Below are 70,677 nucleotides of genomic sequence, written 5' to 3'. Positions count from 1 at the left end.
GCTGGTGATGATGAACTTTCTCCTTTCCTTTCATTATTGCCTTTCAAGGGAGGCTTAGGAAAAACAACCCCCCAGTTTTAAGATTAGACAAAAGCCTCTCTTTGTGACAAGATCAGTCTACAGGGAGGATCCTCAGAGGCAAGCAGGTTAAAAAATGAGAGGGATTTTGTCTTATGCTGAATAAACATCTAACGTACGGCAAAACACTAAAAAATGGTTCACCCAGGTAAAAGGGATGGGTGCTGAACTCCGATCAAAAGGGTCTTTGATAAAGGATCCAGACTGGCAACTCAGGCCAATGAAATTCTGTCTCAGATCCCACAAACTTTTGGTGGTAGCAGTGGAAGCTTTACCCAGGCTGCCCCACCGGATGTGGGTGCATAACCTAACAACTCCAGTCAGCAGAATACCACCTCTAGTAATGACGAGGTACTTAAATATCCAGGGCACATATAGTTTTGGACTCTGCTTGCTGAAAAGGAATGATTAATGATGGTGATTTTTGTTGAGACTACACTTTATCTCAGCCAAAAGGCCGAGAAGCGATGTGATGCAGACACCTGTCCACTAGCAACCACAAAGATCACCAGATGAAGAAATGTCCGACGCGTGAGCGACGTCTGCTCACACTGATCTGGGCCAAAACTGAGTGAGTGAGCCGGAAGCGAAAGGCTAGGCAAGCCTCTTACCCGGCCGGAGCCAGCCGCCCCTCCAACCTCTGAAAAGTCCATTCCTAAATTTGACATTGTGCTATTAAAAGCACCCTAGAAAAGGGTGAGGAGATCCTCTGGGCTGGGGGCTAGTTAGCGACTGAAAGGTGAAGGCTGGCAATTCCACAAGGTGTGTTCAATACAGACAGAGATAAGGACAGTGATCGTTGATCACTTTAGATAAGCTATTACCAGCAGGACAGTGGGGTGGGAGGAGGTATTGTTTCATGATTTCTGTGTGTATATAAAGTCTGCTGCAGTTTCCACGGTAAACATCTGATGAAGTGAGCTGTAGCTCACGAAAGCTCATGCTCAAATAAATTGGTTAGTCTCTAAGGTGCCACAAGTACTCCTTTTCTTTTTGCGAATACAGACTAACACGGCTGTTCCTCTGAAACCAGCTTTATACTGTGCCTGCCCTGAAGCAGGGGAGAAGGTAGGAATGCCCGCTGTAATCCCTCAGTGACAGCATCAGAGAGAAAGCCTCCCTCCTGAACCAGCCCATCCACGCCGCCCTGTTCTGAGGCCAAACTCTCACCTGGCTTGGTGGCGATTCAGGAGAGACATTTCCTCCATAAAACCTGGAAACTGTTCCCCACCTGCAGGCTTAAGAACACTGAGCACGTAACCTCTACGGCCACGTAGGAGACGGTTCCTATGGCAGGTTCTGCTGTCAAGCCAATACTATGTGACAGAGATTTCAGCCCGCTCTGCTGCAGCCGCACCGCCCACAGGTGGTCTCAGTGGGATTCCGTCTGGCTCTTCATCTCCTCAACGCAATGTGCAAACATTAACCAGTCCCCACAGCAGCCACGCTATCCCCATTTTACAGAGGGGGGAAATGAGACACACCGGGGCAAATTAAGCCCTAACCACAGGAAAGCACAAATCCCATTGAGCTGCACCTGCTTATTCCATAGCTAAAGATAGCAGAGAGGTGGGTGACTTGTCTAACTCCATCCAGCACGCTGGTGTTAGCGCTAGGATTAGAACCCGGCTGCTTCTGCTACTAGTCCTAGGATCAGTCCTGCAGCTCCCCCAGTCAAGTATCATGGTGCGGCACTTGTGACCTGATAGTGAAAACTCCCCCCCGCTCCACCAGGGAACAGCCTCAGCGAGGATGCAGGAAGGGGGGGTTCACACGGGAATAACGTAGCTGGGCCCGGAAAGCATGCAAGCCCTTGTTTATTTTCTGGGATGGGGCGGGGAATCCACCCGGCTTCAGCAATTAAGCAGCCGCCAAGTCTCCACTTGCCTGAAGTGCGGTGCCTTTCCCAGCGGCAACACCCCACAGGGGGTGATGGATGGCTTGGACGGGAACAGTCCCGACAAGACCCCGGAGGAGGAGCTCTGCTTTGAGAGAGCGAGAGAGTGCGTAGGTGCGGCCGAGAACTGGCAGGTGACTGTGCCAGGTGTCCCACTTCATGGATGCTCTGGGCTGATTCTCCCAGCTCTGACCCACGTGCAGAGCAGGGCTCACTCCGCCGAAGGCAATGGGGCTACTTGAGAATAAAACTGCCACAGGCTGGAGGCGGCTCCGGCCCTTGACTTCTAGAGTGCCATCTTGGCAGCAGAGGAGCACTGCCTATCTCACTGGGAGCTGGGCACGGCGACCCATGGCGGGTACGGGTTGGAACAGCTCAGAGGCTGCCCAGCAATGTTCAATGGACCCTGCCTCATTGCCAAGCTTATCTTCAGCCACAGGCTGGCCTGTATGTGCGGGGAGGGTAGAAAGGGCGCTCTTCCTTCTCCAGCAGAGTCCAGCATGCACCGAACAGGTGAAAGGACCTTATGGCTAGATCCTGCTCTCCTCATTTAGGAGAAAATCCCAATGATGTCAAGGACTCTGGGGGGCAAGAGGAGTTTCCCTGCAGTATGGCCTGTAGGGCCGCCCGTTATAGGTTTATCATGTGATCGAATGACACTGAGGGCTCAGCTCTGGGCCCTGGCACTGCAAAGCATCAGCATCCCCCACTGTCACAGAAGAACCATTGTTTGCAGAGCAGTAATCATCAGTTAGTTACAAATAACTGGGCCGGATCCTGTGGTCGTTACTCAGCTTGTAAGGAGTCATTAGTCAGGCGATGCGTGTACTCTAAATTAAATCCTCCTGCAAAATCGATGGGGTAAATCCAAGCTAGTTCTTTCAGGGAAATCTAATCTTTCCAGGAGTCTGTAAAATCCCCAAACCCCACTAGCCTCCCCTGTCCCCAGGGAGCTAAATATAAAGGGTCGGAGGCCTCATCTATGCACAAACCAAACCAAACCAAACATTGATTTCAAAACGGATTTTGGTGACACCAGCCCAAGGTTGGTGTGTAGCCGCTCCCTGATTCTCCGCTGCCCCACACCCAGGGGAGCCATTTAGAGCTAGAATAGTGTCCTGCACCCACTTGCCCATCAGACTGACAGCACATTTACCCACGATGCACAGCAGTAAACGACTGTACAATATGCACCGTATGGTGTGGGGTGGAGGGTGGGGTCTCAGGGCAGAGGAAAGCTGAGTTCACAACGGACGGTGGATACCAGTAATTAGGGGGGGTCATTGCAAGCCTGAGTGTCCAGTGGCAGCACCCGGGGAGCGAGGTGGTGACTGACTGAGTCCAATAAACCTGCACTAGCATTTCTAACGATCCCTTTATAGAGTCTCTGTGGAAAACTGCATGCGGGCTCCTGGCCGAGATGACAAGCTGGCATTGTTATTATGGTGTTTCACAGGGTTAATCACAGCTGGAAAGGAATGTAAGGAGCCCTACAGGGCCGGATCCAAAGCCACTGACGTCAATGGGAGCCTTTCCATGGTTTTCAATGCGTGGGGGGTAGAGGGGTCAGTATAAAGGAGTTGCTGTAGCCATGTTGGTCACAGGGTAAGAGCGAGACAAGGCAGGTGAGATAATATCTGTGATTGGACCGACTTCTGTTGGTGGAGTTGGTCCAGTCGAAGATATTACCTCACCCGCCTTGTGTCTTTCGGGATTACAGGAGGCCATTAGGCTAGTCCTTAGGAATTTATTTTTCCTTCTTCAGCTTTTAAGGCAAATGACAGCAAGGGAGCAAGGCAACCACAGGCCCTGACCTTCCAGGCCCTTCTATAGGCGCATGGCTTTATGCGAGGGAATAGGCCCCTTGAATTCAACAGCCTTGGCTTCCTTAGGCCGGTTAGCTACGCTGCAATCAGAGGTGACCATAAACTATACAGCCGAGCTAGCAGCGAAGGCGCGGCAGCATGGGCAAGCCCCGGGAGCAACTACTCAGGGTCCCCAAGCAGGGTTATCCAGCCCTTGCTGCTGCCCGCGTTGTCTTTGCTGCTATTGTTGATCAAGCTAGCGAGAACGAAGCTTTGGGCAGGTCTCTGACCGGTGCTATGCAGGAGGTCAGATCACAATGGTCCCTTCTGGCCTTGGAATCTACGACTCATTAAAGCTAGCTCCGGTGTGTGTATACGTGTGGCAGGCACATCTCTGACTGCAGTCTAGATAGACCCAGGGTAAAATCCTAGTGAAGACTTGTTATCACAAGTGAGCCGGTCAGGGTAAACCCTAGGCTCTCCCGTAGTCTGTGGGTTGGCCTGCTAACTCCTGGGGAAACTACCAACTACTCTGGTCTTCATTAGGATCTTACCTCCTTGTAGCTAACTCCAGTTTAGAGCTAGCTAGTGAAGAAGCATCTCATGGGGCTAATCATGGGTGTAAAATCACACACCTATGTACTTGTTTTGTAGGATCGGGGTCATGATAGCTAAGTGTCCAAAGGAACGGGTACTCGCTCATAAGGAGAGCATCGTGGATTATATTTTAAGCACCAGGGGTTGCATTGGTGCTGTAGAATAGAGGTTCTCAACCAGGGGTCCGGAGCCCCCTGGGGGGTTGCAAGCAGGTTTCAGGGGGACCACCAAGGAGAGCCAGCATTAGACTTGCTGGGGCCCAGAGTAGAAAGCTGAAGCCCCACCGCATGGGGTTGAAGCCTGGGGTCCTGTGCCCCGCCACCCAGGGCGGAAGCCAAAGCCTGAGCAATGTAGCTTTGTGGGGGCCCCTGCGACACAGGGCCCCAGGCAACTGCCTTGCTTGCTGCCCCCTAAAGCCGGGCCTGGCTTTTCTATACAGAAAACGAGTTACTGTGTCACATGGGGGAGGGGGGGCTCAGAAAGAAAAAGGGTGAGAGCCCCTGCTGTGGAAGAAAATAATCTCTGCTCACACAGTCAAATGGCCTGATTTTGCCCGGTTTCCGCGGGGCAGCCGTGTGAGTCTGAATCAGCAAAATCAACAAGGAGTCCTTGTGGCACCTGTTTATTTGGGCGAGAAGATGTTCTTGTCAACTGTTGGAAATGGGCCATGTCCACCCTGATTGAACTGGCCTCGTTAGCACGACAAAAAGTAATTTTCCCTCTGTTGATATTCACCCCCTTCTTGTCAACTGTTGGGAATGGGCCACGTCCACCCTAACTGAATTGGCCTCGCTAGCGCTGACCTCCACTTAATAAGACAACTCCCATCTTGTCATGTTCTGTATGTTTATATCTCCCTACTTTTCTCCACTTCATGCATCTGATGAAGTGGGTTCAAGCCCACGAAAACTTATGCCCAAATAAATGTGTTAGTCTTTAAGGTGCCATAAGGACCCCTCGTTGTTTTTGATCTTGCTTGCAACTGGAGATTTTCTATTGACTTCATCGGGAGCAGGATATGGTCCTAAAAGAATGTTTTCTGTACAAAGAATAAGAATCACATCGGACTAATGACTCGACTAAGTTTTGTCCCCAATTCACAGAAGTGTGTGCAGCAGCTCTGGTAATTTCTGTAGCCGATGTTGAGTTGTGGGAACAGACAGAAGTGCTCAAATTACTGCAGTTTCCCCCCTCCCCTGTGAAAAGTTTAGGCTGGAAACATTGTGCATAAAGGGGCAAAGGTTGGAAAGTATCACCTGTTAGCAAAACAACACGAGGCCATTTGTCAGCCGATTATATAAACAGATCCACTCACCTCCAGCTAATCAAAGGGGTGGGGCTGCAGGATTTCACCCTCTTTTCCAGACAAATCTCTCTCCAGCCCTCAGGCCTTAGGGAGGTAGAACTCAGGGTAAGATCTTGTTTATGCTACAAATTTAGTTCGACCCAGCTATAGTCACTCAGGGGTATGAAAAATCCACACCCCTATGGGCCGTAGCTATGCAGACCTAAGCCCTGGAGTAGATGCGGCTAGGCTGATGGAAGATACTTCCATCCACCTGGCTACAGCCACTCAGGGAGACAGAGCTCCTACAGTGAAAGAAAAACCCTTTCCATTGCTACAGTCTTCGCAGGCTTGTCTACACTTAAAAAGTTAGAGTTAAAACCTAGCTATGTCAGTCAGGGGTGTGAAAAACCTTGCCCTGGGTCAGAGCAGCTAACTCCTGGTGTAGACGCAGCTATGTCACCAGAGGAATGTTCCCGTTGATGGAGCTGGCCTTGTTCGGGGAGCTAGTGTTCCGATACTGATGGAAAAACCGGTTTCAGAGTAGCAGCCGTGTTAGTCTGTCTTCGCAAAAAGAAAAGGAGTACTTGTGGCACCTTAGAGACTAACCAATTTATTTGAGCATGTGCTTTCGTGAGCTACAGCTCACTTCATCGGATGCAACTTCTTAGTCTCTAAGGTGCCACAAATCCTCCTTTTCTTGATGGAAAAACCCTTTCCATTAGGGTAGGCTGCATCTGTACTGCGTGGTTTCAGTGTGGCACAGCTTCGGGGCCGTAGTTATGGGTGTGTAGCCCCTGTAGCACAGACAAGCCTTTAGTCAGTGGGAGTTTTTCCTGAAAAGAGGGACCCTGGATCAGCCTGTATTTCATCAAGAGAGCTGTGGTCTACACTGAACATTTAGATGGATCTAGCTACAGCACTCTGGGGTAGTGAAACTGACAAAGCTCCAGCCTAGCCCTAACTTCATTGAGAGTGGAGGGTGCTCAGTGCTTCCCAGGGGGGGCTCAGCACTCTGCTGACTCAGGCCCCAATGGAGGGGTAAGGACAGACACAAGGATGTGACCACAAGTGATTGCATCTGAAAGGATTAAGAAACTGTTTTCCTCTGAACATTCCCAGGGGATCACACCCCTCTCTGCCATCACATAAACTCAGGCTGTTTATGGAGAGAAATTTGTAACTGACACAGAATGTTCTGTTCATGGTTAGAAGAACTTTAGAGTCAGATTCTAATTTTTAGCCATGCAGGTGTAAATCCAGTGTAATGGGGCTGCTCCAGATTTACAGCTCTGAGGGATTCAGCCTTCCATGCATCCGATGAAGTGAGCTGTAGCTCACGAAAGCTTATGCTCAAATAAATTGGTTAGTCTCTAAGGTGCCACAAATACTCCTTTTCTTTTTGTGAATACAGACTAACACGGCTGCTACTCTGAAATCAGCCTTTAGTGTGTCTCCTCGCACGTTATCTTAGCTGCTTAGAGAATTGATAGCATTCAATTGATGTAGGGAGTTTTTAAAGCTCCTTTTCCTAGATTGCTATAAATAGGAAACTCCCTACATGAAGAACACTATAAACAACAGTAAAACTTGAGCAGATTCCTCCAGAGCTTCGAATTCCTTCCTCCCCCACCTTGGCTCATCACTAATTCCGTCTTGCTGAATTTTTCGGTATGAAGCAGTTGTTTTCCAAAGCGCTGATCTCTCTGTTCTTGGCATGTTTCACTCACTGAGCTCATTCATTAATTATTGCTTTTCCACCTCCTGTTTCTGACTCCTTTGTCAAAGTCCGGGACACAGACCAAGTTCTACCAGCCCTCTCTCCTGAGCTATGCGATTGCTTAGACTCCAAAGGAACTGCTCAAAGCCACAGTAGCAATCACTTTAGATAAGCTATTACCAGCAGGACAGTGGGGTGGGAGGAGGTATTGTTTCATGATTTCTGTGTGTATATAAAGTCTGCTGCAGTTTCCACGGTAAACATCTGATGAAGTGAGCTGTCGCTCACGAAAGCTCATGCTCAAATAAATTGGTTAGTCTCTAAGGTGCCACAAGTACTCCTTTTCTTTTTGCGAATACAGACTAACACGGCTGTTCCTCTGAAAGTAGCAACCAAGGTGTCCTGTAGAATCTGCAGGAAATGGGCTATTTTGCCCCTCAGAATCAAACCAAAACTCGGATAAGAGGAAGGAACTCTTTACAGCAATCCTGAACTCTTTACAGATTCATATTAGATACTCATGAAAAAAAAATTGTTTCTTTTACACATTGATCTTCTGGCAACTAACCCAAACTATGAAAAATTCAAATCCAAGTAGGAAAAGGCAGCGAATCATGGTGGCAGATTCTCCCTTCACTTCCCCCTGTCTTCCAAAATAGATTAGTTAAAGCAGCAGACACCAGGTAAATTGAAAAAAGAACGCACATGCATGGACTGAAGGCAGCTTATGCTGAAAAAAACTAGTTCTACTGAAAAAAAAAACCTTTTGCATGTAGACCAGGCCTTATCTGGAGTAACACTGTGAATCTGACTGAAGCAACTCTGTAGTTACTATCATGTGAGAAGAGAATCAGACCCATTGAGACATACAATTGTGTCGGGAAAGACCTATCTGCACCTCCAGTGGCACCAGCTCAATCTTATCTACCACAATGAAAACAAAATACAAGAAGTGTTTGTGTTTCCTGGCAACGCTTCCCCTGGCCAGGGTGAAAACATAGAACCAACCGGTATAAGAACAGTGCAGTTCACAACCCTCCAGTTGCTACTTACCCTCCAGTTTGAGCAGGGAGTCATACACCTTGCACTGCATCTGCCCTGTGCTCTGCATGACACAGGACATCCAGAGTCCCTCATAGATAGCTTGAGCTGTCACAATGTTGTCCCCAGCATAAGAGGACATTTTCCACTGGGGCAGGGCTGCGCTGATGATGATGCCGATCCAGCCTATGGAAGCAAGCACGAATCCCAGCAGCTGCAGACCTCCGCTGGCCATCTCTGCGCCAAACAAGGCTATTGCTTGCAGATAGCTTTCAAAGTCTCCAAAGGGTCCCTGGATATTAAACTGAGCTGCCCAGGACCCCGAATGCTGCAACTGATCTGCCTGCTTCCCACTTAGTAAGAGTAACAGCAATGTGAATAACCTACAAACAGCCTTTCTGTTCCTTCAGTTCTTTTATAATCCAGGAGCAAGAGGCATCAGTGGTGCTGGCTGAGAAAGCACCTGAATGAAGGGCAGAGCATGTCTGGATCGCAATTTAAAGTACAGTCTTCGCGTCGCCCCCTAGTGGTTTCACCTGACTTCCCAGCTCGCAGGAGAAACTTCTGATTCCTCTGGAATTATTAAGAATTCAGGCATGGTTTCCCCTCCTGTCGTGTGAACATGTGACTTTTATGACTTATTTCAGTGGGAAAACAGGTGATTTTCTCCAGCACCTTGCTCCCCTGTTCAATCAGCTTGTTTAATGCGCGTGTATTGATACAGCTCATGAACCAGTGGGTGCAGAGTGTGGATGATAGATACTATTGTTTCACACTCCACCTTGTTCGCTGCACACCTGTGGTTTTAGAACACAGCAACAACGGTGGCTGAGAGGATGACTAATGCCGACCAAAGCAATGAAACATCTAAATAATCTCACAGTGATACTGGCTGCTGCTAGCGCACCTTCCATATGAGGCTCTCAAAGCGCTTTGTCGGCATTCGTCAATAAAGGCACACCACTCTGGGGCTGGCATTATGATCCACGTTCTAGAGATCAAGGATATACAGGCAGAAAAACTCAACATATGACTATGGTTTGCATTAGGCACTAAAAGTATCAGAATCTCCTGAGGGCCTCACAAATGCAGGCTAGACTGAGGCAGCAGGGGCTAGAAGAGTGAACTTAGGAGCCAAAAAGGGCTGAGTTCTAGTCCCAACACTGACTCCCTGAGCAGCCTTGGGTCAGTCACTTTGCCTGCCTATGCCTCAGCCCCTCCCCGTCCCCCCACTGCCATGCAATGAAGTAGGGAGGAACTGGAGGTGGGGACTGCATCTGAGTTGTATTTGGAAACAATCTGGCGTGAGAATAAAAATAAAAGATACGTATTCCAAAAGGCATCCAGCCAGGCCAGCCAGCACCCATCAATCATCAACACACATGTGCTTCCCAGAACAAAAATCTTTGGATTCTGAGCTTTGGACTTCGCATTTAATAAAGAATGTACAGTGGGCAGATCCAGCTTTCGTAAGCTTGACGGTTCTAAGTGGTTGTTCAGATTGCCTTGAAATTCTGTGGGCCTCATTGGGGCATGGGGTTTGTGGCCTGGAAAATTTCACTGGAGCAGGATAGCGGAAGGGGATATAGCTTGTGCTATCAGATGCAGCACTCTCCCCAGCGGTTCTCAGAAGTTCTACAAAAGAGATGATGGATACTTGCTCCTGGTGCCTCAGAAGACAAAGAGGTTAAATGACTTGCAAAACGGTGACGTCAGTCAGTGGCAGAACCCAAGTCTCCTGGCTGCCTTCCAGCTCTGTTTATCCACCTGACCACAACACTCCTCCTGCTGCTGAGCCCTAATTTGGAAACCGACTGATTTGGGGCCTTAACATCGGAACTGATCACACCACAAGGAGCCAAAATCACTGGGAGAATGTGAGGGTCAAAGATGAAGAAACATGTTTGCTCCTTGTAGACTCAAGGGAGAGCATTGAAGTTCTGGCTGAGGCTGCCTTAATCCACCACCAGCCGGACCGAGGTAGTGGCCAGACGTCCGGAGTGTAATTCCTCAGCCCTGAAATAAACAAGTGATAAGAGCAGCTGAAGGCGCCGTGCGAGCTCCGTAGCACTGCTTGGACAGCAGGATTGCTGCCTTCTGACGACTGGCAGGATTTCACGTGCAAAAAAAATAAGCAAACCTGTGGTTACCTGGCCAGCCTTGCACAATTACAGGGATGGGTTCAGAGGGACAAAAACCAGTGGACAAAGATGAAACAAGTCTGGGTTGGTATGAAAACACCTGCCACTGGTGGTCCAATAGTGCTAGGCAGCTGCCTTTCTGTTCTCAAAATAAGCAAAACACCCTTAGGGCGTTGCTTAAGAGGAACAGCAAACAGATCAAGACAGGGCGGGGGTGAACGTGTGTCTTTTTAAGCAGAGTACAAAGAAGCCAGAGACTTTACAACATGAGTCTGCAACCATGGGTATGTTGCTGGTGGGGAGGAGGAGGGGGGTTCCACGTGTTCCAGATTACAGGAGATTTGGGAGGGTGGGATGAGTAGAGGCATCCTGTGCAGAACCCTGGGCCACTCCCTTCCCTGGATAGGGGATACTGGAGCGGTAGGGGTTCCCTCTGCTGCTCCTGGATCTGGGGGAACTGGACTCCTTCTCTGCCTGGTACGGAAGGGAAAGATTTGACCATTGATGTTTAACCACTTGCTTTGATTCTACACTGTAGGGTTGCAGTGGCATTTGGACTTTAGCTGCGTGGCTGGAAGCACTGAGCCGGGTCGCCCTCGATCTCAGAAATTCACCACTGGCACAGGATAGCCTCACTCCCCTGACTCCAGCGGAGTAACGCCAGCTGTGAATTTGGTTTGAGGAATGGAAACTCCCAAGGCATCTTTTACAGGCTTCATTCCTCGGTCCTGGGGCCGGTTTTGTTCAATATCTTCGTTAATGATCTGGAGGATGGTGTGGATGGCACCCTCAGCAAGTTTGCAGATGACACTAAACTGGGAGGAGAGGTATCATAGAATCATAGAATCATAGAATATCAGGGTTGGAAGGGACCTCAGGAGGCCATCTAGTCCAACCCCCTGCTCAAAGCAGAACCAACCCCAACTAAATCATCCCAGCCAGGGCTTTGTCAAGCCTGACCTTAAAGACTTCTAAGGAAGGAGATTCCACCACATCCCTAGGTAACCCATTCCAGCACTTCACCACCCTCCTAGTGAAAAAGTTTTTCCTAATATCCAACCTAAACCTCCCCCACTGCAGCTTGAGACCATTACTCCTCATTCTGGCATCTGCTACCACTGAGAACAGTTTACATCCATCCTCTTTGAAACCCCCTTTCAGGTAGTTGAAAGCAGCTATCAAATCCCCCCTCATTCTTCTCTTCCGCAGACTAAACAATGCCAGTTCCCTCAGCCTCTCCTCATAAGTCATGTGTTCCAGTCCCCTAATCATTTTTGTTGCCCTCCGCTAGATGCTTTCCAATTTTTCCACATCCTTCTTTTAGTGTGGGGCCCAAAACTGGACACAGGACTCCAGATGAGGCCTCACCAATGTCGAATAGAGGGGAATGATCACGTCCCTCGATCTGCTGGCAATGCCCCTACTTATACAGTCCAAAATGCCATTGGCCTTCTTGGCAACAAGGGCACAATGTTGACTCATATTCAGCTGCTCGTCCACTGTATCCCCTAAGTCCCTTTCTGCAGAACTGCTGCCTAGCCACTGGGTCCCTAGTCAGTAGCAGTGCATGGGATTTTCCGTCCTAAGTGCAGGACTCTGCACTTGTCCTTGTTGAACTTCATCAGATTTCTTTTGACCCAATATTCTAATTTGTCTAGGGCCCTCTGTATCCTATTTCTACCCTCCAGCATAGTTACCTCTTCTCCCAGTTTAGTGTCATCTGCAAACTTGCTGAGGGTGCAATCCACACCATCCTCCAGATCATTAATGAAGATATTGAACAAAACGGCCCCAGGACCGACCCTTGGGGCACTCCACTTGATACCAGCTGCCAACTAGACATGGAGCCATTGATCACTACCCGTTGAGCCCAACAATCTAGCCAGCTTTCTATCCACCTTATAGTCCATTCATCCAGCCCATACTTCTTTAACTTGCTGGCAAGAATACTGTGGGAGACCGTATCAAAAGCTTTGCTAAAATCAAGGAACAACATGTCCACTGCTTTCCCCTCATCCACAGAGCCAGTTATCTCGTCATAGATGGCAATTAGATTAGTCAGGCATGACTTGCCCTTGGTGAATCCATGCTGACTGTTCCTGATCACTTTCCTCTCCTCTAAGTGCTTCAGAATTGATTCCTTGAGGACCTGCTCCATGATTTTCCAGGGACTGAGGTGAGGCTGACTGGCCTGTAGTTCCCAGGATCCTCCTTCTTCCCTTTTTCAAAGATGGGCACTACATTAGCCTTTTTCCAGTCATACAGGACCTCCCCCGATCCCCATGAGTTTTCAAAGATAATGGCCAATGGCTCTGCAATCACATCCACCAACTCCTTTAGCACTCTCGGATGCAACGCATCCAGCCCCATGGACTTGTGCTAGTCCAGCTTTTCTAAATAGTCCCGAACCACATTTTTCTCCACAGAGGGCTGGTCACCTCCTCCCCATGCTGTGCTGCCCAGTGCAGCAGTCTGGGAGCTGACCTTATTCATGAAGACAGGGGCAAAAAAAGCATTGAGTACATTAGCTTTATCCACATCCTCTGTCACTAGGTTGCCTCCCTCATTCAGTAAGGGGCCCACACTTTCCTTGACTTTCTTCTTGTTGCTAACATACCTGAAGAAATCCTTCTTGTTACTCTTAACATCTCTTGCTAGCTGCACCTCCAGGTGTGATTTGGCCTTCTCGATTTCACTCCTGCATGCCCGAACAATATTTTTATACTCTTCCCTGGTCATTTGTCCAGTCTTCCACTTCTTGTAAGCTTCTTTTTTGTGTTTAAGATCCGCAAGGATTTCACCGTTAAGCCAAGCTGGTCGCCTGCCATATTTACTATTCTTTCGACACATCGGGATGGTTTGTTCCTTGAACCTCAATAAGGATTTTTTAAAATACAGCCAGCTCTCCTGGACTCCTTTCCCCCTCATGTTATTATCCCAGGGGATCCTGCCCATCAGTTCCCTGAGGGAGTCAAAGTCTGCTTTTTTGAAGTCCAGGGTCCATATTCTGCTGCTCTCCTTTCTTCCCTGTGTCAGGATCCTGAACTCGACCATCTCATGGTCTCTGCCTCCCAGGTTCCCATCCACTTTTGCTTCCCCTACTAATTTTTCCCGGTTTGTGAGCAGCAGGTCAAGAAGAGTTCTGCCCCTAGTTGGTTCCTCCAGGTAGATACACTGGAGGTTAGGGATAGGATACAGAGGGACCTAGACAAATTAGAGGATTGGGCCAAAAGAAATCTGATGAAGTTCAACACGGACAAGTGCAGAGTCCTGCACTTAGGACAGAAGAATCCCATGTACTGCTATAGATTAGGGACCGAATGGCTCGGCAGCAGTTCTGCAGAAAAGGATCTAGGGGTTACAGTGGATGAGAAGCTGGATATGAGTCAACAGTGTGCCCTTGTTGCCAAGAAGGCCAATGGCATTTTGGACTGTATAAGTAGGGGCATTGCCAGCAGATCGAGGGATGTGATCGTTCTCCTCTATTCGATATTGGTGAGGCCTCATCTGGAGTCCTGTGTCCAGTTTTGGGCCCCACACTACAAGAAGGATGTGAAAAAATTGAAAAGTATCCAGCAGAGAGCAACAAAAATGATCAGGGGGCTGGAACACATGACTTATGAGGAGAGGCTGAGGGAACTGGGCTTGTTTAGTCTGCGGAAGAGAAGAATGAGGGGGGATTTGATAGCTGGTTTCAACTACCGGAGAGGTGGTTCCAAAGAGGAGGGATCCAGACTGTTCTCAGTGGTGGCAGATGACAGAACAAGAAGTAATGGTCTCAAGTTGCAGTGTGGGAGGTTTAGGTTGGATATTAGGAAAACTTGTTCACTAGGAGGGTGGTAAAGCCCTGGAATGAGTTACCTAGGGAGGTGGTGGGATCTCCATCCTTAGAGGTTTTTAAGGCCCGGCTTGACAAAGCCTTGGGTGGGATGATTTAGTTGGGGATCGGTCCTGCTTTGAGCAGGGGGTGGGACTAGAAGACCTCCTAAGGTCCCTTCCCACCCGGATATTCTGTGATTCTATCATACTGGCCTGAGCAGAGAGGGCTTCAGGGCTCTGGAGGGGCAGCAGAGTTGTGCATGGGAAGAGCTTGGACTTCCTCGTAAGCCTCGAGGAATGCAGGTGTGGAGCCCCCCAGCTCACACCAGGAGGGAACCTATCACGAAGGTGTGTATGCCAGCAGTGCACGCCTGCGGAAGGGATAATCTCTGACAAGTCCAGATCACCGGTGTGGGGCCCTGGGAAAAGACTGCAGTGCGTATCAAGAGACCAAGTCTCCCCAGGCTGTGGGTACAGGTCACTTGCCAGGATTATCTGGGTGTATCTCATTTAATCACTTCCCTGCCATTGCCGGACCTCAAGCACTGGTGCACCTCGGTCCCTGCTATGCTCTGCCTCTGGCATTTAATAGTCTAGTCTCCTCTGGGATGTAATGCTCTGGGCTAATTGTGGTCGTTGGGTTTAGCGGGCAGGTGCTGGGTGGCACTGGTGGCCTGTGCTACACTAGAAATCAGGCTGGATGGTCTTATCCCTGGTCACCCTAAACTCTATGCATCATGGCACTGCAGTTTAACTGATGTGTCCCTACGCCAGGTTGCAACCACCCATTGCTGTGTATGCAGAGCGCATCCATTTGAGCTTCGGTTTACTACTGTTTCAGTCCTTTTCCCCTGGACTTTGTGATGGACCCTATGGGATTAGAACATGGAGCATGATCCATCATCTACAACAATTGGCATCTAATACAGCGGGACCAAGGAGTCATCCCATCCCCTGGGATTTGTGTACAAACAAACCACGGCAAGAGTAAACAAATTTAAGAGATCCTCAATGAGAAAGCCGTGTGTGTGTCTGAGAGCACATATGGCTGCTCCGCAAAAGAGAGCTAGATAAAGAGGGAATCACAGTATTTAAAAAAAATCCGATACCTTCAGAAACTTTTCAGAAAGCCAGAACTCCCAAAGGTTTCATCTATGTATCTCCCCTGTGTCTGACAGTAGAGAGTATTACATTACTCAGAGACAATGCAAGACCACTCTCGGTTTTCCAGATGACTCATAATCTCTTTTCAGTAAATCTGTCCTGAGCAGTTGTGTAATATTATGGTCACATAGTTCCTTCGAGTGTGGTTATGTTCAGAGGAGTGATTGTAGTCAGATAAGTTTCAGAGTAACAGCCGTGTTAGTCTGTATTCGCAAAAAGAAAAGGAGGACTTGTGGCACCTTAGAGACGAACCAATTTATTTGAGCATAAGCTTTCGTGAGCTACAGCTCACATAGTCAGATAACTTGTGACTTGACAGATCTGCTCTCTGTGGGTCATTAAGTCATACCTGGTACTGGTAAACACCAGATATTTCTCCTGTTAGGGCTTGTGGGAGGCAGGCAGGATGTTTTTCTGCCCTGTGCATTTGTTAACAAAGGTCTAAGTGCAGAATTAATAGATTCATAGATTATAAGGCCAGAAGTGACCACTGTGATCATGTGAGCTGACCTCCTGTATCACACAGGCCAGAGACCTTCCCTGAATTCATTCTTGTTTGAACTAGAGCAGATCTTCTAGAAAAATACATCCAATCTTGATTAAAAATTGCCAGTGATGGAGAATCCACTACAAAGCTTGGTAAGTTGTTCCAACGCATAACAACCCTCCTTGCTTAACACTGTGTCTGCTTTCCAGTCTGAGTTTGCCTAGCTTCACCTTTCAGCCACTGGATCTTGTGATACCTTCATCTGCGAGATTGAAGAGCCATCTTTTGTCAACCTTCTGTTCCTCATGGAGGCAGAGGCAGCAGGTGTAATAGGCCAGAGGAGGAAGGGGAGGTGCAGCATGACTGGGGGGCTCAGGTTGGCTGGGCTCAGGCCACCTGGGGCAGCTCGGACTGGTCTGGGGCTCCTCCAGCTGTGGGGCGGGGGGGAGCAGGAAGGGGAATTCAGAGCTCCGGCCGTGGGGGCGGAGTGTGGGGGGGCGGCTCGGGGCTCCGGCAGCAGAGTGGGGTGGGGGAGAGCTCAGGGGGCCAGGGCCAGAGGGCTAGCCTCCCCAAAGGCGGGGGGGGGAGGGGCACCCACTGCCCATGCATGTAGGTACTTATAGACTAGATCAAGTCACCCTTATCCTACTCTTTGATAAGCTAACTAGATTGGGCTCCTTGAGTTTTTCATTGTAAAGCGTGTTTTCTAATCCTTACTGCTGTGAACCCTCTGCAGTGTGTCAACATTTGCCTTAATTGTGGTCATCAGAACTAGACACAGTATTCCAGTAGCAGTTGCCCAGTGCCAATTACAGAGGTAAAATAGATTCCCCGCTCTATACATCCAAGGATCACATGAGCACCTTTGGCCACAGCATCACACTAGGAGCTCCTGTTCAGCTGATTAGCCAACTCCACACTCAATCGTTTTCATCAGAATGGCCATACTGGGTCAGACCAATGGTCCATCTAGCCCAGTGTCCTGTCTTCCAACAGTGGCCAATACCAGGTGCCCCAGAGGGAATGAACAGAACAGGGAACCATAAAGTGATCCGTCCCCTGTCACCCTTTCCCAGCTTCTGGCAAACAGAGGCTAGGGACACCATCCCTGCCTATCCTGGCTAATAGTCATTGATAGAGCTTTCAGAATCACTGTTTCCTAGGATAAAGTCCCCTATCTTGTAAGTATGGTCACATTCTTTGTTCCTAGATGTCTCCTTTAACATTTGGCTTTATTAAAATGCATATTGTTTGCTTGTGTCCAGTTTACCAAGCAACCCAGCTCACTCTCAGTCAGTGACCTGGTCTCCTCATTATTTACTACTCCCCAAGGCTTTCTGTCAGCTGCAAAATAAATCAGTGATGATTTTTATGTTTTATTCCAGGTCACTGACAAAAACATTAAATGACATAGGGCCAAGAACCAATCCCTGTGGGACCCTACTAGAAACGCACTCATCAATGATGCTTCTCCCTTTACAGTTATATTGTGAGATCTATCAGTTAGCCAGTTTTTAATGCTTTTAAAGTGAACTGAGTTGATTTTATATATCCTAGTTTCTTAATCAGAATGACATGTGGTACAAAGTCAAAGTCTAAGTATATTACATCAACACTATTACCTTTATCAACCAAACTTGTAATCTCATCAAAAAAAGATATCAAGGTAGTTTGACTGGATCTATTTTCCTCAAACCCATACTGATTGGCATTAATTATATTTCCTTCCTTTAATTCTTTATTAAATCCCATGTCAGCCATTCCATTATTTTCCCCAGAATTGATGTCAGGTTGGCATGCCTATAATTACCTGGGTCAATCTTTAGCCTGGTGAAAAGAGGCGGAAAGGACACTTGGTTTTATATCGCTCTATTGGTGTTTTTATTCTGTGCTCATCACTTGGATTTCCAGACCCCAGATTGAATTTGTGGCCCTGGCAGTTTGCCAAAGCATCTTTCACCTTGAAACAGGGAACAAGGCTGACAATGAGTGAAAGTATATTCGGAGCGCAGCAAAGCTATTTGTACAGACACTTTTCACTTACACCTTCTATTTATTGAACCCTTTGGGCATGTCTACACTGAGATAAAACAGCCTGTGGTGCCAACACGCAGAGCCCAGTCCGCTGACTTGGACTCTCAGGCTACAGAGCTGTAAAATAGCAGTGTAGACATTTGGGCTCAGGCTGGAGCTTCCCCCTTGTGCGGTCTCAGGGTACGTCTACACTGCAATGAAACACCCACAGCTGGCCTGTGTCAGCTGGCCTGGGCCCACAGGGCTCAGGCTGTGGGGCTGTTTCATTGCAGTGTCGATGTTTGGGACCAGGTGGGACCCCGTGATGGGGGAGAGTCCCAGAGGATTATATGTAAAGGAGCAGTATGATTGCTCAGAGCTCCAGTATGAAGCTGGAGAAAAGCCTCTTGAGAGTCTTTGGGTTATGCTTAGAGGCACGAGCAACAAGGGTGATGTCATGGTGGGCATCTGCTACAGACCACCAGACCAGGAGGATGAGGTAGACGAGGCTTTCTTCAGACAACTAGCAGAAGTTTCCAGATCACAGGCCCTGGTTCTCATAGGGGACTTCAATCACCCTGACATCTGCTGGGAGAGCAATACAGCAGGGCACAGACAATCCAGGAAGTTTTTGGGGCATGTTGGAGACAACTTCCTGGTGTAAGTGCTGGAGGAACGAACTAGGGGCCATGCTCCTTTTGAACTGCTGCTCATAAACCAGGAAGAATTGGTAGGGGAAGAGAAGTGGGTGGCAACCTGGGCAGCAGTGACCATGAGATGGTTGAGTTCAGGATCCTGACAAAAGGAAGAAAGGAGAGCAGCAGAATATGGACCCTGGACTTCAGAAAAGCAGATTTTGACTCCCTCAGGGAACTGATGGGCAGGATCCCCTGGGATAATAACATGAGGGGGAAAGGAGTCCAGGAAATCTGGCTGTATTTTAAAGAAGCCTTATTGAGGGCACAGGAACAAACCATACCGATGTGCAGAAAGAATAGCAAATATGACAGCCGACCAGCTTGGCTTAACAGCGAAATCTTTGGGGAGCTTAAACACTAAGAGGAAGCTTACAAGAAATGGAAACTTGGACAGATGACTAGGGAGAAGTATAAAAATATTGCTCGAGCATGCCAGGGTGTAATCAGGAAGGCCAATGCACAACTGGAGTTGCAGCAAGCAAGGGATGTGAAGGGTAACAAGAAGGGTTTCTACAGGTATGTTTGCAACAAGAAGGTCAGGGAAAGTGTGGGACCCTTACTGAGTGGGGGAGGCAACCTAGTGACAGATGATGTGGCAAAAGCTGAAGAACTCAATCCTTTTTTTGCCTCAGTCTTCACAGTGGGAGAGGTCTAGGTTGGATATTAGGAAAAACTATTTCACGAGGAGGGTGGTGAAACACTGGAATGTGTTACCTAGGGAGGTGGTGGAATCTCCATCCTTAGAGGTTTTTAAGGCCTGGCTTGACAGAGCCCTGGCTGGGATGATTTAGTTGGGGATTGGTCCTGCTCTGAGCAGGGGGTGGGACTAGGTGACCTCCTGAGGTCCCTTCCAACCTGGATCTTCTGTGATTCTATGACGGGCTCCAGCCCAGCATGAAAGTCTCCACTGCAATTTTTAGCCCCTCGGTCAGAGCCCTGAGAGCCCGAGTCAGTGAACCTGGACCAGCTGTGGGTGTTTAATTGCTGTGTGGATGTATCCTGAAAGACCAGGCTCCAGCCTGAGCGCGAATGTCTTCACTGCAATTTCATAGCCCCGCAGCCCAAGTCCTGCAAGCTGGAGTTAGCGGACCCACGCCACCCATGGCCATACCAAGGGTCTTTGACTGCAGTTTAGATGTACCTTCTAAGGGCAGACCAGTTCCCTGGTTAGAGCCAGGATATTAGCGGGTGATGTGGAAAGAGAGAGGAAGAGTCAGGGGCTACGGAGATCAGAGTTCCTGGAAGGAGCCAGTGGTCTGATTCTCCGTTCCATTATATCAGCTGTGTGCCAGGATACATTGGTGTTAAACCTGTTGTAAGAGAGCAAAGAATCAGGCCCCAGTTGGACCTGAACTTTTCCAAGGTGCTGGTGGATGGTGGTTTGGAGTCAATGTTGCAATTCCGGGTTCTCTGTGATGATATCTTAGTTCATTGTTCACCTTGCCTAGTCACGGGAGTGTTTAGAATAGCATTCCTGCTTCCCTGCAGGCTGCTTTTTCGTTCTTCCTCTGCTACTCATTCAGGAAAATTATCTCCAAGTCTTTGCTCAGGGTTTCTTTTTAGGACCCGTGCCTCATTCCGGGGGTGATGCAGCTGTTTGTCCTTGGCCAGCTATTATGAGGTGTGGGAGGGCTCAGAGGTCACTGCAAAGCTTCTCTGGGGATGAGGAAGGGCTGGTCTGAGAATACTGCCATTCTGGGGTTAAATAAGAGTGAAAAGACATTAGAGTGCAGATGTTATGTTAGCTCTTAGGACAAATGGGCCCCTGTAAAACAGAGCTTTCATGCCTTACTTCTTAAAAGCACAGCAGCTCAAAGTTTAACTCTTTGCCAACAGAACCACATTTTATCACATCAACCCTGTGTTACTTTTTAAAATGTGATCCGTTACCTAGCAGCTCTGTGTTCTTGGGGAACCAGGGCACAGTACCCAGCCTGTCTGACTCATGAAAGGGCAGGCTCTGCTTGAACCAAATCTGCATCAGAAGAAAGACTTAAAAAAAGCAATGAAAAGGCAGTGGGAGATACCCCTAAACCCCTGGGATAAGGATGTCAGAATTAAGGAAACTCCCCTAGTGTCATTTGCATCAAATATAGGACAAGGAGGCATCTCCATTAGCATACAGAATGGAGAGCAGAGATTCCAAGGCAAGAACCACAAGTAACTCTGGGACCAGAAAAGCAGGGAAGCACTGCATCCTGGGGGATCTCTGCCCCAGATGTTAATGAACCCATGCCTGCACACATCCAGCTCAGTAGTTATCAGACCAATTCTAGTAATAAATCCTTCATTGGTATCCAAAATAGTGAAGCTCCCTAATTGCATTGTGAGCTCCCTCAAAGGAACACCGCCCAAAGCCAGGAATGATCAGCTCCCATGTCTAGCCTGATCAAACCAAAGCTGGTATTCTCCCTTGTTTACGCCCAAACAAATCTCGTGTTCTCCCTTGAACCACTGTTGTTTCTCTACAAAAACCCCGACCCATGCTCAAGTGTTCTGATGCCTGGATCCAAAATCTGTATCAGTTCCATTGGGACTTCATCTTCTCCTGACTGATCGTGCTGGGGGCTCTGCCTGTCTCCAGCACTCCGGACCCTGACCTACTGCCACCACCTGGGACACCCGATCGATTCCAGCTTCAGCGAGTGGTGAGAACCCAGTTCTCTCTCACTCTCGATATAGCCTTCTGACCCTGACTTGTGTGATCAGTTATAGTTTTCCAAACCTGACTTTTATAATCAAATTTAGGTTAGATTTAATAGTATCTGTTTTGTTTGTCTGGCTCCCCTATGGCTATTACCTGCCAATAAATAAGTTTCATGATTAAGCTGGCTGCTTCTCTCTCTCTCTCTCTCTCTCTCTCTGTCTCTCTCTCTCTCTCCCCCTCGTGGGTGTTTTTTTGTTTTTGTTTCCTCATTTGCTCTGCAGCAATGCTCCTCGTACCTAAGCTAAAAGATCCCTGCAGTGCCCAAAAACCCTGTGGGGTTTGCTCATCCAGTGGCTCATCAGTGGCTACCAGAACAAGTGTAATGTAAAAGTGGGGATAGAGAAGTGCTGAACCAGGGACATATGCGGGTGGCAGCTTGGAAGTGCTGATTAACCTGGTCCTTTCAGACACGCTCTGTTAATGTGTGTGCGTTCGTCTAATTCTGGGGCTGGAAGAACCCAGCCCTGGGGAACCGAGGTACCTACAGGGCAGCTCCACTGGGAGGGAACTTGCAGCAGGGAGAAGTTGAGCTCCCTCTGAGAACACAAGTGACACAAGCAGGACATTAACAGAAGTACGGATTCCCCCCGCCCCGAAGAGCAACCCTAATAAATGAGCGTACCCCAAAGTAACGGGCAAAGTTGGTAACAGATCTTGGGAAAGATCTTTTGAGATTGCAGAATGATTCTTTACCTGCTGCTCAGAAGGGTATAAAATTATTCTTTCTGAAGCCAGGGCTGGGGAATTTCCCCGCACACACACATAATGAATTGTCTATTTAAGAACATAAGAACATAAGCACGGCCACAAAGGGTCAGACCAAAGGTCCATCTAGCCCAGTAGCCTGTCTGCTGACAATGCCAGTGCCAGGTGCCCCAGAGGGAATGAACAGAACAGGGAATCACCAAGTGGTTGATATCAGGTTTGGAAGGGACCTCAGGAGGTCATCTAGTCCAACCCCCTGCTGAAAGCAGGACCAATCCCCAACTAAATCAATTCTATTTCTATTTCTAATTCTACTTAGACTCACAAAGAGAAAGGTGAATTTTTATCCCATGTTAAATTAACTTGTATTATAATTCTAGGAAAGGCAAGGCAGTTGTAGTTATAACCCATGCTAGGGGGTCAAGATAAACCCCAGAGGGAGTTTAGGGTTTACGTAGACCAGGTAGTCTGGATTAAAACTACAGCCAGTTGGTAAATTTTTGTTGATTTTTTTTTACTGACAAATCCTGATTTGTCAAAACTGAAACTGTTTGTGAAACAGGGTTGTGTTGGGTGAATATTCTGACTTGAATACATTTGGGGGGGAAATGTTTTGAAATTGGCAAAATGTCCTATTTCAACATTTTTGAACAGGAAAGTTTTGGTTTTTCGAGTCAAAATGACTTTCTGATTAGAAATGTTAGTAAATTTAGACTAAAACAGGCTAAAAAAAGGAAAGGTCAAAATCAAAATGAAATGTTTTGAAATTATCAAAAGGGAACAGATTGGTTGATCTACACTGAGAATATTTTTGGATTTTCAGTTCACAATTTGTTGTTGTTGTTTTGTTATTGAGATTTTCACTTTTCATCCGAATTTGGGACTGAAATTTTCCTCAATGTCTCAAAAAATTTTCTTCCCCGGCTCTAATTAAAACTGAAACTACCTTATCTGCATTAGGATTTCAGCATGGGTCCTTTAACACGGGGTAGTAAAATGCAGGTTAAATACACCGGTTTCCTAGTGAAGACCCAACCTAATGGAGTTGCCCCAGCAGTGAGGTTGGTCTGGATGCTTCATATGCCCAGTGCTTTCCACTGAATGCTGTTGAGAGGATTGCTTCTCCAACCCCACATTTCAGCTTTCATCTGCTTATGTTGTTTTCCTTCATCTCTGCACCAGCAGACCACAATTTACCGTGAGACTGCTGTGATCAGAGTCTTCCTCAGAGAGCCCCCAAACACTAGGGTCATTCTTGCCCGTAAACAGGTGGTTTGGGCATGTGCAGAGCTGCATTGCGTCTTCCAGGAGCTGAAGACTAATGGGCCCGTTTATGCAAAGCATCGAAGTGCTGCGTAGTAACAACAGGGTGTGCGCAGCAAGTGACGTGATCTTTTCCAAACAGATGTTCATGTACTAGAAATTCTGACGTGACTCCGTAGGGATGAGTGCTTGTTCCCTTTTAGTAAGTGGAAGAACTTCCATGGGACAGCATTTCACTCAGACAACCGTACCTTGTTTCGCTGAGATTTTTTTTTTTAAATGTTGATTGATACACTTGACATTTTATACCAACAGCAACATCTTCCATACAGGAGACCAGGTAGAAAACACAACACCAGGCACCGTCAACAAACAAGCGCTCTAGGCCACAGCTTGTGGTGGTGACAAAGGGAGAAAATAGAGTGGGATATTAGGTCTAATTCTGCTTGGAACAATGGTTGATTTCAGCTCTGGGCCCCTAATTGGTCATAGGAAGGCTTTATGCCACATCACTATGTACAGATATAATTCGTCTTTTGCAAATATATATCCATAAGGCACTCTTCTGTAGAAAGCAGCTGCCAACCTACTCCATGGGATGGCCTTCTCCTAAACCCTGGGCTTCAATCCCTCTGCTAGCTCTCAAGAAGCTTCTGTTGCCCAGTGGCAGGCCTTGGTCCTGATCTTCAAGGCCATAAGTGATCTGTGATTCAGTTCCATCAGGGATCACATCTCCACCCATGACTCACGTCATCAGCTCCATGGGACAATGTGGTTCACCAAGATTCAGACTTGCTCAAGGTGGTTCCACTGTGGAATGAGCTTCCTGGGGATATCAGGCTAAAAACCAGATCCCCTAAATGGCACGCAGCACAACATTCCTCTTTGACCACGCACTTCTGCCATAAACCAGATGGATGCGGGAGGGAAAATGGGACCAGGGTAAGAAATAAGCAAGCAAGTAAAGAAAGGAAGAGAACAGAAGACTCATTAAGTCCACTGGAGACCCAATCAAAGCTAATCTCCCTTGGAAGTGGCTAGATACTATGGGGATGGGAACTATAGAAAACCCTCTGATAGACGAGACAGATGACTAGATAATCAAGAAAGCGAAGCATTGCAAATACATGCATGTTAACTACATTGCTGCACTCATCTGGTGCACCAATCCTCTGACCAAAGAGCTGGATCAAGGAGACGAGATGAGCTCTAAGGGCAGATTTTCAAAAAAGCTTAGGGCCAGATTTCCAAGTGTCAGCACCCACTGTCAATGAAAGACCTGATTTCAGAAATACCGAACACTCATCAGCTCCCATTGCAACACTGATGGCTTTTATTTTCAATAAAGCTCAAGACCCAATGTGCTGAGGTCTTTAGAAAAATCTGGCCCTATGAACAAGGCACAGCTAGGGCTCTGTGTGTGTGTGTGGGCAGTGGGGGAAGTATGGAAATGTGCTTCCTGGCCTTTTTTACACACCCTTAATTGCTATGGCTGTGAGAGTGCATTGGCAACATAGCATTGTATTTTGTTGTCCAAAGGCCCAATCAAAACCCCAGCTGCTGACATTGTTAGCTAGCTGGGCATAGGCCCAGATCCCGTAGGTGTTTCTTTCCCATCTGCATTTGACTCAGATGCTCACTTGAAGCACTTGTCTCAGCCTCCTGTACATGAAAGTGCAGGGCTTTGGGTGAACTGGGAATGTCATGAATCTGCCGCACCCCAAACTGCAGGCGGAGACATTGCTGGGGTCAGTAACATCCAGGCAGACAGCTACCTCATGTGTGGTGTATTGCACACAGGAGGGGTTGTGTTTTGCAAGGAAAGATTAGCTGCTCACTATCAACAATAATTGTATCTCCCCAATGCAAACAAGGACACACACCCTGGGCAGTGGAGGATTCTGGGTAGTGTAGTCCAACAGGAAGTTTCTGAGCTAAGCGGTACTCTAGTTAGAACTATCCATAGAGGAGAAGCTAGTGCAGTAGGGCCCAGACGGAGGCTAGACAGATGCAGATGGGGGGTGGGGGTGGGAAAGGCCTCACTGCAACACAGGTGTGGAGAAATGTCGACTGTGTCAATCTGAATCCCTCCGAGGGGCTCAGCGGGGGGCGTACATGCTGGAGGGTGACTCAGTGAGGGAACAGAATGTACAGTCACAAATACACCCCTAACACTCCAAGCCAACACCCCACCAATACACAACACGCCGCTGAACACACCGTTCAAAGGGATTTTGGCTCCTAAGTGTCTAAATCGCCTTTGAAAAAGAGACCTAGGTGCCTAAATCACGTAGGCGCTGTACGCTGAGTGCAGCAGTGCCTAAATGCCTTTAAAACTCTGGGCCTGATGTGACTTTCCCAAGGTCTCACAGGAAATCTATGGCAAAGCAGGGAATTGAACCCGCGTCCTAAGCTAGTGCCCTCACCCCTGGACCATCTCAAATAAAACACATACTTGCATCATAATTAATACTAATAGGCTCTCTGTGGCCAGCCCTAGTAGCCAGGCCATGGACTGCATGGCTGGGTAGAGTCAAGTTTCTTCTCTGTCCCCTCCATCAGTCTTTTGGCATATTGCTGGTGTGACTGCAGGACACTTGCACTGTCTAGACCTGGGGTGGCCAAACTGATGCTTACAAGCCACACATGGTTATTTTACAGTTAAAATGCCGCTCGTGGAGCTCCCCACACATCCCCATTCGCCACCTACCCAACCGGGAAGGGGAGCTCGGGCTTCTGCCCTGCAGCAGAACGGTGGGGTTAGGGGCTTCTGCCCCACTTTTGCTGAAGCCCCGAGCCCTGGCAGGCACCTCCTTTGGGGCTGAAGTCTGGCTCTCGGACTTCTGAAGATTAGTGTATCTTGCTTGGAGGGTCAGTAAGAGTGGCCCTGGTCTATCTCTGGTCTATGCTGTACTTATTTTGTGGCAAGAGAGCTTTGATCAAGGGCCATTTTGTCCTGGACATTCCCCTTTTTAACTCCCACCTCCACCCCAGGTTGTTACAATCTATGGAGATAGTTGATTCAGACGTGAAGCCACAAAGGATGGTTTTGCAACCCTGGGGGAGTAGCTGAAGCACCAGGGATCTGTCAAAACTTGTTTGCTTGACTGTGAGGCCAAACACATTTTCCCCCCCAACAAGTAAGGGTGTGGGTGTGTGAAACCGGAGGAAGGTACGAGTTGTTGACTCAGACGCAACACGTCAATAATTCGTCCAGAGTCAAAACGCGAGTACCACGGCAGACCTCATGGGACAGTAATGATTAACAGATTGCTCAGACCAGGACCTAGGGCTTCCTTCAGTTGGACAACACCAGATGCATTTGCCTGAGCACTCTGCAGTTTGTTTTACTTTCTCACTGGAGACGGTGGGCACACAACGCCGTCGATCATTCAGCAGAGCCGATGCATATTATGGGTTATGCTGGGGGTAGGCTCCTGCCTGCAGGTGCGTCACAATAACAATTAGTATTAGATGTTGGGGCTTGGGTTGCTGGATATTAAATAGGAATGGGGAGCAAGAACCAGCTTCTGCTCATCTCTCTCTTTGCCTCTTCAACTGCAAGAAAATGATCTGTCAGCACACTGGCCCGGCCCTGCCAATATGCCCTGCGGGAAATTCCTTGCAGATCCCACATCAGTTGTGTTCCCTCTTTAACTCCATATGTCCTTATGAGGCAGAGCTCTGTTGATTTTGGACAAAGATAATCATTCCACTTGATTTGCAGTTCCTTTTTTGCTGCGTGAGATTTATTGAGTCTATTGGGGTGCATCGGGATTTCAGTGTATTTACCAGCAGTGGTAGGAAGCTGTGCCAGCTGGTGGCTACCTCAACGCACTGAGACACTGGATACCTGGGTTCTATTCCTGACTGCACCTCTGACATGCAGTGTCACCTCAGGCAAATTGCTCCAGGGACCTGTGCCATCATTTCCCCATATGGGAACAATATCAGTACTTGCCCACTTTCGCAAAGTGTGAGGAGTGGGGATCTGAGCAGGAGTGGATCCCTTCTTTACTGAGGACCGGGGTCCCCCAGAATCCTGTAACCAGGCTCAATTGTGAACACCCCAAACTTTTGGCAAGTTGGGATTTGGATCCAAATCTAGGTCTTGTCTTGGAACCACCGCCACGTTTGATAGCTAGCCTGTTCAGCAGACCTTCTGCCCCATGAATCATAGCATCCGCTGGTTGCCTGCAGCAACTTGACAATGGTGCTCAAAGATCTGATGCTGATTAAATATCCACCACCTTCCTGGGGTGAACCCCGGCTGAGGTCCCGTTACCAGACTGCACATTTCTAAACACTTCAGACCCCTTGTTGATAGCTTCCCCACAAGATCTTTCCTCATTCCTACAGCAGAGACCTACTGGCCCCGATAATAACAGGGTGTGTCTGGGAATGAAGGGCGCATTCCCTTGTCCCTTGTAATGAGAGCCGGGGAGAAGTCAGATTTCAGCTGGGAGAGTCTCAAGGGTAAAATACACACACACGCACACACAGATACACACACACACTAATGGTTCTTGCTGAGGGTAAGTGGCTTTCAGTAACCCCCCCGCAGCAGGCAGAGTGCACGCACGGCGAACCTTGTGCGCTTTCTGACCACACTTTGCCCTCTGTGAATTCCCCCCTGGCTTTTACTGTGGTTACTGCTAATGAAACAACCCCCTCTGGCATTCTCTTATATTTTTCTCTTTCACGCAATATTCACAGTGGTTCTGGGCCACAGTGAGAAGAGAATCAACTTGAAGCAGGACGAGGTTGTGTTGGAACATGTTAGTATGTCAACAACTCCCAGGTCTTCAGTGCAAGGGGAGAAGACTTCACTTTAACTGATGAGATGCCATGGCAGGGTGTGGTTAACCCAGCTACTGGCTCCCCCGCCCACGCAAGCCAGACATGTATGGACGGCAGTGTGCAATCTTGGTGACTTCTTCCCGGAAAATCTAGAAGTCGCACATCCTCTGTATGTGAGGGGTTTTACCACTCCCAGACAGGGAGTGCTGTCTTGGGGTTACAGCCAGGGGACTGCAAGTCAGGACTCGTGGGTTTGATTCCCAGCGCAATCACCTATTTGATGTGCCGGCAGTGCCTCAGTGTCCTCATCTGTAAAATGAGGATAATGATACGTTGGTGGGGTTACCTACGTCACAGGTGTGGGACTTAATTCATGGTTAAGAACAAAATGTACACTTCAATAAGGTTTCAGAGTGGTAGCCGTGTTAGTCTATATCAGCAAAAACAACGAGAAGTCCTTGTGGCACCTTAGAGACTAACAAATTTATTTGGGCATAAGCTTTTGTGGGCTAAAACCCACTTCATCAGATGCATGAAGTGAAAAATACAGTAAGCAGAATATATATTATAGCACATGAAAAGGTGTAAGGGTTTGCAAAGTCTTCTGAGATTCTCAAAAGACTAAGTTGAAGTTCTTATGTATTATTATTGTATTTAGTATTATGCCTCTCAGAGTGTCTGAAAAAAATCTACCTTAAAAGAATGTTCATAAGAACATAAGAACGGCCCCCCACATCTAGCCCAGTATCCTGTCTTCCGACAGTGGCCAATGTCATGTGCCCCAAAGGGAAAGAACAGAACAGGGAATTGAGTGAACCTTTCGCTGTCGCTCATGGCAAACAGAGGCTAGAGATGCCATTCCTGCCCATCCTGGCTCATAGCCGTTGATGGACCTTAGCCTCCATGAATTTATCTATTTATTTTTTGAACCTTGTTATAGTCTTGGCCTTCACAACATCCTCTGGCAAAGAGTTCCACAGGTTGACTGTGAGTTGTATGAAAAAATACTTCCTGCTGCCTATTAATTTCATTTGGTGACCCCTAGTTCTTGTGTTATGAGAAGGAGCAAAGAACACTTCCTTATTTACTTTCTCCACACCACTAGTCATGATTTTATAGAACCTCATTCATATCCCCCCCTTAGTCGTCTCTCTTCCAAGCTGAAAAGTCCCACTCTTATTAATCTCTCCTTATATGGCAGCCGTTCCAGACCCCCTATTCATTTCTGTTGCCCTTTTCTGAACCTTTTCCAATTCCAATATATCTTTTCTGAGATGGGGTGACCAGATCCGCACACAGTATTTAAGGTGTGGGCATACCATAGGATTTATCTAGAGGCATGGATTTATCTAGAGGCAATATGATATTTTCTGTCCTATTCTCTATCCCTTTCCAAATGGTTCCTAACATTCTGTTCGCTTTTTTGACGGTCGCTGCACATTGAGTGGATGTTTTCAGAGAACTATCTACAGTGACTCCGAGATCTCTTTCTTCAGTGGTAACAGCTAATTCCATGCGTTATACACACACACTCACTCACTGTCAATCCTTACCATTTACAATCCTTTTAAAGCCATTCTCTGTTTAAAATGTGCCTATTTTCCTCCTTCTTGGGATTGTCTTTATCCCTCTTGAGATGTCCTGGGGCCCTGTTAATGAAACGCAGGCCTCCCCAGGCATTGTTTACTTTTCTTTATCATTGATAAATGATCCCCGAGGGCATGCGTGTGCCTGGTTATATGCCTGTGTATTCATGCAGGCATGTACAGCTCTCTCTGTGTGTGGGCATGCCTTTCTGCATGTGTGTTTGTCTGTGTTCCTACAGGGATCATTTTTCTTTCCAGTTAAAGTCCTGGAGTTAGGAAAACGTAAAGGCTGTGGACAGGCCCTTATAGGCAGAGCCATACTGAAAACACTGATGCGATTGAACTGCGAAGGTCACATCCAGAACCAGCTGTTCAGTTCCTCCAGCGTTTGGGTGGTGAGCCAGCTCCAGCAGCATCAATATCCCGATTCCTTGGATCCTAGCCAGTTAAGTGTAAAACTTGGCTGTGCATTTGTATGGCATTAATCTGGGCGGGTGATGATCTCTGGTGGCTAGTCAGAGCTCAGGAGTCCTTGCTGATGGTATTAGAACTTACGGCAGCTTTCAATGCTGTTGATGCAGCTGCAAGGCTTGGAAGGGAAGCAGCCTTCAAGTGGGCTCCTTGCAGAGGGAGGTGATGGAGAACTCCTCCCCTTCCCCTCAAAAGAAAAGGAGTACTTGTGGCACCTTAGAGACTAACAAATTTAGTCTCTAAGGTGCCACAAGTACTCCTTTTCTTTTTGCAAATACAGACTAACACGGCTGCTACTCTGAAACCTCCCCTTCCCCCAGGCTCTCTGACATGCAAGCCACACATTCATAGATTATAAAGCCAGAAGGGACCATTGTGACTGAGTGTGACCTCCAGCAAAGCTCAGTCCTCTTGTTCCACTTGTTCAGTTTCTATGAGAAACCCCCGCGGCGATTGTGAGTCAGTAGAGGAGAAAATGCCACCTTCTGTGAGAACCCCTGGGGAGCTTGCTTGAGTCAATACAGGTGAGAATGCCAGCAATATGCTTACGAATATGCTTATTCTGCCTCGGCTACATTGGCGTTCTAAAGTGTGTTGCTTAGAACACACTAATTAGGTAGCCCATTCAGAATGTACACTACTTGGATTGTAAAATCCTTGGGGCGGGGCCATCTTTTCCCTCTATGTTTGCACAGCACCTAGCACAATGAGGTTCTGGTCCATGACTGGGGCTCCTCGGTGCAATACAAGTAGAAAATAATAATAATAAATTCACCCGTGCCGAAAAAATCTTTTATCCTACTCAAGACAAACCCAAGGTGACCCACAATCCCAGGAATTGACTCACTGCTCTTGACTTTGCCTTTGCCTCAGTAACTAAAAATGCCTTCTGTTCTCTGCCCTTGATCCCTCCTGCTGTCTACACACAGTTTTTGTACCCCTTTAAGGACATTGGGTTAGAAAGCAGGACAGTTAAAGCAGCACAAGCCCCGTGTGGATGCAATTATGTCAGTATGGCTATAAAACTATCCCCCAACCGAAAGAGGTAAAAGTGTGTGCGGATGGTGACTGTCTGCATCATTATTACCTACAGGTTTGAGGGCTGGGCTTTTTCTGGGTCTTGGCAGCCATTGAGAAGCTTTTGCTAGCATTCACCTTTTGAGTGGGGCAGGCCAGCAAGACTAGATCACACTTATGCTCCCCAGCCTGCACGTGCTGCCTGGCTCTCTTCTGGGTGATACCGGAGGTGCGGCTTGCTCTCTGCAAAGCCATAAGTGGCCAAAGGCCAAGGGACTACCTGTCTCTCTCTGACCTGCCACCCCAGCTCAGCTCATCTGCAGGGCTTCAGATATCTGTCTCCAGGGCAGGGCTTTCTCACCAGTGCCCTGCCCCACTCAAGAATTCACTCATTCAAAAATGTGTGTCTGCCTGCCCTGGCCACATTAGAATGGACTGCAAGACACTTCTTTGGTCAAGCCTCCAGGAACTACGGGTTCTGCCTCACAAATCTCTAGCATTGAGCCTGCTGGGCTGGTTTTACTCTGACTTGGGCTCTATCCTGAAAAACTAGGGTTCTGTGAGGGTAGGGAGTGGGGAAGGGCCGAAATGCACCATTATTATTTGTTATTTGAATTACAGTCATCAGGGCCCGGCCCCCCGTTGTGCTGGGCGCTGTACGGCCAAATAACAAAGAAGACAGTCCCTGCCCCAGAAAGCTGACAAACTATGTGTCAGACAAGACACCACAGAAGGATAAAACAGATGCATGGAGTGAGGGAGGGGCGGGCGGAGGAGGTCACACAATGAACAGAGTCGAGCAGGAAAGCAGAAGTTGCAGCTCATCGACTGCCGACTCGGATGAGCTCTCGAACCAAACCAAAGTGCAGGTGGGAAACAATCAAGTCACCAGCATTGCAAGCTGTCATGCACCAGCTTGATACTGCTGATTCCGAGGTTACATTCATCCTGGGCTTTCCTGCAGCTTCGGCCTTGTAAACCCCAGCACAGAGTCTGAGCAGCAGAAAGGTGGCCAGAGGGGGAGGCCCCCTTCTGATGGGCAGCTGTAGGTGTGGGGAAGGAGGCCTGGCTGGGGCAGATGGGAATGATGCTATTTGTGGCTCCTGTGATAGAGAAATCCAAGGAAGGTGGCAGCAGAAACATGCCTGCCTTCCTAAGGGCAATGCCAGCTGGCACTGGGGATCTAATTTACCCCTCCCTTTGCCAGTTCTGTGGTCTATGGCCCAGTTGGACCGTACACATAGGAGGAACTCTTCATATCATCTGCTGGCTGGGCTAATGGCAGCAGGAGATGGGACACTGGCTTGTCTGGAGCATCAGTCTAATTCCGTCTGGCAGCAGAGGGGTCCATACAGCGCCTGCTGGACGCTGAAAACATCCAGCTGCTGCAGGTTCCGGAGGGACCAGTCATGCAGCTCAGGTTGCCAGCTCCAGGGTGTCTTGCACCCCTAGAGCTGTGTGCAAACAGGCAGTGCGTGGCCACTTCCTTTGCTGGGACAGCATGAACAATTGCCTCTGGGGACAGGTCACTTCCCTGCACATCCCAGCAGATGGTATAGAGGTGGGGGAGGGAATGGTGTAACACTCAAACCCACAATGTAGGGCATGGTGCAAGACAAACAAGGCCGCAGTCGGGACCATCCCGAGAGCCGGCGTCAGACATGGTGAGGCACAGCGCAGCCTCAGACACCCCATGATCTTCCTGGTACTAACCCCTCAACCCATATCCACTCTCACGGCTCAGCCACAGCTCCCGGCACCTGAGTGGTCTGTGACCCTTAGATGTCCCAGACCCAGCGCCTGTCAAGCCTCTATGCTGGCTCTGCTTTGGGGAGGCTGCCTTTTCCCAGGGGACAGTGAGTGGAATTAAAGGTGTTTGCAGGGAAGAGCTGCGAGATTTGCCAAAGGGGCTTTTCTGTGTCATCGTGTAGCCTTTTCTATTGTGAATAATAATGATGGGTTGAGCAACGCAAAAGAGGCATGCTTTAATGGTGAGCTTTAATGCAGCTCTGCTAATAGTACAGAATTGCTGCCACCTTCAGGTCAGCGTTTAGATGTCGGGCAGGGACAGGCTCGGAAGGGAAGTGGTACAAACCCCTTCATTCTGGGAGATCTAAAACAGCACTGGAGAAAATGACTGAAGACCGTACCAAGGGAAATAATGTTGCGCTGGAAGGGGGATGGCTGGGATTGCCTTCTGGGTCTTTTCCATCACTAATGTATTTAAAACACATGCTGGGTTTAAATCCTATCCCCTTTGAACAGCCAGCAAGGATGTAGATTACGGTGGCAGGAATGTTAACGGTGCTAAGGGTGTCTCTGGTCAAGGGCTCCTTTAGGAGGTCGATTCTTGTGCCCTGTGGTTTCTAATGAGACCCATTGGCTTAGGGCATGATGTTAAATAGAGGAAGAGATCCAGCATTGCCAGCTCCTGAGATTTTACCGTGATAGTTGGTGTTTTCCCTAAAGCCTGAGCTGCTGGAATCAGGTTATTCCAGGAGAATCTCAGCTTTCATTTAAAAGAAAAAGTAACTTTCGAGTTCTCCCAACTGTGGAGAAGAGCTTGAAAACATGAGCCCTAACCGCTGCAGCTCCTGAAAGTAAATATAAAGAACCCCCCATCTGTTCACTTTTGAGTCTCATGATTTGTAAACCAATCTTTGGGCAGCCGGTTCATGATCCTTAAATGTTTAGAGTTGACAATACTAGAGATCATTAGTTTGTTTATGTATCCCCAGAGTTCTCTGTGTCCCATACCTATTAAAGCCCAGGTGATGGTTATGTTTTCCCCTGCTGTGTGTGTACACACGCACACACACTTCCTCCCTCAAGCAGTGAGGTCACAGCCAGGAAGCCATGGATGCCTGGACAAGGCAAGAAGACCCATGAATATTGCACTTTGGGTCTACAAGGCACCCTGATCCCCTTACCCCCCTACTCCTTCTTCTGGGTTATTCATGTTGCTTCGGCAGTCCTGGCTGGCCAGGGTTCCACAGCGACTGGGGCCAGGGAGCACTAAATTAATGTGCTGACCTAAATAAATCACGTTTAAAGCACCAGCTGGAAGTCACCGAGTGCCTAGGGGAGCCAAAGATGCTGCTAACTCAAGTCTCACTTTCTGTGGCTAAGCAAGCGTTAATCTGTAATAATGTTTCTGCTTAGGACCGATGGGCTTAGTTTTTAAAAGCTGGTCTCCATTTTTACACCTAGCTAATATCCTGGGGAACGACTATGATGAGGACCACATAAGCACCTGGAGAAACTGTGCGTGCAGTTTTGCACCTGTAATCATTAATGGGTGCACTGTCACTTGCACATCCAAATACCAGATTTGGAGGCACAATCAATGAATGCAGGGCCGTCCTCAGGATGTCTGGGGCCCTACGCAGCCCAGCGGGGGGTGGGGGTGGGGGGGACGAGGCAGCAAAGGATAACAAGATGCCCGGCCTGCCTCACTCTGGCAGAGAGTCACAGTTCCCCGCAGAGACCCCCGGACCCTCTCCCTCATGCAGAATGGACGTGCAGAAGGTACCTAGTTAAAAGCACTAAACTTGGGAATTAAAAAGTGCCTGCCACAGAGTTTTTGATATGCCCTGACGTCTGTCAGACATTTATTTGCAAAAACTTTGTAGGAAGGATGAGTCAGCTGCCCTGCTGAACACAACATTAAATATTGTGGAATACATGAGGCAGCTCTTCTCTGGTTTACATTTTCTTAATCAGTATTTCTAAGCTGATATTATATTTTAAATGTACTCTTAAACCTTCATAAAGTAATCATTCCAGATTACTACATATTTAACTCACTGAAACAAAGACTTTATTTAAAATTTATCAGTCACAGAGGTTTAGTGTGTTCATCTCAATGTTCACTGCTTTTAGAAAAAGGAAACACTAATTTACTTTGCACGATCTCCATAACAATAGACACGTTTATGAAATTTCACCAACTTTAAAAAATATGTTTCCAAAGATTTTAGGCATAACAAAGGATTTTATCTTATTAAGGTACTGATTTTGCTAGAGGGTTCTCTTAAAACTAGTTAATCAGATAGAAGTAAAGAAAGGGAAACTCTTTGTCCAGCTATCTGGAAGGAAAGGAGTGTTGTCCCGATGAAGTGAGCTGTAGCTCATGAAAGCTTATGCTCAAATAAATTGGTTAGTCTCTAAGGTGCCACAAGTCCTCCTGTTCTTTTTGCGGATACAGACTAACGCGGCTGCTACTCTGAAACTTGTCCCTTTAATGACAGGATGCATCCGATGAAGTGAGCTGTAGCTCACGAAAGCTCATGCTCAAATAAATTGGTTAGTCTCTAAGGTGCCACAAGTACTCCTTTTCTTTTTGCGAATACAGACTAACACGGCTGTTACTCTGAACCCTTTTTTACTATAGTAATTAAAATGTGTATTTTAGATAAGGGTGGTATTTTGAAGGATTTATTTAAAAAATGATATGTCTGAAGATCCAAGCATTTAAAGGTAAAGATGATTGTGCATCTAAAAATCAATGCAAAGATTTTTTAGAGATGTGATTTTATAATCTTCACCAACACACTAATGAAATATTTTTCAAGCAAATTTTAAACTAAGGTCCTGTAAACTGACGTGTTCTGAGTAAATATTACAGTAATGCACAACTGTTTTTGTCAGTAAATTCAGAAACTGGCAGTATATACCTGGGGTTTGGCAAATACCTGTTAAATGGCTTCATTACCCCTTGAATTGCTCTTTAACAGTTTCAATGTTGTGCTAATAGGTCTGGCAGGCAGGAAGGCTTTCTCACTTTTAACTACTAGATCCCCTCTGGAGGAAGACTCACCAGGCTGCAGCAGCCAGCTGTGGGAGCCTGTAGGAAGGGTCAGAACAGGGACAGGAAAGCCAGAAGTGTGGACACTAAGACCCAGTGGTGCCCCAAATTTTCAGGTGCCCTACCCAGCTGCCTATATTGCGTATACCTAAGGATGGCCTGGAATGAATGGAAACCTGATTTAAAATCAGGCCCTGTCTCTCTGTGGCATTTTATCACTGCAGGATCTAGGCACTATAAAGCACTTTCTATTTTCAGAGTGCTCCATTAACATCGGCTAATAACCTTTGCAACCATCCTGTGAGACAGGTAAGGATCATTATCTCCATCTGATCTATGAGGGAACTGAGGCCCAGAGCGGTTAAGTGACTTGCCCAAGTCACACAGAAAGTTGGTAACAGAGCTGGAATTAGACTTAAGGAGTTCCAGGCTCCCAGCCATGTGTTTAATCTAACAGGAAACTCTCTAGTGATGGGCAAATCTCCAAAGAGTCAGGGATTTCCTCCCACTTATGTCTCCTCCCCCCCAAAATAAAAACATTAGAGAAGTGGGGATTTCTGCTTGTTTGTACCTTTGAAATAGCAGGAATTCTAATCTTGGTCTTCCTCGCTTTTACTGGAGGACTCATTGGAAGTCTCAGGCAAGGACTGTGGGTAGATTGTTAGGATTATGATTGGGAAATTTTGACAAAATGTTTTGCTGAAAAAGGCCAATTCATGAAAATGGAAACTGTTTGCAGAAAAGGGTCCCCTCAGAAGAATGTTCTGACTTGAATAAATGTTAGGAACAAAAGTTCTGAAATCGCTGAAACATCCCATTTCCACAGGTTCAAAACAAAAAGTTTCCATTTTTCAGTTCTTTTGAAATGTAATTTTATTTCTATCGCAAATAGGTCAGAAATCAAAAAGAAACATTTTGTAATTATTGACACAAAACTTTTCAATTGATCCCACCCGATTTTTTTTTTTTTCAGATTGTTGGTTTGTGAAAATTTTCAAAAGTTTGACCTTTTGTCCTGATTGAGGATAGTTTTTGGAACCTCAGAAATTCTCACGGGATGAGAAAACCATTTCCAGCCCTAACTGTGAGTGTTCTGATCCCTTGAGTATTTCGGTGGTGAGTGAGGAACCTTGAACAAGCAGATCTCTTCTCTCAACTGTCTGTTCAGGCGTGTGAGATTAAAAAGGGCTTGTCTACACTGTGGCGCAGGGTGGACTAAGGGGGTATGACCTGTAGAGTATGCTAATGTGCAGCACTCGAACTGCCCGTGTAGACCCTGCTGGCATGAACTAAAAGGTACCAAGTGAGCATAACGTAGTCCTGGTCGAAACTGAACTGCATAAACAGGAGCTACGTACCTTTTCGTTTGCACCAGCATGGTCTCCATGGGACAGTTAAAGCTAGTGCTCTCTGCAGTTCACATCTCCATTGTCTGGACGGCGCTACCATGTAGACAAGCCTTAAATAAAACGCAAATCATTTTTAACAGTCTGAATACAAATCACTTTCTTTCTCAAAGAACCAGGTTTAATGACATGCTCTCTCTCATATCAGATCGTACCAGCTGTCTACTCATCTATAGCATCCTTCAGGTAGAACAGGGTAGACGGGACCTGAATTTCGAATGAAGAGGATGAGCAGACGAAAAAGCTTTTAGAAGAATTTAGCCCTTCCATCATATGGGTCTGAATTCAGATTGTGACCAACCTCGAGCTCACGGAGCTTGGATCCCACTTTTTGATTTGACTCATTTGCAGTGTCCAGCTCCAGATCTGAGTTCACCCAGGTAGGGGTGTTCTGTTCACTGGGGGGAAAGAGCGCGTTGGGTTTTTGTCTCCTAAAGATCTCTTTCCTTTTAAAGGTAACAGAGATTTCCATACTGAATCAGATCACTAGTGCACCTAGTCTAGCATCCTGCCTCCAGCAGAGACCAAGAGGTATCTGATGATTCAAAGGAAGGTAAAACCTAGCCTGTTTTGTAAGTGCACCTTATCAATTGCCTAGTGCTTTAATATGAGAGAGAGAGAGAGAGAGAGAGAGAGAGAGAGAGAGAGAGAGAGAGAGAGAGAGGCACATTCCTTCCTGATCTCTAGCAATTAAAAAGACTTCTATCCTGAAGCTTACATTTTGATTCCTTTTCTACCACTTCCCTACTCTTAGACAAGCTGCAAATTGTACCAACCCTGACCATCATTCCAAGGAAGTTTTGGACTCTTTAATTGCCTGCATGCACTTTCTGCATAACTTGAGTTGCTTTTGCCCAGCCATAGCGAGTTGTACCTGAACACATCTGATTGGTTGCAAGGGCTCGGTTGCTTCGGATGACCTCTCAGACCTTCCTCCTTTGGTTGCAGGCAGTGTGTATTGTTCTCGCAGCAACATTAAGTTTTGTACAGCTGAGCATTAGTGTTTGTAAAAGAAAAGGGAACTTCACTCGCTTGATGGCCATTGAAAGACAGGAGCAGTGAACTGAGCCCAGAGGTGGCGTTCTTTTCTGCCCTGGACGTGCTGGACACTCATTGGGATGAGGTATCTTCTCCAATATGTCGCGTGTTTCTTCGCCTTCTTCTCTGCTGGGTTTTTGATAGCAGCCACCTGGACAGACTGTTGGATGGTGAATGCTGACGACTCACTGGAGGTAAGGTTGAGATGAGGGTGATCCAGGCACTGCAATGGGAACGTTCCTTTGGAAACCAAAGGGGACAGTCATGCTCCTTGGGGACAGGCAATGAAAAGCCACATCATGAGAGCCCAGCAGATCCACCTTTTGGAGGCTAAAACACCCGCTGCGGTGATGGGGATATGGTACAACCCACTCAGAGGCGACATTGATATAGGGAACCTCCATCTATAGCGAAAGGCTGGAAATAGTTTAATGAGCCAGGGGTAAATGGCATGGATTTCTCCATGAGAGGCTGCCAAGTGTCACTGCCGTCTGATTTTTCCGTTTACCCATCTGTAAGGAAACAAGCTGCCAGGTTGCTCAGGAATCCTGCAGACTGACCCTGCCAAGAAAATGGAGAGAGTGTAGGCATTAGGCCCCTGGTAGCTCCTGCTAGCATCATTGTTCTGCTGTTTCTCATACTTTCCCCCCATTATCTTGGGTGAAAAGCAGCTAATGACTATGGAGAGTGGTATTTGCTCTAGCAAATTGCTTACTGCGACCAACTTCACAGCACAGAATCTGTTCTTAGCGTCATGGTGTAAATGCAGAATAACCCCATTGGCTTTAACAGCTTTCCTCTGGATTTGCACCAGTGTAACAGAGCACAATTCAGCCCTATATTTCCAGTCCACATGGATACTCTGGATTGGTTGTTTTCTCCTCGCTTTGTGAATTCTATAGATCAGCCTCTGTAGGTGTGTACCTCTGATCTGCGTGGCTTTCCCCCTGACAAGACAAACCCTAATAGCCTCAAGGCCTAGGCCCTATGGTGATTGGTGCTCATAGATATATACTGTGGAAAGAAACGAAATGATAATGTTCAGCATGTCTAAGTATTAAGCTCAGATACATTGCAGAACTGATCCCCAGCAGGTGTAAATGGATGTGGTCCACCTATACCAAAGCTGGCCCTGGATTTTCAGTCTATTGTTTTAGCTCTTTTTTAAATGTATTGCAGGCAGATGTGAAAAATCTGAAGTCATTGGCAGCTTTTTCTCTCCTTGTCTCTAGCAGCAGATGGCTTGAATTTGAAGGGGCTTGGAAAGTTTAAAAGACAACAGGGAGACACCAGAATCTAGCCATTTACAGTAAAGCACCTAAACCTATTGATTGCATCATAACTATATTGTGCCTCGATATTCATTTTTCACAGAACTGAATTCGTTTTGAATAAAACAATTCGTATAAAGGATCCAGCCCATGAACAAAAGGCTTTTTAACCTTGTCTTCACCCTCCAACTGGGTTTCACCTAGGTGCTCCATTAACGCGGAGCTGGATTAATGGTAGCCACTATTCTCACGTACCTGCCCTGAGCGTGAATACCAAACCACGCAGCAAAGTGCCCCCAGCGTTAATACCTGATAGAACGAGCATCTTAATTCCCTTAATGAGCTTATTGCCTCTCTAAATATGGGCATGCAGGTAAATGATCAATTGCCTGGGAGCTCGGAAATTGACATTGCTCCTGGTGACATTGCTCAGCTGGCGACAAAGAATCATTCAATCAGCTTTCGGTTTGCAGGGAGAGGAGCTGTGTTTTCAGGAAGAATCCCTGAGCACGTTTTATTCAGGGCTGTTAGTTTGAGCTGGAGTTAGGTTTCCTTCATTGTGCGTCTCACTACGCATGTTGCTGGGTTGGGATAGCAATACCCGAGAGCAGGGGGTCCCAAACTGGGTACATGTACCACTGGGGGAACATCAGCTTGTTGTTTCCTCCATTCACTTCACAACCATCTTTTAAGAAAGTGGAACATGAACCAATGACGTTTGGGAGCTGCTGGACTAGAGGCTCACTTCACTTGGGATAAGTTTGAACGGGTCTCCGAACTCTCACGGGCCCGGAAAATGCTTCAGAAAAAGCTCTCTCGGGGGACGTCATCCCTCTCTGGTTTCAGCCAGGTTAGAAATTATTATTAATATTTGTATTGTATTCTATAAAGGTTCTTCTACTATATTCATCACTGTAGTATCTGAGAGCCTTCCAACCATGTGTTCAGTGACATCTGTCATGTGTTTGGTCTCTCGTCCTCTCCTTAGGGGGGAAGTGTGTGTAGTGCAGTGTTTTATCTTGTCATTTCTAAAATGCTCTCTAGATCTAGAGACATGCATTGCTGTATGTTTATGTTAGAGAAGACATGTCAGAAATGCATCTTACAGGTGGCGCTGAAGGTGGAGAGTTTTAGATCCTGGGAAGTTTTTGTTCCACAGTCTTGGCCCGGCCCCCAAGGAAGTTCTGTCTTGCTGCCCAGATGAGCTTTATGCTGATGGTAGAAATTTCCTTTGCGCCAGAGGAGCGGAGTTGTCGACACAGAACCAGGGCCCCATTCTGCTAAAAACGGTGCAAACAGATAAGGTGGACACAGCCTTCGCCCTGCAGACAGAGACGTTTGGTTGCCATTCTCTTTATTAACCAGGGAGGCGCTCAGGGACTGTTGTGATGACAGCTGTGTCAGTACCTAGATAAATACAATCTAACTGACAAGCTGAAAAGACAGACAACACAGGAGAGGTGGGGGGAGACCAGTATAGTGAAGGAAGTTAACAGAGTTACCCCAGCATAAAGCTGGCGTAGCCCAAGGATGAAACAGGCGCCTTACAATAGAGTGCCGATTAGCCCCATGCTCTCCTCAACCTAGCCAGGGTTAGATGGCTCACTCCGTATTGGCACTGCAACAGAAGTGAACCTGGGGAGGAGATTTGAATGGGGAGCGGGGAGTGGCCATACGGGTACAGTCAGGGAAGGCAGCGCAGAGGTCAGAGGCACCATGGAAGACTGCGGGAAGACAGGAGCCTCTCTCAGGGTGTTTTGGCCTTGCCAGTGCTGTCTGAATGAATTCAGGGCCAGGAGAGGGGGGGTGACAGTCAAAACACACCAAGACACACAAAACTTTGATTGAGCTCTCTTGGGCTAGCAAAGGGCTCGGTTCAGATTTCAGGCCCAGGGTCGAGTTTTGCACATAAAGGCGTGGATTCTCCATGGGCGCTGGTGAGTCCTGAAGCCCTGCAGGGCTCTAGATTTGGAGTATAGGTCTATCTGAAATCATTCATTTTGAAGGCGACACTTAAGTTGGGGGGGGCGGGGGTCTGACTGTAGGCGGTAGCTGTTCTCAGGATGAGTTGGCTGAGTGGCAGCCTGGGTCTCTGCTGTTCTCTGCCTGTGGCACGCAACAGGTTAGCATCCTGAGGACTGCGATGCTGCGATGCTCTAACACAAGTTATTGGCCTATGATCTCATGGTCCCTTAAGCTCTCTCTCCTAGGTGGAATATGAAATGGAATGTGTCTAAGTGTAAAGCATTGCACTTGAGTATCAATATACCCCTTCTAAGGGTAGCCTAAATGACCATGGCTTAGCTAATATGCTAGAGGGAAAGGACCGGCTGAACTGACAGAACCAACATTGAAACTCTCAGTCCAGTGTGTAATAGTAACGAAAACTAGTAAGGTACTGTCTTACGCCAAGAGGGGTAGGTTATATACCCGGCCATAGATGTACAGAGCGTTCTCTTTCAGTATAGTGTGGTATCATTTCCCCGGCTCAAAAGATTACAAGTTGTGTAACATGTCCTATTAACTGGGTTGGTACCTGTTATTATCTGACTACAGTTAAGGCTGATATTTGGGGCATGCTGCCATCCAAAAAAGTAGATTTGTCTCAACATCCAAACAAGAGGTACTGTTCCTCTTTCCTACGGGAGTTACTCTTTTGTTAAACTAGGCTGGGATTTATCTGGCAGCCGTAATGCAGACTTGAGTCCAAGGCAGCACAAACGTTAACCCAGCTCCCTGCTATATGTACGAGCAATGTCAAGAATACACAAGAGGTGCTTAATTCCTGTTGGCATATTTACAGTGCTAACAGAAATATCTTCCGTGTTCGATTGACTTAAGGAGGGCTGGACGGGAAGGCTCAGGGGGCTGGGAATGGTGAATGACGTCAACCCGAGTTCTGGTCCCAGGGCAAAAAGGCAGCCTGGGGGAAGTCAACATTGTTGCTGGCCACCTTGTCCACGCACTCAGGAGAGGACCTCAGTCCCTGAGGATGTCAGTCCAGCCGCTGTCGCTCCCACTAAGTTCATTTTGAAACATGAAACCCCAAAGCACAAGCCATGGGACTTTTCTCCCTATCAAATTCCTGGTGGCGAGAGGTAAAATTGTACGGAGCAGAATCTTCTTAATTTAAAGCAATGTTCACTCAGAATGAAGTTATACAGTGACTTTTCAGTTCCAAGTGTGTTCCAAGCATGTCGGTAACCGCCAGCCGGGGGCTTGATTCTGGAAATGGCAAAACTCTGATTGTCATTGACGATTTGTATTGCTGTAGACTCTAGGTGTCCCAGGCACGGACCAGGACTCCGTTGTGCTAGGCACTGTACAAACAGTCCCTGCCCCAAAGATCTTACAATCTAAGCGTAAGAGAAGAGACAACAGATGGCGGCAGACAGGGGAGCACAAGAAAACAATGAGACAATACGGGTCAGCATGATAAGGAGTAGTCTCAGTACACTGAACCCTTTCACCTGAGCAATCGTCCAGTGATGAAGACCAGACCCTGTGGAAGTCAATGGGAGTTTTGCCATTGACTTTGCTGGGCTAAAATTGCTCGCGCTCCCTCCTCTGGCTCCTGCTGTTTTGTTTGGGTCTGCTCACGCCCTGCTTTTTTTACTTCTAGGTGAGTACGAAGTGCCGTGGCCTGTGGTGGGAATGTGTCACCAACGTGTTCGATGGGATTCAGACCTGTGATGACTATGACTCTATATTTGCTGAGCACCCCTGTACGTATTCTTCAGATTTTGATCACAAACTGTGGAGGTAGAAAACACAGAATCATAGAACCATAGGGTTAGAAGTGTTCACAAGGTCATCTAATCCAGGGGTTCTCAAACTGGGGGGTCGTAAGGTTATTAAGGAGTGGGGTTGCGAGCTATCAGCCCCCATGCATGCCAGGGCTCCAGCTGCGAGCCCGAGGCCTTCAGAGCTGTGTGTCCAGAGAGCAGCAGCTGCTGGCCAGGCCCCAGCTCTGAAAGCAGCACCCCCCCAGCAGCAGCGCAGAAGGAAGGGTGGCATGGTATGCGTGGGGTCATCACTCTTTTGAGGGGGGGTTGTCACAAGCCTGAAATATTTTCAAAGGGGTTCCCAGCCAAAAAAGTTCGAGAACCCCGATCTAGTCTAACCCCCTGCTAGGATGCAGTGTTTGTTACAGATGGCGATCCAGCCTCCTTTGGGAAACCTCCAGTGAAGGAGCTTCAAACATCCCCCTTTCCAGGGACAGATTTTGTATGGCCGGTTCCATAGGCGATTTTTTTCATATTTCACAATGTAAAGCTGATTTGATGCTCTTAGAAACCTGAAGACTTAGGGCTTGTCTTCACTGCAAATTTAATGAGTTATAACTCGAGAGCTCTCCCTAACGCCAGTCCTGTCCACACACAAGAATCCTTAACTCGAGTGTGATGATGCTTTAAACTTGAGCCAGTCGACCCATCACGGGGGCTAGCTAACATTTGAGCGAGCACAACTCATCAGCCGCTAACACGACTGCTCAGAAGTGTGGACGCAGGCTTGTACCGCTCAAATGCTGCTAGGCCTCCAAGCCTTCCCACAATTCCCACATGTGCCCCGAAAGGACAGACAAGTTCTCCCACAATTCACTGGGAAAGAATTCGTACCGTGGCTCAGCTTATGGCAGAATCATGGGGTATGGCCCCTGAAACCTTTGAGCCAGCTCCAGTGTGGACACAAACAACTCAAGCAGGATTTTGCAGTATGGCTTCTCTCTCTCGAGTTAAGCTAACTGGAGAGGAGTGACTCCAGTTATCCACTTGGCTGTGAAGACAGACCCTTAGGTGGGGCACGGGCCTTGCGCTGGCCATCTGTACAGGGTCAGCTTCACCTTCTCTGTCTGTCAGGAGAACCTCCATGGAATGCACAGCTGGCTGGGATGCTCAGGGCAAGATGACGCCCTCTCCCCTGTTTCTGGCTGCCTCCACATCCCACTAAAAGGGCCTCAGCAAAGGGCTGCCCTTGGTGCTTGCTCCCATCCACTGGATGGATTGCTAACCTTCCCCAGTTCCCCTCTACGTTCTCTGGTCTCACACTGCTGCTATTGCTGGGCTGCCCTGCTAGCCAGTGGGCAGACAAGTGAGCCTCTTAGAATCATAGGATCATAGGACTGGAAGGGACCTCGAGAGGTCACCTAGTCCAGTCCTCTTCTCCGTGTCCAAAACTCAGCACAACAGCCCTGTACAGGAAAGCACTGAAGCACGTCCCATGGACTTCAGTATTGCTGAACAGCAATTGATCTAAGCACATGCTTAAATGCTCTGCTGACATGGGGCCCCTGTGAGACCACTGCTGGCACTGATCTGCAAATCAGGCAGAAGGAGATATTCCTAGAATATTAGCTCAACTCCACCACCTGCAGAGTCAAGAATCTGGCTGTACCCAACCCCTGGGCCAACTTAGACAGCTGGGGCCTGATTCAGGAAAATTCTTAAGCACATGCTTGAATTTTGTTGTACAAGGGCCTTAAACAATAAGGCCTGACCCCAAGGCTACTGAAGTCAATGAGCGTCTGTTTGTTGCTTTCAATGGGCTTTGGTATTCAGCCTTGGCCATGAGCAAGGCTCATAGCACCCGCAGGGTCATGCCTCCTCTCTGTGGCTTGAAAGGGATGGGGAAGAGTCTTTGAAAACAAATGTGTCAATGAAAAGGAGCTTGTAGTTGATGATTGAATTGACAGGCGTGTCAAAAAGCCACTCAGAGACCCTGAACATAGAATGTGGAGTCAGAAATATCCAGAGTTCATCTCAGTTAATTCAGTTCAAATGTAAGTTGATGCACCAAAATCTTGGGATCGTGGTCCATTTCTGAAGCAATGTCCAGTACATATTTGTGATTGAAGAAAACCAGCAGATATCCACTTCCACCCCTAGAAAAGATCATTCAGGGCCTTTCCTGGGTTCCCAAGGCTTTGTAATTCCTCCCTATATAACACAGATTAAGCACAACTGAGGTTCCTCCTTTCAATCCATCTCTGTTTCATTCTGGTTTTGAAAAAAACCCGACAATGCCAAAGAGTTGCAGAAACCTCAGGCCTTTGAGAAAAGATCCCTCACAGCAACTTTGAATGCCAAGGCAAGTGGACAAATTCAACCCTGGAAGTATGAAGAAAATTGATTATTTTTGCAAAATATTTCATTTGGTTTTGTGGGTAAAATCCTAAATTCTCTTTTTTTTTTCACTTCCCTGTGGGAAAAAATGGTACAGAACTGGGAATTTACCCACCAAAACAAAATTACATATTTGGAATATTTTTTATTATTTTCTATTTAATTTTGAAAGTTTTGTTATTGAAAAAAATCACAAAAAAAGTTTGAATAAAACAAAGTAAAAAACCCACCAAATTTCTTTTGAAACATTTCAATGAGCCCTGGAGAACAGGCAGCCAGGCGTTCTCTTCTGTTTGAATTTCTCTTTTGACAAGAGAGGATGATGGCTCCGTACACTGATCTAGATACTACCCCCCACCCGTGCACACAGTAATAATTCCTCAAGGTAATATCCCCTAAAAATTACAGATGAGCCCAAACCAAATCCCTGGACCAAAAAACACTTTTAGAAGCAGCTTTTGATATTAATGAGATCTTCTTGTCCATACCCAGGGCAGTGTAAAGTTGTTCCTTATTGGTATGCCCTTGATCATCTGCACTTGAATATTATTGCATGACCTACATGAATCACCTGTGCAGTAGTATCTCTTCATCTTCCAGTCATTCTTATCCTTGAAGCATCTATGGTTAGGTTAGCCACAGTGCAGTGGGATTAATTGGGGATGTGTCACCAGTTGGGGGAAGAGGCCTTCTTTATTAATGTCCAATATACAAACAAAACTACAGATAACTAGCATCAAAGTGGGCCTGTCAACTACCGTCATCCAGGGTGTGACATCTCAATGGTGGGGCCTAACACTGTGATGCTATCCAAAAGATGGGGTGAAATTTACTTGGGTCTCTTAATCATTTTAGAGTGCTGCATAACAGCTACTCTCTTTTGGGGATTAAATGTGGCTGGGAAGTGGCAGATGTCAGCTGATCACCAGACCCAAGGTTTCACGCAATTCCCCTTTCTGGAGAGATTCAGCTACCCCGGTGCTTTGATTTCAATGCGCGTGTCTGGTGAAGACACTCTGTGACGATGGCAGAGCACTCTCCTGTTAGCGTAATTACTCCACTTCTGCGAGAGACGGAAGCTATGTCCCCAGTGTGGACAGCGCTTAGGTTGCTGTCACTTGTGTCACTTGGGGCGGGGGTCTTTTTCACACCCCTGAGTGCCATAAGTTACCTCGACTCACATGGTAGCGTAGACCTGCCCCTAGTTCTTTAGCTTTTAGGATCCTGGCTGTATCTTCTTGCTGCACTGCAACCCCCTACCCTGTCCTGCAGTGAAGCTGGTGCTGACCAGAGCCATGATGATCACAGCAGACATCCTGGCGGGGTTTGGATTCGCTTTCCTGCTCCTGGGACTTGACTGTGTCAAATTCCTCACGGACGAGCCCACCATCAAGCTGCGCATCTGTCTCGTGTCTGGAGTTACGTTGCTCATAGCAGGTATTTGTCCAGTGCGGTCACATGATCATGGATGGCCCGATTAAAAATAAATAATTAGTGCAAAGGAGTGAGAGTAGTTTAGTGGGCAGAGACACATGCTCTGAGAGGAAGCATGGTCCAATCATTAGGTCACTACCCAGAGGACCGAGTTCAATTCTCTACTATGCCACTGACTTTCTTTGTGACCCTAGGCAAGTTACTTAGCCTCTCTGTGCCTCAGTTTCCCATCCGTAAGATGAGAATAATAGCACTGCCCTGCCTTAGCCTCACAACAGGGGTAGTCTGGGGCTCACAATATTAGAGTGAGATTCTTAGATACTAGCTTGATGGGGGCCAGAGAAGTAACTAGGATAAATAGATGCCAAGTTATAGCACTGGCTCACTGTCGACAAAGTCACTTTGTCTATTTGGAGTTGCACCAATATTAAAAAAGCTCTCCCAGTTTCACTGTATCCACAGATATAAAGAATCTAATGCCAATCACTGGGAGGTTTATGTATACATGTGCTTATAACGTGCTCAGAGATCCTCTTCTGTATGGCCCAGTGCGTATTAGAGCTAATCTAAAAGCCCTTTGCGAACATTTTGTTGGCAATTTCCTCCAGATCAGCTACAAGTTGATAAACAAGGGACGGTGGGGCGGGGGAGAAATTGCATAGATATATAATCCCCCCCCAACACACTTTTAAGCAAAGTTTTCAAAATTTGAAAGATATCAACCAGCTAGAGTGTCCATAGCACATCTGAGAAAGCAAACCCATTGAATATAAACTGCCCTTGAGTACACATGGGACACACCAGATGAAGTCAGCAGGAGCTAACGGGAGTGTTAGGAGATGGCAGAGTATACTCCAGGAATTGTATAGTCACGGTAATCACCTTGACCTGTCTGACAGCTCTCTCTGGTGCTCTTCTCTCCTGCCCTGCAGGCTTCCCAGGCCTTATCGGCTCAGTATGGTATGCCCTTGGGGTGTACATGGAGCGCTCCTCCCTGATTTTGCACAATGTGTTTCTGGGCATCCAGTATAAGTTTGGCTGGTCTTGTTGGCTCGGAATGGCTGGGTCCCTGGGCTGCTTCTTATCTGGGGCTGTGCTCACCTGCTGCGTGTATCTCTTCCGAGGTAAGACCCAACGGCATCAACTAAACACAGTAAAGACAAGGTTAATAATCTCTTGGGAGCTGTTACACATACACATGCCCAGAGTGCTGGAACGTTGCTTATGGGGCATCTCTGAGACAGAGAGGAGAGCTCAAGTCTGTGAGTCCATTAGACCCTTGAACTCACCGCTGAGAATACCAGTGTGGTTCTGACTGCTGGGATGTGGATCCTTAGCAGTTTCGAACAGGACCAAGATTCTTCACACATTTCCTATAGCCCTCCAGAGGCCTACCAGAGGCTACTACCTTAGGACCACTCCTGATCTGACTGCATTGGAGAATGTGGTGTCTAGGGATCACTCAGTACTTCATGTGCTCACAAGAGATCTGCTGTGTTCTGTGTCTGTTTCCTTCCAACTGGCTGTGCAAAACCACAAGAACTTCCCAGCACCCTGCCCAGGTGCTCTGTCTGGGAAGCTCAGCCCTTAAAGGCCCAGTCCCCAATATCACAGAGTCTATATAAAAAACTTAATCTCCTATCTAGCATCATCATGTGTGATGGTTAAGTGTGCATCAGCGTTTTGCCTGTAAAATGGGGATAATAATACTTTACCCATCTTTGTAAAGTGCTTTGAGATTCTCAGATGGAAGATGAGATCGAAGCGTAAAGCACAATGTTGTTATTGACCTTATTAACAAATTGGAAGCATCATCATGCTGTATTCTGAGGGCACTTTGCTGATGGAAATGGCTGGGTCATTGCTAATCAGATTTTCCTCTTTCTTTCCTTTTGCAACACAGATGTTGGCTCTGGGAGGTTCTACTCCTCTAATTCCTTGAGGAAGATGTATTCCCCCGCTGGAACAACTGTGGCAAACACATACTATCCATCGTCTCAGACAGCGACTGCCAAAATGTACGCAATGGACACCAGAGTGTGAGGCGCAGGAAACGAGGAGATTAGTGCTCTGCTTTTATTTTGAACTGCTTATTCAGAGGCCTGGCCTGCAGCGTTTGTGAGCGGGATGCTAAGTCGTGCCTCACAGATACGTGCAGAATGGCCTGTATGGGGGCTTGAAATAAAATCATCATCTTCAGAAACAAAGCAAGAAAGCAGCTTCCAGGAAGGATCGTGAATGCAGGACTCCCACTGGGTTGCGTTCTGAGAGGTGCTAAATACCAGCTGAATTCCATTAATTTTGCTGTTCAGCCTCAGTCAGAATTTGGTCCATTGACTTCACTGTGAGTTGAAAGAAATCAGCTCCTTGCTGGCCTAGGCACCTTGTAGGCATATTCTTAATATTTGTGATTCTGTTCATAATAAATTGTAAACCTGCAATATTGATTTATAATATTTGTACATCTGCATTTATAATTCTTCTATTTGACATAATTGTAAATCTGCAATATTGATTTACAATTCTGTATTAAAGCTTGCAAACTGTACCTTGCAAACCGCTCAATTGGCTCTGCTTTCTCTGAATTGATACTTTCTCTCACTTGTTATTAAGATTGACGCTTGTAAAACTAAACCGCTCAATTGATTCTGCTTTCTCTGTATTGACGCTTTCCCTTGATTGTAATTGAGATTGACGCTTATAAATGTAAACCACTCAATTAACATTACTTTCTCAAATGGTTATGTTCAATTGGCTTTACTTTGCAAAGGATACTTTGTGATGGAGATTGACATGCTTTTTTGTAACGCCCGCGAAGAGCCGCTAATTGGAGCGGCGCTCATAGAAATGTCACATAGAGACTCCAACCCTCTATAGTTTGGATCAGGAATGTTAAAAAACGGGGAGTCTCAAATAAATAACACCTTTGTATGATAAAAGAAAGTCAATACGAAGGAATGTTAAGAGACAGGGAGTCTCAAATAAAATAACAATACTCGGTGAAATGAGAAATGTGTTTTTATTAAAGTAAGGAATGTATGTGAATGAATGGTGGGTTTTGAATAATCAGGGAAGTGCCAGCCTAGGAATTTAACATCAATTGGCCAAAGAAGACACCAGGTGGAGACAACCAGAGAACCCCACCGGAGGGCAAACTGGGATCCACCCGACCAATTCAAAGGATGAAGAAAGCTGATGAGCACCTGACAGCCATCCTGGAGCCGTCATGACTATCAATATGACAAAGCAAATTCCACGGGCTGGCACAAGAAGAAATTCCTATAAAAATGGACACTAAGGACTGAGAACTTTGAGTCTCCGGTTCTGCCACTACGCTTCAGGAGCATCGGATACGCATCTGACATGGACTCGGCTCCACTCTCGTATACAGGTTACCTGGCCAGTGCTCTGTCACGAGCAACTTCTAGGCTGGTAACTAGAACCCCTATGCAGAGCTGGTATGAGTGAATGAATGAATATATATATATAGTTAAGTAAGGAATAAGTAACAATATGACAGTGTGAGTTTTATATTTCTTTTTATTATATTTACAATAAATGTGGCATTTTGCCTTGTCCCTTTAATAAGATCCTGCTGGTTTTTATTTTATTGGTACAACAACCTACATGTTGTATAAAGAAACCAAAACAATAAGGGCGGGGGGGGGGGGATAAATCACAGAGCTAATCCGTGTGTGATAAGGTGCTGACAGACCAGGGGGACCACACATATGAGCCTCTGCTGAGAGGCGGATGGGCCGCCAGGTCGACATCTGGAATCCATGTAGCCAGGACATAGGTGTGTCCTCTCCTTGACAGCAACAACAGATCAGTACAGAAGGGAACGGGCTGTACTAACCTGCACCCTCCCCTGCCATCTGTGCCTTCGGGCTTGCCCACAAATCACCAGCTGGAGCAAATGCTGTTTGCTCAGATTCATTCTACCCTGCGAAATGCAAATCTCTTCACCCAATGTCGAGTAGCTGATCAGTCAACCCATTTGGGATTCTCTGTTGCCCAGCTCTGGAAATCCTAATTCAGTACTTAACCATTCCTTTCCTGCGTTACACAAGGACAACATGGGTGAGGATGTAGAACTGGCCTTGTCTCATGATGAATGGATTGACTAGGAGCTGATATAACCGACTGTAAAATCCCTTTGATCTGAACCCTCTTTAAATCAAAACACTTCCTTATCCGAGTCAGAGCTATTTTACTGGGCATGAAATCTACAGCCCTTATGTCGGGCGTGGGTAGGCCTTTCTTCATTAGGGAAAAAAATGGTGTTTTTAACAAATTCACTAACACAAGTTAAATCCTAGTGTAGGCAAGGCAATTTTCAACACGGTTGCTAGTCACAGCAGACGGTGGGTGGGATCCCAAGTTTAACTCACCCAGTTCAGCAGGTGTTAAGCCGACACTCCTTGTCTAGCCGAGAGTTTTAGAGTGTGTGTTTGGCGTATGTTAGCTAATGTGACAGCATTGCATTTTACCCCCATCGAGACAAGGTGCTGGGCACATCCTCCGACTATTGGAACGGCTCTATTGGTCCAAGGGACATGATGAGTGTCCTTTAGGTGTATAAAGACCAGTGCTTTATGGAAAAATACCCATCGTTTGTAAATAACCCCTTTGATTAGTTTATTTCCTTCCCTGTAAGTAGATACTGATTTCCAATTGCAGCACACCCAATAAAATGGTCTTGCAATAAAACAATTAAATCTGTATTACCTATTCTTTGCCTGTAATATTCCACCCTTTCATTACTTTCCTCAGCCTCAGTTCACCATGTAAACAATATAGTTTGTTGTGACAGCTTATGATTAAACAATTTGCTGATGCAGAGGTCTGTATCCGCAAAAAGAAAAGGAGGACTTGCAGCACCTTAGAGACTAACCAATTTATTTGAGCATAAGCTTTCGTGAGCTACAGCTCACTTCATTGGATGCATGCAGTGGAAAATACAGTGGGGAGATTTATATACACAAAGAACATGAAACCGTGGATGTTACCATACCAAACCTAGGGTTGTGAGTTCAATCCTTGAGGGGGCCATTTAGGGATCTGGGGCAAAAATTGGAGATTGGTCCTGCTTTGAGCAGGGGGTTGGACTAGATGACCTCCTGAGGTCCCTTCCAACCCTGATATTCTATGATTCTACACACTGTAACGAGAGGGATCAGGTAAGGTGAGCTATTATATATTTAAATATAGTGTTTCCCTCCCCACCTGTTTTCATGAGTTATTTGCACCAGGCTCTGGTGCTTTTATTAGAATGAGGATGTGGATCCAGTGAGCACAGTTTTACTTAAACATTTTAGAATCAAAATGAAACACACACTGCGAAACACATGTAATTTCCAGTCCCCTCCTGCAGGATTTTCCCATGGTGGTGGGAGGAGAGGAGAGGTGCTTAGGTGATAGTCCTGCTAGATCATGATCTGTGTGATATAGATAACGTCCCTCCTGGAAATGAGGGGCAAAAGGCAGAGGCATAAATAGGAAGAGGCTTTAGGAAGAGGTCTGGTCTCTGATGATCGCTAACACTGGATCCCACTGCATATCACCGTCACTTGCTTTTCAAGATCTAGGAGCCTTTGCTGTGAGCTTTACATGCATCTGTGTTTTTTAACCTGTTCTTAATGCTTCCAAATGGCAAACACTTCTGAAAAGAAAATCCATACAGAAGGAGCATTCATACAGGCTGCTTTCTGCATCGATGAGTTCCAAGAATGTGCAGCAGTATAAGCAAAAATGAGATTAGCTTGCATAACACAACGACTAAACAACAGGCCCTGGGTGCCCCACTTCTTTAAAGGGGAAACCAAAAGGCTTTTTACCTGTTAAGGTCGCCAGGATATTGAGTTCTTCCTGCAAATGTTGACAGCATTTAATAATAGTGAACAAATATATAATAATAAATAATACTGCTTAGCACTTGGAGTGATTTTGTCTTCAAAGCTTCTCAAGTATTAAGAAATTCAACTCTTAACAGGCAGGTGAGTTCTATTATCCCCATTTTACAGAGGGGAAAGCTGAGGCAGAGGGGTTAAGTGACTAGTCCAAGGCTACAGAAAAAATCAGTGTCAGAACTGAAGACACAACCCAGGTGCTCCTGGCTCTCAGTTTTATGTGCACATCAATAGACAACACCTTCCTTTTATAGATTTGAAGCATTATTAAGAGATACTTGAGCCCCTGTGCTGTGTGGACTGAGCTGACTTCAATGGAGCTCTCTTTGGTGGTGCAAGTATCTGGTGTCAGGGGGCTCACGGCAGAAACATGGCCTTAGTTTTGAAACTAAGAAAGGAACCAAAGAAAAACGTGTTTCAGCTTCTTTGCAGCATGCAGCCCAACAGACCTCCTGTAGGGCTAGATCCTGCGGTGCTCAGCACTGTCAAAGGGAGCTGAGGGCACCTTTCCAAGGGTATCCAAGACACACTTACAAAGTTGAGCCCATACTTGGATTAGCATCTTCAGCTCAGATTGCGAAAAAGCTTGAAATCCTGCCATCTAATGGCCCAGAGAAAAACAGCCACCTACGTCTGTCCTGCAAAATTGATTCCCCGTCCTCTCCCTCTACCCAAAAGACACCATCAAACAAATCATTCTAGACTAAAATACTGAGTCTTCGGATTGAGCTGGAAAACAGATCAGTGAGCATTTCTGTTATTTCCTGTTTTTTTGCATGTTGCTTGTCATTCTTGATTGATTTGCAAAGTAAATGCAAAGTAATGCACATTGGAAAACATAATCCCAACTATACATAAAAAAGAAAAGGAGTACTTGTGGCACCTTAGAGACTGTTACTGAAACCAACTATACATATAAAATGATGGGGTCTAAATTAGCTGTTACCACTCAAGAAAGAGATCTTGGAGTCATTGTGGATAATTCTCTGAAAACATCCACTCAATGTGCAGCAGGAGTCAAAAAAGCGAACAGAATGCTGGGAATCATTAAGAAAGGGATAGATAATAAGACAGACAATATCACATTGCCTCTAGATAAATCCATGGTACACCCACACCTTGAATACTGCGTGCAGATGTGGTCGCCCCATCTCAAAAAAAATCTATTGGAATTGGAAAAGGTTCAGAAAAGGGCAACAAAAATGATGAGGGGGTATGTAACAGCTGCCATATGAGGAGAGATTAATAAGACTGGGACTTTTCAGCTTGGAAAAGAGATGACTAAGGGGGGATATGATTGAGGTCTATAAAATCATGACTGGTGTGGAGAAAGGAAATAAGAAAGTGTTCTTTACTCCTTCTCATAACACAAGAACAAGGGGTCACCAAATGAAGTTAATAGGCAGCAGGTTTAAAACAAACAAAAGGAAGTATTTCTTCACACAACTCACAACCAACCTGTGGAACTCTTTGCCAGTGGATATTGTGAAGGCCAAGACTATAACAGGGTTAAAAAAAAAAAAAACTAGATAAGTTCATGGAGGATAGGTCCATCAAGGCTATTAGCCAGGATGGGCAGGGATGGTGTCCCTAGTCTCTGTTTGCCAGAAGCTGGGAATCGGCAACAGGGGATGGATCACTTGATGATTACCTGTTCTGTTCATTCCTTCTGGGGCACCTGGCATTAGCCACTGATTGAAGACAGGGCACTGGGCTAGATGGACCCTTGGTCTGACCCAGAATGACCGTTCTTATGTTTTTGTTTTCTCTTTGGAAACATCCCCCCAATATGTCCAGTCTGTATTAGATTTTGCTCAATTTTGCATTAGATCCAAAAGGCCATTGTGGCTTTTCCATCCAATTTACTGTATTTATGACTTTATTATTCAATCCTTGAATGGAGTGTTGAAGTGAAAGCCTCACTGTGCAGCCTTCCTCATGCCACTCCTTCATTTGCATCCTACTGGACCCCAGGCAATTAATCCTTCTACAGTTCATTATTTATTCACTATCAAGACTTAGCAACAGCAGATCCCAGAGCCAAAATATTCACCCCCTTATTGCCTTCCATGGTTTTTTCACATGATTTCCATTTCATTGCATTGTTAATATGCAGTGTCAGTTACGTTAGTTGGAAGGCAGTTATGGAGTGTCATCATTATTTCTCAGCTCACTATTACATCTGAAAGACAGAGATTTTTCAGCTGATACTTTATAAAAAAATGTCTCGTCTTCCATTGTAACTCCTGGAAATAGAGCTCAGCCAAAGAGAAATATCTTCATCATGGCTGAGTGCTGCATGGGAACATAAGGCACAAAGTAAAGTGACTGTTCTCTGGAGAGACCACCTAGGGAACTCATTCCACCCATGCTGCTCTGGGGCAGCTCGGAGGGGCCAGGGACTGAGCGAAGAAATGCAACAGTGGATCTGCTACTGGATGGATCCACAAACCTAAATGCCTCCATGTAAGTAAGAGTAACTGTCATTATCCCCATTTTACAGACAGGGAAACTGAGGCACTGGACAGTGACATGACCAAGGTAACACATCATATCTGTGGCAGAGGGAGGAATAGACCCCAGGCATCCTGGCTCTGAGCCCAGTGCCTTACTCATTACCCAACACTGATTCTTGTGGGGCACATAGAGATTCCAGCTATTATGACAAACCACTGGTCATAAGCGGTGTAGCTGTTCCACGCCAAGCTCACCAATGGGGAGGAAAGTTCTTTTGCTCAAACCCTCTTGGATCCATGCCCTGGTGTACTTTTCATGGGGACAAATGCTCAGCCCTCCCGCAATGTTACACTGGTGGACGGTGATAGATTGACAACTCCGGAGAGGAAGGTCTTCCATTTGTCCACTGCACATGTACAGCATGGGGAGTGACAGTGACCGCTTTCCCCATGCTTCAATACCCTGATGGGAACCGAGCTCATCCTGGAGTGCATCCTGACCTGGCTTGAAGGTTGTAGGTTGCCAGCATGAGTAGACGTGTGTCTGTGTGTATGAGAAGTTATATACCCAGCCCAGGCAGGGTAGAGTGTCAAAAGCAATATGAGTGCAGTGAGGTTCCTTAGAAAGGCAAGGTGGGGGAGGGATATATTTTTTATTGGACCAACTTCTGTTGGTGACAGAGAGACACCTGTTGAGCTACACAGAGTTCTTCTGCCGATCTGGGAAAGGAACTCCCAGCCTCAGAGCAAAATGCAAGTTTCCCTACACACTTCCCAGATGTCACCAGTATCCATTGGGTATATGCCTCTGATGACCTTCCCCTTGTAGATAATCCAGTGAAGTAGAGAGCAGTGTCAAGCATAACTGGCTCTTGTGGGCTGGGAATTTCAGATCAGTGAGCCAGACAAGGGCAGCAAGGTACCTTGGCCCAAGGTCTTCCTCATCCCCCCATGAAACAAAAACACCCCATACAACCGCATTGAGCCTTTTAGCGGATGGACCCTTCCCCCACACAAGCTGCTCCTGGCACCCCCGTAGTGTTAAAGCCGGCTGCCCGGCGGTATTGTGGTCACATATGTCATCTCACAATCATGAATACGTCACAGCCTATTTCTGTGACTCTCGTTTTCTTTATCCCACAGCATTGTGGGGGTTATTACGGCAGATCGAGTATGCCACTGAACACAATGGGGTTAAACCATTTTATTTTTTGAATAACAAAAGCACCAAAATGTGAAACAAATCAAATTTTAAACCCCCGCAATAACACAGCAACCCTAACCTGTTCTCTGTGGCAAGCTCAATTTTGATGTGACCAAAAAGCCCCTTAATCACTATTGATAGTCTGTATCGCCCTCTGCTGGAAGTTGGCCTGAAGGTGGGTTACTTGAATCTTGTGAATAAGGTATTCAAAATAGGGGTGTATAGTGAAAAACTGAACTCTCCTGGCTTGTTAGCCACTCCAGTAATATGACTAGAAGGCGACATTCAATGAAATTAAAAGCAGCAACATATTTAGAACCAAGTAAATAATAATAAGTCAATAATGCTTTACGCAGAATAAAATACAGACCACCTATGGAGTTCACTGTGTTCGATTAATTATAAGCTATTGTTATTTCTAAGCCAAAACCAGAATCCTGGATCTCAGCACCTGAGAGGTTGGGAAGTCAGCAGGCCTGGAGCGTGGCAACGGGAAAGCAGGCAGTGGTCTCAAAGGCTGGTCCCCTTCCTGCCCTTTGGGGCTGGGCCGGCAGACAGAGCTGCGGGCTGACCACCATTCCTTTACTACAGTGGAGACAGTCACAATATTAATACTGAAATCAAGAGTATTTACATCAACTGAAAATAACCAAAGCAACATTTTAATTTGGTTCCGGCTGCACATGCCATGGTTCATGCTTTTCCTCTGCCGCCTTTAAAGCAGCTGTATTTTGCACTATCTGTGTCTTTTAAACCATGCTACACATTTCACGGGAGGCAAACAGCCCTTCACTTACATGGGGAATATTTACACCGCACTGCACAGTAGAACAGTGCAACTCTTAACGCCACGGGTGCCATGCTGGCTCGGTGCCAAATGACTGAAGCAAACCCATCTCTTTCTGCCTTGAGAAGCCACTGCCTAGTCATTTCCGAGCCTTCGCTCCTGAAAGGCAGTGAGTTGCAAGCACAGGGGAGGAATTAGGATATTTAATAGGCTAAATGTTCAGGCTGAACCAAAAATGCTCGGTACAGACAGACCTAAACTTTGGAGGAGCCTGAAGTTCAGATCCAGATCTTCAGCCTGCAGGGCCAGTGAAAACTTACTCTCTGCCGTGCAGTCCTCTGGCGTATGAAGGAAAAGTGGGTGTTGTTCTATTGGCATGTCGTTTCCCCTTTTAAGTTAAAAATAAAATACTTCCTCTGTCTCCCCTTCAGCCTTCTGGCTGATTCTGTTCTCACACTGGTGTCAATCTGGAGTAACACGGGGGGGAGGGGAATGAATCAGGCCCCTAGTGTTTGCCTGCCTTCATAATATCCTCGTAGGAAGGAGGCGATCCAGTCCCTCTGGTGCCGACGCGCAGGGCGGGAGAAGGGCACAGGTCTGGGTTTGGAGAGTGGGCGTGCACCCCGGAAAATGCACACGGGGAAGCATCACTTACTGGGAAGAGAAAAATGGAGCTTTTCTTGGTAACCATACGCCAGCCTTGAGTGAAACCACACATGGGGGACCGAGGTGACTGTGTGGGTGGGTGTGTATGGAGGGGGGGGACCTGATGATGACTTGAGAGCTACATTAGCTGGAGATATTGAAGTATCACGTGGCTCCAGTCACTTGAAAGAAAATTAGAAGAGAAATCTGCCGTGTCCATGTAGCAGCTGCAGCTCAGTGCTCTGGGACCAGCTAACTACCCGTTGTGGGTTGGGGAGCTCTGAATTCAATCTGCCAACACTAGGGGAGCCAAGCGTTTGGTCTGGTGTGGTTTCCCCAGAGAGTCTATCGTTGACTCTCACCCCCTGGCCCAGGAAGCTACCAGGGTTTCCTCTTGGATTATCAGGGCTCACGCACTCAGCCTGATGGGACATCCTTGGGGTTTCTTCTGAGGGGTGATCATTTAAGATCTGATCCAATGCCTATTGAAGTTAATGGAAATACTCTTAGATATTCTAAGAGACCAGCCCTGGGTGCACGGTGGGAGGGGCTGAGCACAATTAACCCAGTGCCTATGTGCCATTGTGACAATGTTCCAATGAATCTAATGATTGTTTTAAATGCCCCATGAGATGGACATCTCTCCAGGAAGGAAGCCCAGGGCAGTAACTCTCATCTGGATGGGAGGCAAGATCACTGAATTGAATGCAGCATCACTTTACCTATGGAGTCAGTGATCTATGGCCCTGCCACTGAGTTTGGCGTGGACCCGACAGGAGCAGGTTTAGCAATGAGAAGCCCCGCAAAGATCTAAATGGAGACTAACCACCAAGAGAATCGGAGTCACTGAGTGCAAACACGGCAAGTGTGCGCCGGGAGGGGAAGCTGCTCCGTTGTTTCAGCCAGCACTGCAGGCAGAAGAGAATCCCACAGGACAGGATCGTGGCCAGAAAGAATAAGATCAGTAACCTGAGGCCGAGACACAGACATGGAACAATCAACAGCAGGTGGTAACTGCAAATGGTTTCAGAAATGAGAGGCAGGAGGGCAGGGTTTTGGGAGACTGAGAAGATTTGATCTGCAGAAGAGAAGAGACCTGCTAACTAAGAGAAGGGCAAAGTTGGTCCAATTATTGAAATTCTCTTGCACAAAAAACTTCAAATCATTTACTGCAAAACCTCTTTTTTGTGTCGGGGAGAGGGGGAGTTTTTGGACCAGAATTGCACAGACTGTTGCAGCCAGTGGTCAAAGTCCCATCAGTTGCTCCTGTGCTTTGGATCATAGAATCATAGAATATCAGGGTTGGAAGGGACCTCAGGAGGTCATCTAGTCCAACCCCCTGCTCAAAGCAGGACCAATCCCCAACTAAATCATCCCAGCCAGGGCTTTGTCAAGCCTGACCTTAAAAACTTCTAAGGAAGGAGATTCGACCACCTCCCTAGGTAACCCATTCCAGTGTTTCACCACCCTCCTAGTGAAATAGTGTTTCCTAATATCCAACCTAGAGCTCCCCCACTGCAACTTGAGAGCATTGCTCCTTATTCTGTCAGCTGCCATCACAGAGAACAGCCGAGCTCCATCCTCTTTGGAACCCCCTTTCAGGTAGTTGAAGGCTTCTGTCAAATCCCCCCTCATTCTTCTCTTCCACAGACTAAATAAGCCCTGTTCCCTCAGCCTCTCCTTGTAAGTCATGTGCCCCAGCACCCTGATTGTTTTTGTTGTCCTCTACTGGGCTCTCTCCAATTTATTCACATCCTTTCTGTAGTTGGGGGCCCAAAACTGGATGCAATACTCCAGAGGATCAGGTCCTCCCAGCTGGCTGGCTTTTTTCTGAAAATTTAGAATTTTTGCAAAAACACTTTTCATGAAGAATTTTGCTTTTTTTTCCATTAAAAATGTCCAGCTGATCCCCTCTGCTGTCCGCAAACAGTGAAGGGGATGTGGAAAAATGATCCAGTCAGGTCAGAACACAAAATAGTGGGCTTAAGCACAGAAAATTCAGATGAAATGTGAGGAGAAATGTTCCTTGCTATCAATTGCTCTTTCCATATCTATAACTGGGTGAATTTTTTCAGTCAAATAGTTTATTTGCTGAAAAATGCAATTTCAGGTCAAATTAGGCAAATACTGTCAGTCAAATAAAAAATGAAAAAAAATTTAAAAAGTCAAAACGGTGCAGTTCCACAATTTCAAAATGAAACCTGGCAACTTTTTGTTTCAAAATGGCATTTTATTTTTATTTTATTTAGAAATTTAGCTAGATTTTTTTTTAAAGGGCAGCAACATCCAAAAACATAAAAAAACACAAAACAAAACCCAGACCTCACAAAACCAAAAATACTTTAATTTTGGTTCTACCCCAAATTAAATTATTCACTCAGCTTTCCTGTCTATATATCAGTACAGACTTTTTTTTGCCAATTCTGTCTTTAGAATGGATCAGTACTCACCAGACATACCAGGCACTGAGGCTCTCCTCGTTGTAATTAACACACCTAGCAATTAAAGAAACAGACAACATGTTGGGACATGAAATCAATTGAAGTGCTGCCCTTAACCTGAGTGGTGGAAGAACCAGCACCATTAATGAATTTGTAGGAGTACAGCATTTAATTAATGGGATGTGTTTAAATGCAAATGTGTATAACTGTTTTCCTTCAAATATATTGTACATCACAATCATTCTTTCTATGTTAACAAAACAACAAAATTATACATTATCATAAGAAACAGCTCGGTATCTCCTCTTTGTATTTCTCTCTGTCTGAAGAAAAATTAAGCTCAAACAGCCATGGTTAGCATGCTTGCTATCCCTTTTTATATTAATGGTATGCACATGGTACTCTTGTTTAGAGCATCTAGATTATTTTGTGTTTCCTTACTTTGCATTGCCTGTAAAATTCCAAATACAAAATAAAAACCGGTGAGAATGTGGAGTGAGAGTACTTACGCTTCATCAGGGTCACATTTCGGATCAGAGTCTGCTAACTGAAACACACATGTAAATCAGTCAGGGCAAATACAGTATCTTATTAGTAGAATCCTTTTATATTTGAACTGAAAAGCACCTACAGACAAAGTTGGGGCCTGATCTTGAGACTGTTACTTGTGTGAGCAGTCCCATTGATTTTGTATGCCTAAGTAAGGAAGACTAATATTTTTGATAAAGGTTCTTGGATTGGGCCCATAATTTTTTCTGTTAATGGCCGGATCCAGCTCCTGTGGAAGGCAGCAGAAAGTCTCCCATCTAGTTTGATCAGATCCTTAGTTTTCTAATAACAGCTAGGAGAAAGACACCCTATTACGATGTTTAGTGTTAGTGGGTGAAGTATGTTTTTGCTAAGTGACATGTCAAAGTCCAAGAGCAAAGAGATACGAACAAGCATAAACAGAAATGTTTACAACACTGGCATTGATTTGTTATTCAAAATTGGTTACTGGACAGTTTCTGTGAATAATTGTGGGTGTGTAGCTCCTTTGCAAGATGTGTACTGTGAAGGTTCAATATTTGTCATTTGAGTCATTTTGGAATGTTTCTGTTCCATGACTGGAGGAATGTGCGACTCTTAGAATCAGGTTTTTGGTGTGAATCTTTGCAACTATGAATCTGAAAGTTGCTTTGGGGGAATATTTTATAACATTCACTTAAATCTGGCAAACAGTCCTGCCGCTAACTGCATCTTCCAGCTTATATGTGGAAAGTGAACAAAGCAGTTGAAAAACACAAGCTGAATCAAATCCATTAAAAATCTCAAATGAACATCAGTGGTAATTTTTGGACATATTTTCCCAGCTCTGTTGCAGAAAACTTTCAATCAAATATCAAGTTGCAGTAAAATAATGGTACAGTATAAATAAAATGAGACAAATTAGATTTAGAGCATAGATAAAAAGTTATGTATAATTTGCAGATAAGTACTATACTTCGTATTTCTTTTTGCATGTGTCTGACGGGCATATAAATTTGTGTCCTCCTTTGAGGCAAAACCGAAAAGGTCTTTTACATAAAAGACAGATTTCTATTTGGACAGATCACATATCACATTTCTAATTAGCAGGGATCAGTGTAAAAGCTATGTTGAACAATGCTAGCAACACCCCAAACAGCAAGAAATCATCTTACAAATCTATATAATGAGCCAATCCTGTCTGCATTGCCATTAACCTTGAAAGGAACAGAATCAGTCCCCAGGTATAACAAAAGGCCCTGTGTGTAACGAATCCTTCAGATAAAACACTATCTATGAAATTTCATGGATGATTTAAAATGAAATGGGGAACAGAAAGAGACCAAGAAAAATGAACTTTTCCAGATGTGCCCTTTTCAAATTGCGCTCATCTGCCATGTCAAACACACATGGTAGGGCATCATTTTTTAATTGTTTGCCTCACTTCTGCCAATTATGAGGAGAGCAGGTGAAAAAAACTAAGACCATTTATCACCAGGATCACGTGTGGCTGTGAGTGCTTTTTATGGCTGAATGAAGACATGTGACTTATCTTTCACATTCTTTAAATGTCTTAGTGTGAAGCCATCACTCCTTATGTTCCTGGCACACATAAATACCTGAATAACACTGTAGATAGATAGATAAACTGTCTTCAATGAAATCCTACTAATTCAGCTGGAGACATGCACTTTCTAATTTCAACAGCCATATATTGAATAAAAGGATTCATATACTAGAAGAAAAATATCAGTACATTAGATGGAATTGGTTGTGAATATAAAATCCCAACTACTTGGCAGGCCTTTACAAATATCTTTAAAATGTTTCAGAGTAACAGCCGTGTTAGTCTGTATTTGCAAAAAGAAAAGGAGTACTTGTGGCACCTTAGCGACTAACCAATTTATTTGAGCATGAGCTTTCGTGAGCTACAAAATGTTGTTATTGCCAAGTTATCCCAAGAATAAAAACATGCTCAACAGAGCCCTAAAATCAATCAAAGTCTGACCCCAGTAAAAGATTTTGTTACCTGGAATAATGTCAGACACAGGCCTCCAATTTCTGAGATCAGCCAGGTGAGACACGGAGCTTTGGGTCTCCACATTGTTAACAACAGAAACCCTTGTAAGGCTCTGTTTATAGCTGCAGCTATATGATCACATGTGATCTGGAACGTTTACACATCCCTATAAATTGTCCTTTGAGCAATGGAATACATTATCCAATAGTTCCTTGTGACTCTGGAATAATAGCCAGGGAATGAATGCTGCTTTGCATGAACACACTCAAATAGCCAGGAGTCCTAACTGAATATTAGTTTGAGGTCGGCACCTTGCAAATGTTCCGATCCTTTTGTAGCTTTCAAAAACTCCTGTTGCTAATGCCTGGTTCCATAGTAACACAACATTGTACATTTACCTGGACCTGCTGCAAATACAGGACTAAATCCTGCAGGCCTAAGTCGCAGGAAGAGGCCTTACACAAGTAATGTTGTTGACTTCAATGAGAGAGAGAGAGAGAGTAAGGATGGCTGGCTTACATCAACAGGGGGAAATCATGCTTGCTTGACTCATGCAGATAGTTCCATCAGCTTCAGTGCATCAGCAGAATAGAGTGAGCAGGGTATGGCACAGAGGGCTTATTTTTGGATACATATCCCTCTTTTGTTTGTATGCTTTGGGCTTTGGAGGTTTTATCCTTGTACCATTATTGTATCGCACATGATCTCAGAAAGAGCATGCATTTATTGGCTGTACTTCAGCTGTGAGAGGTACAAGGAAAGCATTTCCTCTAGGGCTGGATCCAAAGCTCACTGAAGTAAACTGGAAGATGTCCATTGACTTTGAAGAGCTTTGGATTGTGCCATTGATCTTTAATTTCTAACAGTGAAAGAAGCACTGAGAACTATTTCTTGAGCCTCCGGGGTTGTCATCCCCTTTCTCAGGGCAGATTCTGGCATAATTCCAAGTAGGAATAGGTGATCCAATTCAGATAAAAGTATAAACCAACCCAAATCTGTGCCCATCCCTCAAGATGAAACCGAGCCTTGAGAGTCAAAAGTTTGGTTGATTGTTCTTCGTTGTCATGTGACTGGCATCATCCTGATCTGGTTTGAACATGGCAGTGCCAAATTAAATAGCAGGAAAAACGATATTTCCACACTGCCTCCAGGCAGAGCTGAAGTGGGAAACAGCACACAGAGATCATGAGAACTGTTTTGTGTGAAATTTCAAACCCTCTTTTCCAGATCATAGAGGTTTGGTGAATTCAGGCAACGTAAGAACTGTATAATTATTATTATTATACAGTTCCACCCAGTCAGTGGTGCATTGAGCCGAGTGCTGTACGTACAGATAGCTAGAGACAGCACCTGCTTACAACCTAGACAGAGGAGATAGTCAAAGTATGCCCATTTTACTGATAGGGAACTGAGGCAGAGAGAGAGAGAGAGACCAAGTAACTAACAAGTCACAGGGAGTCTGTAGCAAAGCTCAGAATCAAGCCCCCACCAGGTGACTCTCAGGCCAATGCCTTAACCATAAACCCATCCTTCCTCCATACCAGGACAGGACAGGGTCCAGTCTAGTCAGTGTCTGTAGTTTGTCTCTGACAGTGGCCAATGCTAGCTGCTTCAGAGGAAGATGTAAGACCCACTTCAGTGTACCTAATACATATATAATGTTAAGATGGTTGAGTCTTCTTCAGCCTGTTCCTACCCACTCCAGGTGGCTGCTATCTTCAGATGACGCAGCCCAGTGGCACATTCTTCCTTCTGGTGTAGCAGGATCTATTAGCCATTCTGATGGGGCTGCTGATCTGACCACTGCAGAATGTAAATTCACACCAAAGAACCACAATTTATGCCCAGGGGAGAGTCATAGGACAGTAAATGCTTGGAGTTTGCAAGTCCCGTTAGACCCATGTTCTCAGATGTCCTTCTTTGGCCTTCACAAATGCAGTCTTGCCCTGCTGATATCCATTCAGAATGCTGCTGCAAAGACCATTTTACTTGTCTGTTTCTTTGTCCATGTCATCCCTCTCTTTGGATCCCTCCACTTTCTCCCCCTTCTCTGTCACATCAATCATGAGCTGCTTGTCTTCACTTTTGAGGCCCTTCCTGGCCTAGCCCCACCCTACCCATCATCTCTCATTCAGTATCGAGAGGTCAGCTCTCACCTCCAGCCAGCCCATGATCCCAGCCTCCATTACTTTCTGGTTCAATTTTCAAAAAATCAACTTCATGCTTTCTCCCATGCTACCCGTCATGCTTGGGAGGAGCCCCGCATAAACATCCACAAAGCTCCCTCCTTGTTCTCTTTCAAAACCCTCCCTAAAACTCGCTTTTGCCATGATGCCCACAAAAAACTTGACAATAGTTAGACCACTGGTATAGTGAGACCAGAGCTGATCATGCTGAGCAATATTGGTTCATTGTTTCCTTGTGCGCCTCCATCTGCCTGTAGCCATCTGTCGTCTCTTGCCTTATACTCAGACTAGGGCTCCTTGGTGCTATGGTAGAATAATAAAAATAAAATTGAGCACAGTATATTGTGCATGTAAAGCTGTGTGTATGAATGGCACCAATTTTTCAATTAATGTGCAGCACGTAAATTCAAAGAATCCTAGAATCGTAGGACTGGAAGGGACATCGAGAGGTCATCTAGTCCAGTCCCCTGCACTCAAGGAAGGACTAAGCATTATCTAGGCCATCCCTGACAGGTGTTTGTCTAACCTGCTCTTAAAAATCCCCAATGATGGAGATTCCACAACCTCACGAGGAAATTTATTCCAGTGTTTAACCACCTTGACAGTTAGGAAGTTTTTCCTAATGTCCAACCTAAACCTCCCTTGTTGCAATTTAAGCCCGTTGCTTCTTGTTGTATCCTCAGAGGTGAAGAAAAACAATTTTTCTCCCTCCTCCTTGTAACTCTTTTCTGTACTTGAAAACTGGTATCATGTCCCCTCTCAGTCGTCTCTTCTCCAGACTAAACAAACCCAATTTTTTCAATTTTCCCTCATAGGTCATGTTTTCTAGACCTTTAGTCATTGTTGCTGCTCTTCTCTGGACTTTCTCCAATTTGTACACATCTTTCCTGAAATGTGGCCCACAGAACTGGACACAATACTCCAGTTGAGGCCTAATCAGCACAGAGCAGAGTGGAAGAATTACTTCTCGTGTCTTGCTTACAACACTCCTGCTAATACATGCCAGAATGATGTTTGCTTTTTTTGCAACAGTGTTACACTGTTGACTCATATTTAGCTTGTGGTCCACTATGACCCCCAGATCCCTTTCTGCAATAATGTAACAATAATGTGAGCAAAAGGTATCTGGAAACCAAAGATCCATGTGGCTTTGCTATGGATAGGTAAATTTGCTTAGATACCAAGGATAGATGCATAGAATTGTTATTGCTAAAGCATAGCTGGAAAACTCTTTGCACTTTAGCTTTGTTTGTAACAAAACAGCCAACTCTGGTTTGTTTGACATTCATTACTAGATTGTCACTGAGGCTTACAGCCCATGGCTGAAATGCACCATTAATTTTGGGCCTTGCAGATTTAACACAAAGGGTGTTGCTGGGAATGAGTTTTGCGATAATTTAAAGTTAAACATTATGCAGTGATGCCATCATGTGTGGTAACCATTGACAAAGCTATAGTAATAGTCAGGTATACCTCTCTGGGTTGTTTTTTTTTCAGCTGAAGAGGTGTGCAGTTTCAATAACATTGGGCACACAAAATCAATCCCGTTTTGTTAATTATTATTAAAGCTTCATATGGGCCTGATTCAGATTCAGCTTTCTCAAAGTTTGGGCTATTTGGATCTGCTTTGAGCCCGTCTCTTCTTAAGGGCAAGCTTCTGCCCCGGCACTCTCAGGCAGGGATGTAGAGGAGGCAGGTTGTGGATGGAGTCCTGGGAAGGAATTCTAGCTTATTGAGCCAGTGTTACTTCTGGGGGCTCGCAGGGTGGGGATGCAGAGTGGTAGCTCTGCCATCTTCATAGCAATGTGCTCTGAACAGGAGTATCTCTCATACATTGGAGGGGACATTCGTACCATGCCATAGAAAAGGCTGAATAAGCCAGTGCTATTTGCTCAACTTCTTTCTGTTCAGCTTTGTTAACTGACTTAATCGTCATACCCATTCCTGAGCTTTTCTTTAAAAAAAAAATCTAAAATTCTAAATTCTAAATAAATTCTAAATTCTGCATAAAAATGTGTTCTCAGCATTGGTAGGTAAACCTTGTTACCTGTACAATTTCAACCTTCAAAGAAATGGTCCATCACTGAACTGATTTCAGAATTCTTCCTCTTGCAATTATTTCCCTGAAATTCCCTACCTGCACTTCAGTAAGATATCATTATCAAGAACTCCAGTGCAGAACACAGAATTGCTTCAGTTAAGAGCTGCTCAATGGATCATCCCTGCCATGTCTCCATGGGCACAGTGAGATCCCTTATTGAAAAGTAAAAGAACTTTTTTCAGGGTTGATCTCCACCAGTGCCCACCTTCCTACAGTCATAGGAAACTGACCACATGGATATATCCATCTAATCCCAAGGGATGATCCCCGCTCACTTCTCTAGATGAAGTTCCCTACCAGGACTTCCTAGTATAGTGGTTCTCAAACTATGGCTCATGTGGTCAGTCTGTGGATCCCTTCCTGGTGCTTCTGCAACAAGGGGCACATCTCAATCCCTAAGCCACCATGGACTGAGAGGTGGGAAGTTGAGGTGGGCCCATGAAAATCTCTCTCTTTTGCTTAAGGAGAGGTCCAGACACTGAAAAGCTAGAGAACTGCTGTTCTACATAAAATTGGTTCCTGACCTCAATTTATTGATCAGCTGAAACCTGTGAATCTAAGCAAGGGTCCCTGTACCAGTAGTAAGGGATCTAGGGCCTGAAACAAAAAATCAGGGCAAGCCTTGTTCCAGAGAGATCACTGGAACATGTGCAGTATGATTTCCAGCATAAGGGCCCCATCCTTCAAATGCTCCTGGTAAGAGGTCTTCCTACCATGACCAACCCCACTGCAGTCAGTATTTTGCAGCAGAGAGCCTAAAACCCTTGGGTGTCTCGTGTTTTCTCGTCCTAGGGTTTCTCATGGAATCTCTCTCCTCTTTCCCTCCAAAAGTGCAACATGTGCCCAATAAACCTTCACTCCATGGGCTTCTACTGATGACCAGGTTTTGTTTTCCTCTCTCCCGATCTGAATTGGTGTCCCTCTCTCCACTTGGGCTCTGGAGGCTGCCTTCGATGGGCTGTGGCCTATTGTTAGAAAGGGGCCTTTTCTGATTGACATCAGTTCACTTCCATCAAAACAACAACCCACTATTTCCTAGGCACCGAAAGTCATTGGTAGGTGACAAGGGCACCACCTACAGAGCAGCAAGAAATACTGCAACACCCAGAAGTCTGCAGCCATCCATTATCCCTTTTCTTAAAGGGCCTGGTCTTCACAATGGGAGGAAGATCTGAAAACTTGGAATTCACTGACAGAGATTCTTGGGAGTGGGGGAGGGAGTTTTTACATCTATCTCTCCTGCCCACGGCAGACCCTCACGAGGGACATTTGCCTGACATATAGGACCAGGAAGGGAGTTCTGTGAGATGCGTGAACGGACAGACACATTTAAGGAAGACATTTATTCCTTCAGTTATTTAGCTAGTGTTAGGGAAAAGTCTGCCTTTTCCTTTATTTAATACTATTTTATCTCTAAACAGCGTTCCGGTGTTATTCCCTACAGACAGACATGTATTTTCCCTTCTGCCTTAGATTTTGTTATTAGTACATATAAATTAAATTAGTTTTCCACAATACCTTCATGAACTTGTTATATGTGACTAAGAGAGAAGTCAGAAAGGAATTGGTAGTCCATTTTTGACTTGCCCTAAAACTTATGAAACATAAGTTGAATAGGGATGGGGGTTCTACTTGCCTCTGAACCACTTCAAGTATCCAAGAGGCTGACTAGAGAAAGGGACTGTCTCTTATGAGCCGTATATACAGAATTTAGCCCAACAGGGTCCTATTACAATAACCCTCAGAGTAAAATCCTAATGACAAATGGATTCTTTTTTGCAGAAGTTCATGGAAGCCTTCTTTCATCTCATACTGTTTATCTCCTCACCAGTGGTGCCTGATGGTTAAGATGGATTCCCCCATTTTAAAAAAAACGATGTTGCATGACAGCTCATGATCGTTGATTAGAACAGGAGTAAGTGCAATGCAGACTTCAGAACAGGAGAGAAAAGCAAAGGAGCATGCCGGAGAACAGCAAGATGGTGGAGCTGTTAAGCTAATGTGAGTTTGCTTGGATAAGGAATCCGGGTCAATCCTGTTGACTCCTTGTGTACAACAGTCAAAATACAACCTATGTCTGTGTCTTGTTTATCCCAGATCTTCTTCTCGAGGGGCTATAGATAGCTGTGGGACTCACACTGTGATCCAGTCCTAGACTTCAGCTCCAAATCAGCCTTCAGCACATCTCTGCATCTAGGCCTGTGCCTCAGACATAGGCAAGTAGCCCTTATCTCTCTCGCGGTTATTGGATGGCAGCTACTTGCCAAGGGGTGTACCTACTGCTGCAGTTCAGGCCAGGGCTCTGCTATGGCCTCCTGCCAGCGTAGCTAGGGCAGTCAGTGTGATGAGCTGTGGTTTGTGACCAACATGCTATCGCTGTGTTCACCGAAGGCTGTTTTGACAGTAGAGTACATTGGTGTTCTGGTGAAGTGCTCCTGATGTAGACCTGGCCTCACGTTAAGACAGACCAGAGTCCAGCTAGTTCTCTGAACTTTGGGCATAGCCAGTATCTTCAGGCACCGCCATTTATTGGTCGAGCAAAGCGAGGTCATACATTCAGCTGGATGGCATTTCGCACTCTGGGTGTAATGAATAACTTCTCAGCACCGCATCTGCTCAATCCTAACATTTCTAGGCATAAAAGGTTGTTACAAGGAGGAGGGAGAAAAATTGTTGTCCTTAAATCTGAGGATAGGACAAGAAGCAATGGGCTTAAATTGCAGCAAGGGCAGTTTAAGTTGAACATTAGGAAAAACTTCCTAACTGTCAGGGTGGTTAAGCACTGGAATAAATTGTCCAGGGAGATTTTTAAGAGCAGGTTAGACAAACAGCTGTCAGGGATGGTCTAGATAATACTTAGTCCTGCCATGAGTGCAGGGGACTGGATTAGATGACCTCTCAAGGTCCCTTCCAGTCCTACACGTCTCTGATTCTATAACCCCCTGATTTTGGTGAAAATTGGAAAAACCAAACGAGGCAAATGGGGGACACACGGAGCCCCAGGTATCTGGATAGCAGACCCAGCAGCTTCAACCACCTCTGTAAT

The 70,677-nt window shown here is 46.1% G+C and overlaps 3 protein-coding genes across 7 annotated transcripts in view; 1 reads left to right on the top strand and 2 right to left on the bottom strand.

Annotated features, from left to right (window-relative positions):
• The window catches only part of CLDN1 (claudin 1), a 22,188-nt gene extending 13,291 nt beyond the window's left edge, over positions 1-8,897 (bottom strand). The window contains exon 1 of the mRNA XM_073359043.1: positions 8,436-8,897. Coding sequence (XP_073215144.1) covers positions 8,436-8,658 — 223 coding nt within the window. The 5' untranslated portion in view covers positions 8,659-8,897. The remainder of the gene's footprint in view (positions 1-8,435) is intronic.
• A 29,496-nt stretch (positions 8,898-38,393) lies between these two features.
• CLDN16 (claudin 16) lies at positions 38,394-50,931 on the top strand. 3 transcript variants are annotated; one of them, XM_073359042.1, is made up of 6 exons: positions 38,677-38,739; positions 40,510-40,666; positions 43,439-43,541; positions 47,211-47,375; positions 48,305-48,496; positions 49,276-50,931. In XM_073359042.1, exons 2-6 carry the CDS (start codon positions 40,613-40,615, stop codon positions 49,413-49,415), a joined length of 654 nt encoding a protein of 217 aa, XP_073215143.1. In that variant the 5' UTR covers positions 38,677-38,739; positions 40,510-40,612; the 3' UTR covers positions 49,416-50,931. The 3 variants fall into 3 exon arrangements, with proteins under 3 accessions (XP_073215141.1, XP_073215143.1, XP_073215142.1); XM_073359040.1 differs by lacking the exon at positions 40,510-40,666 and having other exon boundaries at positions 38,394-38,739; XM_073359041.1 differs by lacking the exon at positions 38,677-38,739 and having other exon boundaries at positions 40,252-40,666.
• A 6,005-nt stretch (positions 50,932-56,936) lies between these two features.
• TMEM207 (transmembrane protein 207) lies at positions 56,937-63,475 on the bottom strand. Of its 3 annotated transcripts, XM_073359039.1 has the most exons (6): positions 63,354-63,475; positions 61,327-61,364; positions 60,827-60,871; positions 59,203-59,345; positions 58,252-58,385; positions 56,937-57,529 (listed from the first exon to the last, which is right to left on the bottom strand). In XM_073359039.1, exons 1-6 carry the CDS (start codon positions 63,426-63,428, stop codon positions 57,527-57,529), a joined length of 438 nt encoding a protein of 145 aa, XP_073215140.1. In that variant the 5' UTR covers positions 63,429-63,475; the 3' UTR covers positions 56,937-57,526. The 3 variants fall into 3 exon arrangements, with proteins under 3 accessions (XP_073215140.1, XP_073215139.1, XP_073215138.1); XM_073359038.1 differs by having other exon boundaries at positions 56,937-58,385; XM_073359037.1 differs by lacking the exon at positions 58,252-58,385 and having other exon boundaries at positions 63,354-63,474.
• Positions 63,476-70,677: the final 7,202 nt, after the last annotated feature.

This window comes from Lepidochelys kempii, chromosome 9 (genome assembly GCF_965140265.1).
Source record: "Lepidochelys kempii isolate rLepKem1 chromosome 9, rLepKem1.hap2, whole genome shotgun sequence".
Classification (NCBI taxonomy): domain Eukaryota; kingdom Metazoa; phylum Chordata; order Testudines; family Cheloniidae; genus Lepidochelys; species Lepidochelys kempii.
This window is presented reverse-complemented; position numbering and strand designations above follow the sequence as displayed.

Bases quoted from the DNA above. Each gene is read 5' to 3' on its own strand.
- CLDN16 (XM_073359040.1), top strand. From the start codon at position 38,626: ATGAGGTATCTTCTCCAATATGTCGCGTGTTTCTTCGCCTTCTTCTCT. The intron at 38,740-43,438 runs GTAAGGTTGAGA...TTTTACTTCTAG, and splicing joins ATGCTGACGACTCACTGGAG to GTGAGTACGAAGTGCCGTGG. The intron at 43,542-47,210 runs GTACGTATTCTT...CCTGTCCTGCAG, and splicing joins TATATTTGCTGAGCACCCCT to TGAAGCTGGTGCTGACCAGA.
- TMEM207 (XM_073359037.1), bottom strand. From the start codon at position 63,428: ATGTGGAGACCCAAAGCTCCGTGTCTCACCTGGCTGATCTCAGAAATT. The intron at 61,365-63,353 runs GTAACAAAATCT...TGTGTGTTTCAG, and splicing joins TGTGTCTGACATTATTCCAG to TTAGCAGACTCTGATCCGAA. The intron at 59,346-60,826 runs GTGAGTACTGAT...TCTCGGCCTCAG, and splicing joins CTCAGTGCCTGGTATGTCTG to GTTACTGATCTTATTCTTTC.